The 60,948-nt window shown below is 44.5% G+C and overlaps 2 protein-coding genes and 1 non-coding gene across 5 annotated transcripts; 1 reads left to right on the top strand and 2 right to left on the bottom strand.

Annotated features, from left to right (window-relative positions):
• Positions 1–235: 235 nt before the first annotated feature.
• mak16 (MAK16 homolog (S. cerevisiae)) lies at positions 236–15,759 on the bottom strand. Its single transcript, XM_061730328.1, is given in 12 exon segments — positions 236–889; positions 1,643–1,705; positions 1,810–1,926; positions 3,830–3,904; positions 6,744–6,798; positions 6,929–7,080; positions 11,249–11,290; positions 11,292–11,314; positions 11,452–11,561; positions 12,255–12,304; positions 14,002–14,250; positions 15,690–15,759. Coding segments are annotated over 11 exon segments (909 nt in total). The 5' UTR covers positions 14,017–14,250; positions 15,690–15,759; the 3' UTR covers positions 236–682.
• LOC133451663 (small nucleolar RNA U13) lies at positions 15,644–15,743 on the bottom strand. Its single transcript, XR_009783206.1, has one exon. It is a non-coding gene; the product is annotated as a small nucleolar RNA U13 (small nucleolar RNA).
• A 5,026-nt stretch (positions 15,760–20,785) lies between the features above and the next one.
• Positions 20,786–43,835, top strand: LOC133451352 (spindlin-1-like). 3 transcript variants are annotated; one of them, XM_061730327.1, is made up of 8 exons: positions 20,786–20,897; positions 25,678–25,921; positions 32,906–32,954; positions 34,239–34,333; positions 37,695–37,850; positions 38,124–38,357; positions 42,234–42,346; positions 42,467–43,835. In XM_061730327.1, the coding sequence occupies exons 2-8, from the start codon at positions 25,870–25,872 to the stop codon at positions 42,548–42,550; spliced, it is 783 nt and encodes a 260-aa protein (XP_061586311.1). In that variant the 5' UTR covers positions 20,786–20,897; positions 25,678–25,869; the 3' UTR covers positions 42,551–43,835. The 3 variants fall into 3 exon arrangements, with proteins under 3 accessions (XP_061586311.1, XP_061586309.1, XP_061586308.1); XM_061730325.1 differs by having other exon boundaries at positions 42,189–42,346; positions 42,467–43,706; XM_061730324.1 differs by having other exon boundaries at positions 42,144–42,346; positions 42,467–43,706.
• The last annotated feature ends 17,113 nt before the right edge of the window (positions 43,836–60,948 follow it).

Raw genomic sequence — 60,948 nt, 5'->3', positions numbered from 1 at the left:
CCACTGGAAGATTTTTCTACTTATTTCAAGTGAAAATCTACTTGAAACAGGTGAAAATTGTCAAATAAGTAATTTTTCCAGGGATGACTCTTGTTTTAAGTGGAAGAGATTTTTTGACTGAAAATGAGACATTTTAACTAGAAATAAGACAAATATTCCTGGTAAGTTTTTTCAGTGAACTGAAGGTTTGGTTTAATAAAAACATGTTTCTCACCAGAAAAAACTTCTTTGTTCCAAAATATTTTATTAGTAACATTAAAACACAGAACTTAAGAACTTTTCAACACAGGTCTGATGGGGGGTTCTCCAGAACCGGTCCGGTCCTCGTGGACCTGAAACCGACACCCGTTTGGTTCTGAGGAGTCGGATCTGTAAAGTCTGAATGTTGGACTGAAATCTGGACGATCAATAACTGATCAATAACTGATGGAGGTGAAGCCTCACAGTCCTGGTGGCTGATGGGGGGGCTGTTGCCGTGGCGACAGGTGGGTGGGGCCTCCATCAGGAGGGGGCGGGGCCTCCCCCAGTGGGCGGGGCCTCCATCAGGAGGTGGGCGGGGCCTCTCTCCATCAGGAGGGGCGGGGCCTCCCCCAGTGGGCGGGGCCTCCATCAGGAGGTGGGCGGGGCCTCTCTCCATCAGGAGGGGCGGGGCCTCCCCCAGTGGGCGGAGCTTCGATGCCCCTCAGGCCTCCGTCCTGCTCTTCGCCGCCGGCTCCGTCTCGTACTCGATCTCCACGAAGGCCCGCCTCTTCCTGGCCGCCGCCCCCTTAGCCGGGGCCTTGCCCTTTGACCTCTGCTTGACCTTTGACCTCTGGCCCTTCGTCGTCTCCTCCTCTTCCTCGCTGGACTCCTCGTCCTCCTCGCTGCTCGTCTTCAGCTGGTTCATTTCCTGCAGGAGAGACAGAGACGTTAGTTAGAACGTTAGTCCGGGTTCTGCAGCTCCAACAGTTTCAGCTTCTGGACTCGTTGCCATGGAAACCAGAAACCAGGGCTTAAAGTTTAAAGCGCTCGGCAATTTGGCAAGCAATGTATTTATATATATAAAAATCACTTCCACTATTTATTTATTTTTTATTTGCAAAACACCTAGAATGCAACAGTTGACAAAAAAAAAAAAAAAAAATTCCATACGCCGGAGATCCGGCACGGTACCGGAATACTTTAAGCCCTGAGAAACAGGACGTTACCTGAACCATTAGCATTAGCTCATTACCTGAACCCTTAGCATTAGCTTATTACCTGAACCCTTAGCATTAGCATTATCTCATTACCTGAACCATTAGCTTATTACCTGAACCCTTAGCATTAGCATTATCTCATTACCTGAAACCCTTACCATTAGCTCATTACCTGAAACCCTTAGCATTAGCATTAGCTCATTACCTGAAACCCTTACCATTAGCATTAGCTCATTACCTGAAACCCTTAGCATTAGCATTAGCTCATTACCTGAAACCCTTAGCATTAGCATTATCTCATTACCTGAAACCCTTACCATTAGCATTAGCTCATTACCTGAAACCCTTAGCATTAGCATTAGCTCATTACCTGAAACCATTAGCATTAGCTCATTACCTGAAACCCTTAGCATTATCTCATTACCTGAAACCCTTAGCATTAGCTCATTAGCATTAGCTCTCACCTCAAAGTCACTCAGGTCGCTCTCGTCCACTTCTTCTTCTGCTACAAACTCTCTCTGCTCCTCCTGTAACCGTGACAACCAGACCAGTCATTAGACATTACAGGAGAATCAGAAACACTTCAGGTCTCCTCCTCCTCCCTCCTCGTCCTCCTCCTCCTCCTCCTCACCTCTTCCTCCTCCTCGTCCTCCTCTTCATCCTCCCCCTCCTCTTCGTCACTCTGCTCGTCCTGCTGCTCCAGAGCTCGGTCGAAGGCGTGAACGGGGAAGTTGTAGATGTCTCCGTACTAAAGACACACAGGTTAGTTAGGGATGATCTCTGACCCCTAATGACCCCTGAAGTTGTAGATGTCTCCGTACTGGAAACACACAGGTTAGTTAGGGATTACCTCTAATGACCCCCGACCCCCGACCTCTGACCCCTAATCACCCCTGAAGTTGTAGATGTCTCCGTACTAAAGACACACAGGTTAGTTAGGGATGATCTCTAATGACCCCGACCTCTGACCCCCGACCCTGACCCCTAATCACCCCTGAAGTTGTAGATGTCTCCGTACTAAAGACACACAGGTTAGTGACTTAGTTAGTGATGACCCCCGACCTCTGACCCCTGGTTAGTGAGGTTAGGGTTGACCTCTGACCCCTGATGACCTCTGACGACCCCCGGCCCCTGAGCTCTGACTAGCGCTGGGTAAAAATATCTAAAAATGGATGCATCAATTCTCCCGCCGTGATTCAACATGGATTAATCAAAACCTCTGAATGATTCCCCTCCCGGCCAGTGGGGGCGCTAGTGTGCACAACATTTTATCACGATTGGCGTTTTGAGGACGGTACTGCAACGTGACCAAACAACAACGATGGTAAGTGGAAAATCTTTCAGATCAGACGTTTGGACTCATTTTTTATTCCCATTTAAAGAAGGAAGACGAGAAACTAAAAGTAGGAGGAGTTTAAGCTGCTTTCCCATTCATGCAGCAGAGCGGACCGCTCGGCCACCGCGGCAGCACAAACACATGACAGTTGTGTGTGAACATGATGCAGATTTCTTCTTCAGGCTCTCGGCGAAGGCGGACACTTCTCTGCTCCTCTCCCTCCCCCTATCTGCTACTGCTCTTTGTCCTGTCTTGTCTTTCAGAGCCTCTCTTTCACTCCTCCCAAACTCTACAATCATGGAATTGTGACTGGAGCAGCCTGGCCGGATGCTCCAGTCACAATCTCCCTGGTGGAATGTAAACAAGGTGACTCTGCCCCCACTAGCCCTCCCCTCTCAGGAACATCTGTGGACCTGTTTCAGAACTGTACCGGGTCTGTGGACCTGTTTCAGAACTGTACCGGGTCTGTGGACCTGGATCAGAACTGTACCGGGTCTGTGGACCTGTTTCAGAACTGTACCGGGTCTGTGGACCTGTTTCAGAACTGTACCGGGTCTGTGGACCTGTTTCAGAACTGTACCGGGTCTGTGGACCTGTTTCAGAACTGTACCGGGTCTGTGGACCTGTTTCAGAACTGTACCGGGTCTGTGGACCTGGATCAGAACTGTACCGGGTCTGTGGACCTGTTTCAGAACTGTACCGGGTCTGTGGACCTGTTTCAGAACTGTACCGGGTCTGTGGACCTGGATCAGAACTGTACCGGGTCTGTGGACCTGGATCAGAACTGTACCGGGTCTGTGGACCTGGATCAGAACTGACGAGTCGTCTGATAACATCAAGGACATTGGCTGAGAGCAGCTCTGAGTGAAGTTCACGGACTTACCGCTACACACACTTACTGATAACCACCCCCCTCAACTCAACGCCTTCCCCGGCCCCCCCTCTTATCAGCCCCCCCCCCAACACAGTCAACAGGTTTGAGAGCCGCGCCACTGGCCGCGGTGCTCACTTGGGGTACTGTGCCGGGATCCCCCCCCGCCCCTAGAACCCCCCCCCCCTCACACACAAGCCTTGTGATGTTAAATATGTCATGTTGCTTTCTGTGCAGAGGTGGTTTTTTTTCCACTTCCACACTGTGTATTTACACACAGTGTGAAGACCCCCCCCCCCCCCCCCCCCCCCAAAACCTAAAGAATCGAAATTGAATCAATCGTGAGGCTCTTAATAGCCAGCCTGACCCCCGGTGACCCCGGTCATCTCACCGTCCCCCGACCCCTCTCCCCGACCCCTGACCCCCCGGTGACCTTTGACCTACCGTCCCCTGCTTCAGTCTCTCCAGCAGCTCCTTCTCGATGGCGTTGTCCAGCTGAGCAGCAACCAGAGCTTTTTCCTGGAAACACAAGAACACGTCAGTTCTGGTCATGTGACTAAAGCAGGTCATGTGATTAAAGCAGGTCATGTGATTAAAGCAGGTCATGTGATTAAAGCAGGTCATGTGATTAAAGCAGGTCATGTGACTAAAGCAGGTCATGTGATTAAAGCAGGTCATGTGATTAAAGCAGGTCATGTGATTAAAGCAGGTCATGTGATTAAAGCAGGTCATGTGATTAAAGCAGGTCATGTGACTAAAGCAGGTCATGTGATTAAAGCAGGTCATGTGACTAAAGCAGGTCATGTGACTAAAGCAGGTCATGTGACTAAAGCAGGTCATGTGACTAAAGCAGGTCATGTGACTAAAGCAGGTCATGTGACTAAAGCAGGTCATGTGACTAAAGCAGGTCATGTGACTAAAGCAGGTCATGTGACTAAAGCAGGTCATGTGACTAAAGCAGGTCATGTGACTAAAGCAGGTCATGTGACTAAAGCAGGTCATGTGATTAAAGCAGGTCATGTGACTAAAGCAGGTCATGTGACTAAAGCAGGTCATGTGACTAAAGCAGGTCATGTGACTAAAGCAGGTCATGTGATTAAAGCAGGTCATGTGATTAAAGCAGGTCATGTGACTAAAGCAGGTCATGTGACTAAAGCAGGTCATGTGACTAAAGCAGGTCATGTGACTAAAGCAGGTCATGTGACTAAAGCAGGTCATGTGGTTTTCTCACAAATCAGAGTTATTTGAGACCTTGTCAGAAGCCAAAATCTGGGTTTTTCTCACAGCCAAACCGGAAGGTTCTGAAGTCGATGTTCTTGTTGCCGTGGTAACCAGAGTTCACTACTGACTCATTCAGCCAGAACTGGTCACATGACTCAGTCACTAAAGACTTCATATACTTTAACCTGGAAAATGGAGAAATCTGAACCCTGACCTTAGCCGATCCCCAGTCCTGCTGGGAACCGGTTCATGGTATATACAGGGTGCTTGCTCTTTTTCCAAATTAAAATTCCAGACTTTTCCCAGACTTTTTTAAAACTGATATTTTTTTCCCAAGACCTTAACTTTACGTACTTGTATACTTGTGTGCCTACTGCCTACTTCATTGGTTGAGATTGTACCAATTATGTTTATTAGAAATGTTTGTTAGAATTTTTTATAGGCTAGTATTCAATGAACGAATACATTATTCACAGTAAATTATGTTTTGACTGATGAAAACTATTTTTATAGTTTATAGTTTATATATAAACTATAAGTTGTATAGCCTACCTTTCTATTTCTCATTTCACAATGCCTCTGAGCATACTGTAAAATTCTACCATACATTTTTTCCCCATACTTTATTAAGACTTTCACACAAAATTCAAGACTTTTCTAGGTCTGGAAAACAGTGTTTAAAAATTCCATATTTATTAAGACTTTCAAGACTTGCGCAAGCACCCTGTATATATATATATGTATATATATATATATATATATATATATATATATATATATATATATTAAATACCCTCCCTTACACACGCATGCACAGTAAATAACCATCAGTAAATGCTATAACTTTTGAATGGTTTGACATAGTCGTGGGTGGAGTCATTGGACTCGGTATTGAGTACTTGACCTTCATTGGTGCAAATTAGCCCCGCCCCTTCTTCTGATTGGTTGATATGTGATAGTACAATAACTTTTACATGGTTTGACATAGAGAGTCGTGGGTGGTGTCATCGGACTTAGTTTTGAGTCCTTCACCTTTATTGGTGAAAAATGCAGCAATGTACACAAATGGGCAGCAGCCCCCCGTGGGACTCTAGTTAGTATTATTATTATTATTATTATTATTATTATTATTATTAACAACAGGGTGGGAAACTATGAACATACAAATCCATTGTTTATAAAATCCCATGTTATGAAATGTAATGATTTGGTTTATTATAAAATAATATATAAAGCTAAATTAAAGTTACTCCCTGTCTGTGTACAACGGTTTTTCCCAATACACGAGTCAAAATATAATTTACGTGATTTTGTGAATTTGTTGTACAAAAAGCTAGAAAAGACTAAAAGGAGACGTGTATCTGTTGTGGGAGTTAAGCTAATGACGCTAACCTAGATTTACCAATGTGGGAGTTAAGCTAATGACGCTAACCTAGATTTACCAATGTGGGAGTTAAGCTAATGACGCTAACCTAGATTTACCAATGTGGGAGTTAAGCTAATGACGCTAACCTAGATTTACCAATGTGCCAAGCTAATGACGCTAACCTAGATTTACCAATGTGGGAGTTAAGCTAATGACGCTAACCTAGATTTACCAATGTGGGAGTTAAGCTAATGACGCTAACCTAGATTTTACCAATGTGCCAAGCTAATGACGCTAACCTAGATTTACCAATGTGGGAGTTAAGCTAATGACGCTAACCTAGATTTACCAATGTGGGAGTTAAGCTAATGACGCTAACCTAGATTTTACCAATGTGCCAAGCTAATGACGCTAACCTAGATTTACCAATGTGGGAGTTAAGCTAATGACGCTAACCTAGATTTACCAATCGATAATGTTGGTGTTGATTGTGTTGATGTTGTTTGTGTTGATGTTGTTTGTGTTGATTATGTTTGTGTTGATTATGTTTGTGTTGATTATGTTTGTGTTGATTATGTTTGTGTTGATGATGTTTGTGTTGATGATGTTTGTGTTGATGATGTTTGTAATGTGATGTGACTGAATAAAGAATTTCAAACGAACAAAGAAACCCGATTAAAAACAGGTCATGTGACTTGTTTCCTATGTGACCTGCTGGAGATCAGACTCCAGTGAGTCACATGACTGAAGGTCATGTGACTTGTTTCTCACCTCTTTCCTCTTCTCTCTGCTCTCCACCTTCCTGCTGAGAGGAACCAGCTTCCTCCTGAAACAGGAAACAACAGGAAACACACATCAGGGGTCAGGGGGGTCACCGGGGGGGTCACGGGGGGGTCAGGGGTCACCGGGGGGTCAGGGGGTCACTGGGAGGGGGGTCCTGCTGGACCGGGACTCACCGTCTCTTCAGGACCAGCTTCCTCATCCGGATCAGGTACTGCGTGATCTTGGTGAATCTCTGCTTGCACTTGTGTCTGAGGAACCGGGGCCAGTAGATCAGGTTCCTGTCAATCTGTTCCAGGGCCTTCTCATAGTTCCTACTGAGCTTCACCTGCAGAACCAGAGAGGGGTTAGTGGTCTGGACCAGGACCAGGACCAGGTCTAGACCTGGTCCTGGATTCCTGGAAACATTGGAAACCGTTGTGTTTGGTGATTCTGTCTGTCGAGGACGTTGAAGATGCTTCATAATTGGATTTATGATAGCAGGATTTCTCCTGATAGGAGGAGGGGGATTCCTGGTCTACCGACAAACGCGTAAGTGGTCGACAGCTGTTCTGGCTCTTTCAGAGCTGCCGGACGTGGCTGAAGGATCAAGCAAGGTGATCAACACTCAGACTTTAATTTTGGGGGAGCAAAGCCGTAAGCTGGATGTGATTCTTGAACAGAATCTCAGGCTGGCGGCGTCTTTGAGCTCATTGGCAAGATGGAGAAGACCTTGGAGAAGTTGGAAGCTCGGCTTGGAGGGAATTGATCACTTATTCGTCTGATTGGAGTCGCCATTGATGAACCAGAGACTAAAGGCAGACGGAAAATTACTGAGTCTGTCTGTTTCTTTAATATAATTGTTGATTCTATAATCTGGCCTTGACAGAGCGGTTTGGCCGATCGCTCTGGTCACAATCTCCCTGGTGGAATGTAAACAAGGTGACTCTGCCCCCACTAACCCTCCCCTCTCAGGAACATCTGTGGACCTGGATCAGAACTGACCGAGCCGTCTGATAACATCAAGGACATTGGCTGAGAGCAGCTCTGAGAGAGGTTCACGGCTTACCGCTCACACACACTTGGGCCCTGTCCCAATACTCCCCCTCGCCCTCGTTTTCTTCACTTCCCCTAAATTTTACGCGTTCCTGTGAGGGTAGTGGTGTCCCAATTCCTCTTTCCACCTAGGGGGAGTGGGCATAACGAGGGGTAGTGGCTGAATCTGTCCCTTCAGAGCGAGTGTTTTCGGATGCACACTAGTTTGATCTAGGAACCAAAAGATTTCCCAGAATGCTTTTCGTCGTCATTTGCGGACTGAATCCAAATAAAAAACATGGCGGACATTTCTTATTTTTTAGTGAATAAAATCAATATTTTGAGTTAGTTTCTGCATAAAAATTAGTTTTGATTACATTTCTAGCGAGAAATATATATTTTACTTTCGTAATATTCACAAGTGAATGTACATAACAGGGCTCCAGACTAACTTTTTTCACTAGGAGCACAGTAGCCCCTAACTGAAAATTTTTAGGGGCACAATCAGAAATTTTAGGAGCGCACATCGTTTATCGACACGCTAACCAAATGTTTACATTTCTACTACATTTCAGTGTATTAGTAATACGTATTTCATAATAGATTAATGAATTACCACAATGTGCTGTTTCAAATGCAGTGTTACATTTTATTGTGCACTTTTAAAGATGCTGCAACATAAAGTAAACTGACAGCACCATTGCTGTCATTATATATTAAAAAAACATACATTCACATGATAAAAAAGTGCTTGGTAACAAAGTGCTTAGTAACCTTTCAGCCATGAATTTAACTGTTAAACACAGTACTTAACAAATGTACAAATATTGGGGGTACTGGCCAATAACATTTCCCTACTTGTGTCTTTACTAAAACCCTGAACTTACACCAGTCGAATAAATTCACTGATTCACTCAAATAACTAAGGATCTTACCAAGAAATATTCTTATTTCTAAGCTAAAAATGCCATTACACCTGATAACACACATCACTTAAAAGGTTAGGTGTTTTTCCCACGTGTTAAAATTTAACTTTCATTTGTGTCAAGCAAATTTTAAGCAGTGTTCAAAATAAAATTATGATCCTGCTGTATTGGAGCACATTTTCTTTTAGTTAAAACTGTAGCGGGGACAGAGGTTTAGAGAAACCTATGTTTGTACCGGGTGAAGATGATTTATGGTTCCGCGTTACAACAACGCAGAGCCTACGCCGTAGGCTACGGCGTAGGCTACGGCGTAGGCTACGGCGTAGGCTACGGCGTAGGCTACGGCGGCGGCTCTGCGTCGATTTAAGGCGGAACCATAAATCAGGCTTTAGGGGGACATATCGGAGAACAACCAGAAGAATATAGAGTGGATTAAAAATAAAAGTGAAGCACTGAGCTACATGTGTCTCCCGTCTAGGCCATTACGGACTCATTGCCTGAGCATGATGTTACTAAAACCAAACATATCCGCCATCTCTTTCTTCTACTTTATGTGCGCGGCGCAGCGTGTTGTGTCGCATTAAATGTGGTCCGGGCGTAATACCAGCTGGTGAAATTAAACGAAAAAAATAAATAGATAAATGTCCCCCAACTCATTCCCTTTCACACTCATTGGCCTGCAAATATGCGGGTTCATTGAGGCACTCCTTCCACGTTTAACGTGTAAAAAAAAAAAAAAAACTGGCAAATTTACTGGTCGCACGTGTGCGAGTGGACATGAAATTCAGTCGCACATACTCAGTGGTGGACAGTAACAGAGTAAATGTACTTGAGTACTGTACTTAAGTACATATCCAGAGGATTTGTACTTTACTTGAGTATTAGATTTCTTTGGTACTTATTACTCTTACTTGAATACATTTCCAAGACAAATATTTTTACTTTTACTCGAGTAAATTTCTAGGAAGGCTGAAAAGTACTCGTTACTTTCAGGTCTGCTCTTTTTTCTTCTTCCCTAAAATCCTATTGGACACAAGCTGTTTTTGTCAAAGGAGGAGACCTATCACAGTGCACGCTCTCCACTGGGATGTACGTAAAGCGGAAATACGTCAAGCCTCCTCAAAACGATACCGCCAAAGTAGTATATTGCTATATTGTACTGGTACATGTCCTTCCTGTAAAGTTAAGTGACTTCAACATTGAGTTATTGAAAGCAGAGATGTAGTTTTTTGTAAAGCAGTGTCTTTGAGGGGGATCCAGACTTACTTGGATGGTGCAGGTTCATTTGGTTTCAGTTCATGATTGATAATAAACTCTGCATCATCTGCTGTCCTCTTATGATCCCCTTCATTTGATTTGTTTATGGTGTTTCTGCAGGTTTTATATAACATTGTGGTTCTAAAAGCAGCACATCAGTGCAGCTGGTTTCAAAGAGTTAATTCTCAGAAACAAGAGTTAAAAGATCCTTAAATTAATTTAGAAAAAATATAGTAATTTACTGATGTGGAAAATAAGAAATTTACTCTTACTCTTACTTTTACTTAAAGTAAATTTAAAAGCATTTACTTTTGGATACTTAAGTACCTTTAAAAGCAAGTACTTTTCTACTCTTACTCGAGTAATATTTTGACTGAGCTACTTTTACTTGTAACAGAGTAAATTTTGACCAGTAGTATTTGTACTCTTACTCAAGTACTGGGGTCGAGTACTCTGTCCACCTCTGCACATACTCAAATTTTGGTCGCAAAATGCGAGCATTTGGTCGCAGTCTGGAGCCCTGCATAATCACTAGTTTGCCCGTTGTTCACGAAGATCGCGCCGGAATACAGGCTGTTAGGCTACGTAACCTACGCCGTAGGCTACAAAACATACGCCGTAGGCTACGTAAGCTACGCCGTAGGCTACGTAAGCTACGCCGTAGGCTACGTAAGCTACGGCGTAGCTTACGTAAGCTACGGCGTAGGCTACGTAAGCTACGCCGTAGGCTACGTAAGCTACGCCGTAGGCTACGTAAGCTACGCCGTAGCTTACGTAAGCTACGGCGTAGCTTACGTAAGCTACGGCGTAGGCTACGTAAGCTACGGCGTAGGCTACGTAGGCTACGTAAGCTACGCCGTAGGTTACGTAGGCTACGTAACCTACGCCCTAGCCTACGTAAGCTACGGCGTATGTTACGTAGCCTACGTAGGCTCTGCGTTGATTTGACTCGCCGACCGAGGGCAAACATCATTTGCAGACTCGTCTCAGATTGTGACCGAGGGAGCATTTTTTTGTGGGAAATAGAGAGAAATAATCCTGTGACTCGTCAGATTTGTTTTGGATGTTTCTGATATAATAGTTTTCAGAAACCACAAAGTAATCCAGCTGTTATCTGGGTAATTTACACTTTCAGATAAAGCTGAAGTGAAGATAGCGGAGCTGATTTATGGTTCCTCTTTAAATCGACGCAGAGCCTACGGCGTACGGCGTAGGGTCCCTGGACCTGGTCTGGTGTCTCAGGGACCAGGTCCACCTGAAGGTTGTAACAGTAGAGGTTTCAGGTTTCAGGTTTCTCACCTTCTCCCACATCCTGGCAGGAAACGCTGCTCTCTCAATCACCCTTCATGTACAGGAACACCTGACCTGGAAGAGACGGGGTTAGGGGTTAGAGGTCAGGTTCTGGTTCTGGACCAGGACCAGAACCTGACCTGGAAGAGACGGTTAGAGGTTAGAGGTCAGGTCCTGGTCCTGGTTCTAGGGGGTCCAGGTCCAGGTCTTACCTTTCTCCTCCCGGACCGTGGCGTACTGGCTGTTGGCCAGCGGGCAGGACGAGCGGTTACAGAGACCCGTGATGTTGAACTCATTCCTGCAGAAGTTCTGGCTCTTGGTCCTGGAGAAAAACACCAGAGTCAGAGTCAAGACACAAACACCTGGAAACACCTGGAAACACCTGGAAACACCTGGAAACACCTGGAAACACCTGCAAACACCTGGAAACACCTGGAAACACCTGCAAACACCTGCAAACACCTGCAAACACCTGCAAACACCTGCAAACACCTGCATTTAACTGGAGAGTTTTAAAAGTTCTGGCTCTTGGTCCTGGAGAAAAACACCAGTCAACAGTTAACAGACTGGTTTCTGCTCAGGAAACATCAACACCTTCACCAACGACCTTAAAGGTGTTTCTGTTTACTAGAATCGTAAGAATGAATCATCTTTTATGCCTTAAAATCATTATGTTTCCTTTGTTTCATGTTGTTCTGCATCCAGACCCTCATGGAGGATCTGACCCGTTAAGAGTTTAAATCTAATCAATCATCTCAAGTCTGATTAACTTAGTCCACATATTCACTGGTTTAAATAAATCTACTGGATCATCTCTGATTCTGGTAACAGTCTCAGTTTCAGTCCAGATATTCACTGGATAAATCTACTGGATCATCTCTGATTCTGGTAACAGTCTCAGTTTCAGTCCACATATTCTTTAAATAAATCTACTGGATCATCTCTGATTCTGGTAACTGTCTCAGTTTCAGTCCACATATTCACTGGTTTAAATAAATTACTGAATCAGACTCACTTGGCCTTGAAGGAGCAGAACTGAGTGTTCCCGATGATGTCCCAGATCACCTGAGGACGAGACACACGTTAGTGTGGACATGAGGACAGGTGAGACACACGTTAGTGTGGACAGGTGAGGACAGGTGAGACACACGTTAGTCTGGACAGGTTATTATTAATTAAATTACAGGTAGAGCAGCTCTGGTGAGCAGACATGTTATTATTAATTATATTACAGGTTATTATTCATTAAATTACAGGTTATTATTAATTAAATTACAGGTTATTATTAATTATATTACAGGTTATTATTAATTAAATTACAGGTTATTATTAATTATTAATTAAATTACAGGTTATTATTAATTATATTACAGGTTTTAACCATCAGGGGTTTGAACCCAGTCCGATTCCTCTGGTTCATGGAATTCTGCATCCAGTAATAATAGTAGTAATAATAGTAGTAATAGTACTAGTAGCAGAAGTTCAAGTCAATCTTTATTTCAGACTCAGATAGGTCCATATAAATACAATAAAAGAGACAACAACAGTAGACAAAACAACAAAGGACAGAATAAGAACATACCTAAAACATATACAAACACCCTCTCCAATGCCTCCAAAAAATAGAAAAGAACCTAGTACTGCTCTTTTTGGGCATGGTTAAAGCCATAATTATTTCATTTTTGAGTCATTCAGCCTTGCCATAAAATGATACATGAGATTCCTAAGGACAGCGTCTAAGGTAGAAACACCACTGTGCACAAACAACTGACCGGCACTCGTCCACCTAGGGAGCTTCAAGATCATTCTAAGTGCATCATTGTATGTCACCCGTAGCTTATTAAACTTAGCCTTACTGTAGCTGCACCACAGGTGGGCAGTACAGTGAAGTACAATAGGCTTTAAACATTATCAGTACACATAAAAAATGTACGTGCCAACATATCTGCTTGTGCGTACAGTTTACAGCACTGTCGCTGAATATCCTCATCATCACAAAGGTCATCCCTGATGATGTGACCAAGACATGTGACCTTATCCACAACATTCAGCAGTTTGTCTGCCAGGAAAAAGGTGGGAATGTTCTTTTCCGGTGTTCCTTAGTCTTTACAATCATAACCACACTCTTTTTTGAGTTAAACTTGATAGTATTGGTACTAGTAGTAGTAGAAGTAATAGTAATAGTAAAGGCAGTAGTAGTAGCAGACGTAGTGGTACTAGTAATAGTAATAGTAGTAATACAGTAATAATAATAGCAGTAATAGTACTAGTACTAGTAATAATAGTAGTAGTAGTAATAATAGTAGTATTACAGTAATAATAGCAGTAATAATAATAATAATAGTAATACAGTAATAATACAGTAATAGTACCAGTACTACTAATACTAGAACTTCTTCCCCAGACCAGGTTTAATAGCGGCAGAAACTAATCCTTTAAAACCTGTTAAAGTTTATAAAGTCTGGTTTTAGTAAATAATAATAATAATAATAATAATAATAATGATCAGTTAAAGCTTCACTGTTAATAAAGGTGATAATGATGCGAACTCTTCCATCAGTAACGCACTGAATTAACATCTTAATTAAACCCCAGCTGTTCACCCTATACATAAATGAATAAATAAATGAATAAATACATTAATAAATAAATGAATAAAAAAATGAATAAATAAATGAATGAATAAAAACATTAATAAATACATTTAAATCAACGTTTTGCTGGTTTAGCATTAGCATTAGCTCATAAACTTCTCCACTCACGTCGTCGTGCTGCATCTCCGGTTCCTGTTAAAGCTTCTTTTCTCCGCTGAAAGAGTGGCTAGTTAAACTATCACCAGGTTCCAGGTCGGGTTCGGGTCCCGGTTTAGCAGTTAGGAGTTAGTTTGTCTGATATTTCGGGATGTTTTCGAACCGCAGCCACATGGATGTTCAGGGAGACGCCATCTTTGTTTGGGAGGAAATCTCGCCCCGGCGGAAACAGCGGGACGAAGTATCGTGATACTTGGAAACCTGCAGCGACATAAATGAATACATTCAGTGGCATAAATAAATACATTTAATAACATAAATAAATACATTTAATGACATAAATATATACATTTAATAACAAAAATACATACATTTAAAGACAAATACATTCAATGGCATAAATACATACATTTAATAACATAAATGAATACATTCAGTGGCATAAACAAATACATTTAATAACAAAAATACATACATTTAAAGACATAAATACATTCAATGGCATAAATAAATACATTTAATAACATAAATACATTTAATGACATAAATAAATACATTCAATAACATAAATAAATACATTTAAAGACAAATAAATACATTCAATAACATAAATAAATACATTTAAAGACAAATAAATACATTCAATGGCATAAATAAATAAATTTAATAACATAAATAAATCCAATGACAAATACATTTAATGGCATAAATAAATACATTTAATGACATATATATATATATATATATATATATATATATATATATATATATATATATATATATATATATATATATATATATATATATATATATATATATATATATATATATATATATATATATATATATATATATATGCATACATACTGTAGGGAATGATATTTAGTAATGACATGTGGAATAGGCTTTATGTTTGTGTAGTTATTTTGTTTATACTCTATATACTATATACTATATATTGATGGATTTATTTATGGACTTTCTTTCATTCTCTAAATCCTAAATGCACTAGTTTATAAAAGATAACATTTTTTTGTGAAAAGGGTCGGCGTCATAAACTCAGACTTCACCTTTTGGTCCTTGGTTTTTAGTTAAAAAATAAGATAAGATAAGATAAGATAAGATAAGATAAGATAAGATAAGATAAGATAAGATAAGAAATCCTTTAATATTCCCACAGAGAGGAAATTTCCAGATTACATCAGCAAAGTGGATAGTGCAAAACACAAGAGGCATCAATATCACACAATAATAATAAAAAACACTATAAATAGTATATACAATAATAATAATAAGAAGAAGGAGGATAAAAATAAATAAGAAATACTAGTATATAAAAAAATAACAGATGGATATTTAAAGATGTTATTTGCATAATTGCACATTGCAGAGAATGATATTGCATATTATATATTGCACAAATTATATATATATATATATATATATATAATTTTGAAATTGAAAGAACCAATAAACTAACTAATTAACTAACTAACTAACTAACTAACATCCAAACGACAGAAAAACTAGTTTTATGACCTAAACTGCAGGTAAAACATTTGAGCAGCTAAATTGATCTCAGATTCCAGCAGAGAAAACTGATCAGATCAATAACATCTTTATTTTTCTCAGTATATATCGATTATCGGTTCGGGATCAGAAGGCGTCGGTGCGACAGCGTAACAAGGTTCGGTTCGCACCTTTCACGGAGGCCCGTGACGTCACCAATCATCACTTTCATGAACCGAAAGGATCGATGTTTGAGCGGGAGCGGGTTGGTGTTGTATCCCGGCTCCGTCCCAGGAACTCACGGTTCCGCTCCGGTTCCTCCGGTTCTCTCTGGTTCCGCCGGAAACACATCCAGGTTTATCTGTAAAACACTAAACTTACTGTTTTATGTTCCATTAACTCTGAATTAAAGAGTTTTAGCGCTAGAGGTGAAGTCGTAGGAGAGGTGCATTCTGGGAGCGGAAATGTTTAAAAAGAAAACCTGCAACAGCGACATCTGGTGGTTGAGAGGGGAAGTGCAGCCTCTTCACCCTCAGAAAAAACTATATATATATATATATATATATAATATATATATATATATATATATATATATATATATATATATATATATATATATATATATATATATATATATATATATATATATATATATATATATATAATATATATCCCCCCTCACAAAAATAAGAAATGTTATTTTGTTGTCTGAAAAATGGTTCAAATGTTATTTTATTGTCTGAAAAATGGTTCAAATATGTTATTTTGTTACTTGAAAAATTTAAAATATATTTTGTTGATGAGAAAATATGTTTCTATATTTTTTCTTATTTTTGTGAGGGGGATATTTATTGTTTTTCGGCACTACCTTGTTCTCTATAGCTGATAGAACATGAATTACTCCTATGTGGGATCAATAAAGTTCTTATTTTTGCCATCTGAGAAAATTAAATATATTATATTTGGTGCCTAACTGTTTCCCAAGTATATTAGTGCGTGTGTGAATGAATAAATGAGACGTAAAACGTACATTTCTTTGTAGAAAATAAGTCCATTCACTTGTATTAGTTTCCAGCGCAGTCTTGAACATCCAATATGGCGGCGACGTTGACGTATCAGCAGCTCCGTGGGAGGATACGCTTATATATATGTATATATACAGGGCTGCACATAATTATTTTGGTCTGGTGCTCAGAGGAGCCCCTGGATATGTGACTTGGGCCTCCAAAAACGCGGTGACCCGTCTCGCCGGATCGATAAAAGAGGGATGCAGGAATAAGTTATAGGCAAAACGATATTTATTCACTTATAAAGATGAATGGCTCAATATGGTCCTTTACAAAGTTAATTTATTTCAATAATTCAACTAGAATATGGTGTAAAAGTTAATTTATTTCAATAATTCAACTAGAAAATGGTGTAAAAGTTAATTTATTTCAATAATTCAACTAGAATATGGTGTAAAAGTTAATTTATTTCAATAATTCAACTAGAATATGGTGTAAAAGTTAATTTATTTCAATAATTCAACTAGAATATGGTGTAAAAGTTAATCTATTTCAATAATTCAACTTAAAAGGTGAAACTAATATATTACCTAGTCTTATTACATGCAAAGCAAGATATGTTAAACCTTTATTTGTTATAATTTTGATGATGGAATTGTTTATTGATTTCATAAAATATTCTCTAATTTATTTTTTATTTGGGATTTACATAAACTTTGAGCCATAATCAAGAGAGCAGCAGCTGGCGCAGGTAACTGCTGCACGCAGTGACGGACGCTGGCTGATTTATGGTTCCGCGTTGCACCAACGCAGAGCTTACGGAGTAGGATACGCGGGAGCGCGAACGTACGGTGCGCGTCGCCGCGTAACATCATGCAGCCACTTCTCGGCAAACACACGTTTTCTGTTTCTATCCACGGTAGTGGTTCAGTTTGGCGTCTCTTTGTAGTTGGTGGTGGTGGAACACCAAAATAATTACTTAATGGCGCTTGCTTCTTGGACATTTTGACGAGACGTGTCGGGTTTTGTTCAGTAAGGCTGATCCTTACCTCTCTCCCTGCGCAACCCACCGCAGCAACGGACGCGCTGTGATTGGCCAGCCCAGTACCAACTTTGAGTGGCAGTTCTGGGGAAAAGCTCTCCCAATAGATGTTTTAATATTAGTATTCTGGTCTGGCCACAACCAATAATATGAGCCCCAGCTGTTGGTACGCAAAAGCGCTTCGCAGCACAAGCTTGACAGCGCACTGTGGATTTTGACGGCGCATGCGCTCTGGCGGCCCACTTATGTGCAGCCCTGTATATATATATATATATATATATATATATATATATATATAGCTCTCACTCACTCATCTTCTCCCGCTTTTCCGTTACCGGGTCGCGGGGGCAGCAGTCTCAGCAGGGATGCCCAGACTTCCCTCACCCCAGACACTTCCTCCAGCTCTTCCTCCAGCTCTTCCTCCATCTCTTCCTCCAGCTCTTCCTCCAGCTCTTCCTCCAGCTCTTCCTCCATCTCTTCCTCCAGCTCTTCCTCCAGCTCTTCCTCCAGCCCTTCCTCCATCTCTTCCTCCAGCTCTTCCTCCATCTCTTCCTCCAGCTCTTCCTCCATCTCTTCCTCCAGCCCTTCCTCCATCTCTTCCTCCAGCTCTTCCTCCATCTCTTCCTCCAGCTCTTCCTCCAGCTCTTCCTCCAGCTCTTCCTCCAGCTCTTCCTCCAGCTCTTCCTCCAGCTCTTCCTCCAGCTCTTCCTCCAGCTCTTCCTCCAGCTCTTCCTCCAGCTCTTCCTCCAGCTCTTCCTCCAGCTCTTCCTCCAGCTCTTCCTCCAGCTCTTCCTCCAGCTCTTCCTCCAGCTCTTCCTCCAGCTCTTCCTCCAGCTCTTCCTCCAGCTCTTCCTCCAGCTCTTCCTCCAGCTCTTCCTCCATCTCTTCCTCCATCTCTTCCTCTTCCTCCATCTCTTCCTCCAGCTCTTCCTCCAGCTCCTCCGAGGGGAGTCCGAGACGTTCCCAGGCCAGCCGAGAGACATAGTCTCTCCAGCGTGTCCTGGGTCTTCCCCGGGGTCTCCTCCCGGTGGGACATGCCCGGAACACCTCCCTAGGGAGGAGGGACATGCCTGGAACACCTCCCTAGGGAGGCGTCCAGGAGGATCCGGTACAGATGTCCAAGCCACCTCAGCTGACTCCTCTCAATGTGAAGGAGCAGCGGCTCGACTCCGAGCTCCTCCCGGGTGACCGAACTCCTCACCCTATCTCTAAGGGAGGAAACTCATCTCTAAGGGAGGAGACTCATCTCTAAGGGAGGAAACTCATCTCTAAGGGAGGAAACTCATCTCTAAGGGAGCGTCCAGCCACCCTGCGGAGGAAACTCATCTCTAAGGGAGGAAACTCATCTCTAAGGGAGGAAACTCATCTCTAAGGGAGGAAACTCATCTCTAAGGGAGGAAACTCATCTCTAAGGGAGGAAACTCATCTCTAAGGGAGGAAACTCATCTCTAAGGGAGGAAACTCATCTCTAAGGGAGCGTCCAGCCACCCTGCGGAGGAAACTCATCTCGGCCGCTTGTATCCGCGATCTTGTCCTTTCGGTCACTACCCAAAGTTCATGACCATAGGTGAGGGTAGGGATTGACCGGTAAATCGAGAGCTTCGCCTTTCGACTCAGCTCCCTCTTTACCACGACGGTCCAGTACATCGACCGCATAACTGCGGACGCTGCACCGATCCGTCCGTCAATCTCACGCTCCATTGTTCCCTCACTCGTGAACAAGATCCCGAGATACTTGAACTCCTCCACCTGAGGCAGGACTTCTCCACCCACCCGGAGAAGGCACGCCACCCTTTTCCGGTCGAGAACCATGGCCTCGGTCTTGGAGGTGCTGATTCTCATCCCTGCCGCGTCGCACTCGGCCGCAAACCGCCCCAGCACATGCTGGAGGTCCCGGTCTGATGAAGCCAACAGGACAACATCATCTGCAAAAAGCAGAGATGAAATCCTGAGGTTCCCAAACCGGATCCCCTCCGGCCCCTGGCTGCGCCTAGAAATCCTGTCCATAAAAATTATGAACAGGACCGGTGACAAAGGGCAGCCCTGCCGGAGTCCAACATGCACCGGGAACAAGTCTGACTTACTGCCGGCAATGCGAACCAGACTCCTGCTTCGATCATACAGAGACCGGACAGCCCTTAGTAGAGGGCCCCGGACTCCATACTCACTCAGCACCCCCCACAGAATGGCACGAGGGACATGGTCAAATGCCTTCTCCAGATCCACAAAACACATGTAGACTGGTTGGGCAAATTCCCATGAACCCTCGAGCACCCTGCGGAGGGTATAGAGCTGGTCCAGTGTTCCACGACCGGGACGAAAACCGCATTGTTCCTCCTGAATCCGAGGTTCGACTATCGGCCGTAATCTCCTCTCCAGTACCCTGGCGTAGACTTTATATATATATATATATATATATATATATATATATATATCTATTCATTCATTCACACTCCCACGCATGTCTATGGTTTGGTTAAACAACTTCCTGTCATGTTTCCAGCCAGGGGGGCGTGGTGGCCCGGAGACCCGGAAGTGACTTCCTCGCCTCTGAGCGGAGGCTTTTATTTTGAAGGGCCGCCGTGTTTCCCGACCAGGCTCTTATTGTGAAGGGTTTCCCGCCCAGCTCTTATTGTGGAGGGTTTCCCGGCCAGCTCTTATTGTGAAGGGTTTCCCGGCCAGCTCTTATTGTGGAGGGTTTCCGGCTCTTATTTTGAAAGGACCGTGTTTCCTGTCCAGACTCTTACTCTGAAAGGACCGTGTTTCCTGTCCAGACTCTTACTCTGAAAGGACCGTGTTTCCTGTCCAGACTCTTACTCTGAAAGGCCGGGTTTCCCGCCCTCCTCCATCTTGGCGCAGCAGCTTGACGCAGCGGAGCCAGAGCGGCAGCTCTTATTTTGAAAGGACCGTGTTTCCGGCCCCGGCTCTTACTCTGAAAGGCCGGGTTTCCTGTCCAGACTCTTACTCTGAAAGGACCGTGTTTCCGGCCCCGGCTCTTATTGTGAAAGGACCGTGTTTCCTGTCCAGGCTCTTACTCTGAAAGGACCGGGTTTCCTGTCCAGACTCTTACTCTGAAAGGCCGGGTTTCCCGCCCTCCTCCATCTTGGCGCAGCAGCTTGACGCAGCGGAGCCAGAGCGGCAGCTCTTATTGTGAAAGGACCGTGTTTCCTGTCCAGACTCTTACTCTGAAAGGACCGTGTTTCCTGTCCAGACTCTTACTCTGAAAGGCCGGGTTTCCCGCCCTCCTCCATCTTGGCGCAGCAGCTTGACGCAGCGGAGCCAGAGCGGCGGATCGATTGTGGGTTTTCGGGGCTGATCGGGATTATGCGGCGCTGGTGTCCGCGGAGCGGGTGAGTAGCGGGTGCTGGGGGGGTACCGGCCCCCCAGGACCGAGCCCCGGGTCCGGGCTGGCTCTGCAGAGCCCCCCCCTCCAGGGACGCTCCTTTGTTCAGCTGCAGCTGCTGGAACAGACACAACATGGCGGCGCTGCGGAGGAGCGGGGAGTAAAGGGGGAGTAAAGGGGGAGCAGGGGGGATGGATGGGGGGGCAGGGGGAGGATATGGGGGTTTACCTGGGGGGGGGGGTACCTGGTTTACCTGGGGGGGTCTGGGGACGAGGGGGGGCGGGGGGGTTAGTGTTAGGGTCTGGCATCTTCATCATCATCATCCTCCAGAGGGGGGGAGGCTGGGGGGATGTGTGTCTGGGGGGGTTTCCTGGTTTACCTGGGGGGGGGGGGGGGTGGGGGGGGTAGGGTGACAGGGGGACTGTGGGGGCCCCAGGGGGGGGCGTGACCCGGGATCTTCATCATCATCATCTCCAGCATCATCATCTCCAGCATCATCTCCATCCTCCTGGGTCTGGATGCTGATGCCCTGCCCCCTTTACTGCCCCCCCAGCCTGTTGGGTTTTAGTAGGTTTTAGTTGGTTTTAGTTGGTTTTAGTAGGTTTTAGTAGGTTTGTGGTGGATGCTGATGTAACATTAAATTTAGTATGAGGTTGCTTTAATTATGTGGCAAATGATAATAAACACAAGAAAGATGGAACTAAAACCAAGGACAGGCACAGTGATCAGTCAGTATAGATATAAATCCATACATAAATAAACCTCTGTACATTATTTTTCATTTTTTAAGGACAGGCAATTGTGTGATATAAAAAATAAATTATAAAATGAAATAAAACCTGAGCTCAGTGCAGGAACTCCCAGGGTTGGTAGAGAGTGGCAATGCCCAGGACTGTCACTTAGGTAGGAGACCTGGGGGATAGGATGGGGAAGAATCGGGGATAAAAAATATATATAAAAAAAAATATATATATATAAATATAAAAAAAAATTTTGAATATCGATATTGAATCAGCTGGAAAATTACTGCGATATATTGCCCTATCGATATATATTAAAATCTCGATATATCGCATGTAACGGTATATGTATTGGTATTGAACCGTTCGGTATAGCGTGTTCGGTTCAGAACGGAGGCGTACCGAACGAGTTTCCACACGGACATATTAAGTAGAGGACGCACGTTGTGGAGCAGAGCGCTGCTGCTGCTGCACATGCAGTAGCGCTCACACCGATAAAGTATTAAGATTAAAGAAAAAAGCACTAACTAATGAAGAACTAAAGAGCTAAGCACATAATAGGGATGTTAATAATTAATCGATTTTCGATTAATTGCCGTTATGAAATTACCCGATTAAAATTAACGATTACAATTAATCTATTTATTTATTTTTTTCGTTTAATTTCACCAGCTGGTATTACGCCCGGACCACATTTAATGCGACACAACGCGGTGCGCCGCGCACATAAAGACGGCGGATATGTTTGGTTTTAGTAACATCTTGCTCAGGCAGTCTGCAATGGCCCAGACGGAGACACATGTAGCTCAGTGCTTAACTTTTATTTTTAATCCACTCTATATTCTTCTGGTTGTTCTCCGGTATGTTCCCCTAAAGCCTGAATTATGGTTCCGCCTTAAATCGACGCAGAGCCTACGCCGTAGCCTACGCCGTAGGCTCTGCGTTGTTGTAACGCCGAACCATAAATCATCTTCACCCGGTACATACATAGGTTTCTCTAAACATCTGTCCCCGCTACAGTTTTAACTTAAAGAAAATGAGCTCCAATACAGCAGGTCTCATCATTTTATTTTGAACACTGCAGAAACTCTAACTTAAAACGTAACTAGAACTTAAAATTTGCTTGACACAAATGACACTATTATGGCTGCTGCTACTACTAATAGAGTGCACTTTATATTATATTCCTTGTGGTACAAAAATGTCTTTTTGTTACTTTTGTATCAAATAAATATTTGAATAAGGAATACATTAAAATGTCCTTTGTATTTTATATAAGCAAAAAAAATTATGTTTGTATCTCAGATGGGGGAAAAACGCCGCTTATCAACTAATCGATGATCGATCGATAAGGTTATCAACTATCAATTAATGAAATAATTGATAATTTGCATCCCTAGCACATAATTGTGACAAGTCCAGTGTTTCCCCTACCATCGAGACCCCCTGCCAGGCCTAAAACAAAACAAACAATGATCATTTACGTTTATGAGCGCCTCTGCAGCGCTGTTCTACAACATGAGTCAACCTGCTTCGTTGCCTAGTCAAGCCTGAATTATGGTTCGGCGTTACATCGACGTAGAGCCTACGCCGTAGGCTACGCAGTGTCGTGCACCGTACGGCCGCTGGCCGCGTACCCTACGGCGTAGGATCTGCGTTGGTGTAACGCGGCACCATACATCAGCCTTAACGATGCGAGTACCGCTGCTGAGAGCGCGGGCATATTATTATACATTATGGGATGTATAGAGTTTGTAGCTAGCCAACTATGGCGCCGGCCAAAAAAGAGAAAAAATATTGCGGGCGACAGACAACATGATATAAAGCAGTGATTCTTAACCATAGGGCCGCCATCTAGTGGGCCGCAAAAAGAATTCAGTTTTGTACGTGTGGGCCGCGAGGGCCGCGGGACTGCATAGCAACTCCCGACCAAATGAGGAGAAGAAGACCCTCTCGCTAGCTGTACGTGTAAAAGTAAGAGAAATGGTGTGTATTTACAGAGAAAATCCTTCATTTTGCACAGAGTAGGTTTAGATCCGCCAGGATCAGGGATCGATTACTTGGGTCTGCGCTCAGAGCAAGCGAGCGCGGCGTGATCATTTATCCTGACGCGTCCCCGCGGCTGGGGAGGTCGGTGCCGCTCGGGCGGCGCCGGCGGGCTCCGTCGTTACTGCTGAAGGATTGTACATGTAGATCTAGGGCTGATGTGTCTGCTGGACTGGACTGTTCGGGCTCGCGAAAGCGTTTGGAAAGTGACTCTGCTGCAGCGGCCAGAGAGCTGCGGGTTCTGCCCGGCCGTCTCAGCTGATCAGGCTCGGATGAAATCCGACACGCGCAGTCCTGACAACTTATTAATGTGAATAACTTAAAGTAAAATCAAAATAAGTTTTGTTGTTGTTTTGTTTATTTTTAAATATCAAAACTGAGGGTGCGTCTTTCCACACAGCGCTGCATGATCGTCAAAATACAGTAATTTGCTTGACTCTTACAGAGATGAGAAGCCTAACAGATGGAAAGGGAAGTTCAACCCAGAATGGACAGATTCATCCTGTTCAGTCTTCCCACTGGGACAAAACCAGTGTCTCATACGTTCAGAGACCGTGGCGTTCAAAGTGCAAAAGTTTTTCATCAAACATATTCACTCAAGTCTGAACTGAAGTCACAGAAAATAAGCTGACCATCTTAAACATGTTTGGGTCCAGATACAGCTGTGAAGCAGCTTTCTCCACAATGAACATAATTAAAACTAAATATCATTCCAGGTTCATCAATGAGCACCTCCACATGCATATGAGAACCTGACACCATCCAGCCCAGATTTAAGTTCTGGCAGGACAAATTAGAGCTCAGTTCTCTCACTGAACGACAGAAAGTGGGGGCATAAGATGAAGAAGTTGAATATATATATATATATATATATATATATATATATATATATATATATGTGTATGTGTAATGATGTTCTGGACCTTCACTTGAGTTCATTTTCTCTAAATGGACCTCTTAAAGTTTTAGTTGAATACTCCTGCTATACAGTGTTTATATTTAACGGGCCCCGGGCCACTCTGTACTGAAAAAATTGGGCCCCAAGGTCAGAAAGGTTAAGAACCCCTGATATAAAGAAATGTTTCTGCAGGTACGTGTGTTTGTGTTTGTATGTGACGCTGCAGGGAATCATGAAGGAAAACACAGCCCGACCACACACCATGCGTCCGCGGGGTCCTAGTGCCGGCATACGTACAGCCAATGTTATTTTGTGTGTGTGTAATAAACAACTAGCACGTTTATATTTTGCATTTTGTTTTCTTACTGTACCGAAAATGAACCGAACCGTGACCTCCAAACCGAGGTACGTACCGAACCCAGATTTTTGTGTACCGTTACACCCCTAATATATATATATATATATATATATATACATATATATATATATATATATATTTTTTTTTTAATCAATATAAACGATATTGTCTCTTACCATATCGCGTTTGAAAATATATCGATATATATTAAAATCTTGATATATCGCCCAGCCCTACTCCCGCGTAGCTGCTACCCTACGGCGTAGGCTATGTAGCGTAGCCGCTACCCTACGGCGTAGGCTATGTAGCGTAGCCGCTACCCTACGGCGTAGGCTATGTAGCGTAGCCGCTACCCTACGGCGTAGGCTATGTAGCGTAGCCGCTACCCTACGGCGTAGGCTATGTAGCGTAGCCGCTACCCTACGGCGTAGGCTATGTAGCGTAGCCGCTACCCTACGGCGTAGGCTATGTAGCGTAGCCGCTACCCTACGGCGTAGGCTATGTAGCGTAGCCGCTACCCTACGGCGTAGGCTATGTAGCGTAGCCGCTACCCTACGGCGTAGGCTCTAGAACCATAATTCAGCCTTGAAAGTGTTGAAAAGCAGAATTAAAGACAGATTTAAGTTCAAACAATAAATCAAATGAGATAAAGAAGTAAAGCGGACGTTGTTGTTCCTGAAAGCGGTAAATGAAGCGGTTTTCAAGCCCAGAGCTGAAGCTAACGGCCCTCTCTGGTTTCTCCCAGAATCCCCGGTTCCTCCAGTCCAGCAGACTCCTCCTCCTCGTCCCTCCGGTCTCCTGGCCCCCCGATGTCCGGCCTGTAGAGTCCAGGTCCAGGTCCAGGTCCTGCTGCTGGTCCTGCTGGTCCTGCTGGTCCTGCTGGTCCTTCACCCCCAAACCCCCGGACTCGGACCCTCAACCTCCTACAGGTGGATGAATGAAGACCCCGTTCAAAAGCCCAGCGGCCCCTCGACCCCGAGCCGACGGGGGTAAGTAACGTCTCAGGGAGTTCCTCAGGGCTCAGACTGGGACCCCTGGAGTTCCTCAGGGCCCAGGCTGGGACCCCTGGAGTTCCTCAGGGCTCAGGCTGGGACCCCTGGTGTTTTTAGAGGTGTGGAGTTCCTCAGGGCTCAGGCTGGGACCCCTGGAGTTCCTCAGGGCTCAGGCTGGGACCCCTGGAGTTCCTCAGGGCTCAGGCTGGGACCCCTGGAGTTCCTCAGGGCTCAGGCTGGGACCCCTGGAGTTCCTCAGGGCTCAGACTGGGACCCCTGGAGTTTTTAGAGGTGTGGAGTTCCTCAGGGCTCAGACTGGGACCCCTGGAGTTCCTCAGGGCTCAGGCTGGGACCCCTGGTGTTTTTAGAGGTGTGGAGTTCCTCAGGGCTCAGGCTGGGACCCCTGGAGTTCCTCAGGGCTCAGGCTGGGACCCCTGGAGTTCCTCAGGGCTCAGGCTGGGACCCCTGGAGTTCCTCAGGGCTCAGGCTGGGACCCCTGGAGTTCCTCAGGGCTCAGGCTGGGACCCCTGGAGTTCCTCAGGGCTCAGACTGGGACCCCTGGAGTTTTTAGAGGTGTGGAGTTCCTCAGGGCTCAGACTGGGACCCCTGGTGTTTTTAGAGCTTTTTTTTTTTTTTTTTTTTTTTTTTCCGGCTCTCGGCGAAGGCGGATGCTTTTCTGCTCCTCTCCCTTATCTACAGCTGTATGAAAAAGTTTGGGCACCCCTGATCATTTTCCAGATTTTCCTTTATAAATCATTGGTTGTTCGGATCAGCAATTTCAGTTAAATATATGGCAGACAAACACAGTGCTATTTGAGAAGTGAAATGAAGTTTATAGGATTTACAGAAAGTGTGCAATAATTACTTAAACAAAAGTAGGCAGGTGCATACATTTGGGCACCCCAACAGAAAAATTACATCAATATTTAGTAGTGATGCACCGAAATGAAAATTTGTGGCTGAAAACCGAAACCGAAAATAATAATAAACACTTGGCCGAATACCGAACAATACCGAACATGGTTCTAAATTTGATTTAGGCATGCTTTTAAAAGAAAAAAATATTTTACAAAATTACAAGGTAGAAAACATTTGTTGAACATAAAAAACTGAACATTTTTTAATTTCCCAGCATTTCTTAAATATTCCAGCAGACATTATACCAGCAAAGAACAATAACTTAAAATAAATAAATTAGCAAAATACATTTTTTGGCCATCTTTGAGCTTACGTTAGGCTTAACTGACTGAACATTGTAACATAGGCCTTAAAACAATAAAAATGCATTAAAGCGCTCAGGGTTTTTTATCATTTCAAATGATAAATCAAACTTGTAGCTGAAAGACTTTGCAGATGTTTCCTCTAGATATTTGAGCAGAACATTCATGTCAAACAGCCATTCTTGTTTTATTCTAACACTCTAAAATACTTCCACACTGCTGACATGTTTGCACCACTTCACTCCACGCTCTAACGTTTGATTTCCTCATCTAAACCTGGAATAGATTGATTTATGTTGTTTTGGTTCCACCTGCTGGTGAATGTTGGTAAAATTCTTATGTGGTTACTTTTTTGGTTGGCCAACGATTTATGTGGTGCGCAGTTACGGAGCGGCCAGTCTATTTATATTACAACGCCGTTATTAATGCCGCGTTCCATTTACCTTGGAACTGGGAACTGGGAATGGCAGCCATCTTGGAATGGTAACTCGGGGGTGGTGAAGCTTCTCCCACTTTCCCAGTAGGAAATCCCACTTCGAGGGGCGTTCCAGTTGAAAATTCCGACTGGGAACTGGGAAATTCCGACTTCCGAGGACAAATGGAACGCGGCATAATTGTTCGGTTTTTTCCCCACTTATTCCAACGAACACGAAAGTGTTTTTTTGCCATTTTCGGCCGAACAATTTCAGTTGCCGAACAATCGGTGCATCACTAATATTTAGTAGATCCTCCTTTTGCAGAAATAATAGCCTCTAAACGCTTCCTATAGCTTCCAATGAGGGTCTGGATTCTGGTTGAAGGTAATTTTGACCATTCTTCTTTACAAAACATCTCCAGTTCAGTCAGGTTTGATGGTTTCCGAGCATGGACAGCCCGCTTTAAATCACACCACAGATTTTCAATAATATTCAGGTCTGGGGACTGAGATGGGCATTCCAGAACGTTGTACCTGTTCCTCTGCATGAATGCCTTAGTAGACTTTGAGCAGTGTTTAGGGTCGTTGTCTTGTTGAAGTATCCAGCCCCGGCGCAACTTCAACTTTGTCACAGATTCTTGAACATTGTTGGCAAGAATCTGCTGATACTGACTGGAATCCATGCGACCTTCAACTTTAACGATTGCCAGTACCTGCACTGGCCACACAGCCCCACAGCAGGATGGAACCACCACCACATTTGACTGTGGGTAGCAAGTGTTTGTCTTGGAATTCTGTGTTCTTCTTCCGCCATGCATACCGCCGCTTGTTATGTCCAAATAACTTAATTTTAGTTTCATCAGTCCACAGCACCTTATTCCAAAATGAAGCTGGCTTGTCAAGATGTGCTGTAGCATAATATAATAATAATAATAATAATAATAATAATAATAATAATATAATAATAATAATAATAATAATAATATTAATACCTCAAGCGACTCTGTTTGTGGCGTGTGCGCAGAAAAGGCTTCCGCCGTATTACTCTCCCATACAGCATTTCCTTGTGCAAAGTGCGCTGAATAGTTGAACGATGCACAGTGACACCGTCTGCAGCAAGATCATGTTGTAGGGCTTTGGAGCTGGTCTGTGGGTTGGTGTTTGGAGCTGGTCTGTGGGTTGGTGTTTGGAGCTGGTCTGTGGGTTGGTGTTTGGAGCTGGTCTGTGGGTTGGTGTTTGGAGCTGGTCTGTGGGTTGGTGTTTGGAGCTGGTCTGTGGGTTGGTGTTTGGAGCTGGTCTGTGGGTTGGTGTTTGGAGCTGGTGTTTGGAGCTGGTCTGTGGGTTGGTGTTTGGAGCTGGTCTGTGGGTTGGTGTTTGGAGCTGGTCTGTGGGTTGGTGTTTGGAGCTGGTCTGTGAGTTGGTGTTTGGAGCTGGTCTGTATGAGTTGGTGTTTGGAGCTGGTCTGTATGGGTTGGTGTTTGGAGCTGGTCTGTATGGGTTGGTGTTTGGAGCTGGTCTGTGGGTTGGTGTTTGGAGCTGGTCTGTGGGTTGGTGTTTGGAGCTGGTCTGTATGGGTTGGTGTTTGGAGCTGGTCTGTGGGTTGGTGTTTGGAGCTGGTCTGTATGGGTTGGTGTTTGGAGCTGGTCTGTGGGTTGGTCTGTGGGTTGGTGTTTGGAGCTGGTCTGTGGGTTGGTCTGTGGGTTGGTCTTTGGAGCTGGTCTGTGGGTTGGTCTGTGGGTTGGTCTTTGGAGCTGGTCTGTGGGTTGGTCTGTGGGTTGGTGTTTGGAGCTGGTCTGTATGGGTTGGTGTTTGGAGCTGGTCTGTGGGTTGGTGTTTGGAGCTGGTCTGTATGGGTTGGTGTTTGGAGCTGGTCTGTATGGGTTGGTGTTTGGAGCTGGTCTGTATGGGTTGGTGTGTGGAGCTGGTCTGTGGGTTGGTCTGTGGGTTGGTGTTTGGAGCTGGTCTGTGGGTTGGTCTGTGGGTTGGTCTGTGGGTTGGTCTTTGGAGCTGGTCTGTGGGTTGGTGTTTGGAGCTGGTCTGTATGGGTTGGTGTTTGGAGCTGGTCTGTATGGGTTGGTGTTTGGAGCTGGTCTGTGGGTTGGTGTTGGTGTTTGGAGCTGGTCTGTATGGGTTGGTGTTTGGAGCTGGTCTGTGGGTTGGTGTTGGTGTTTGGAGCTGGTCTGTATGGGTTGGTGTTTGGAGCTGGTCTGTATGGGTTGGTGTTTGGAGCTGGTCTGTGGGTTGGTGTTTGGAGCTGGTCTGTGGGTTGGTGTTTGGAGCTGGTCTGTGGGTTGGTGTTTGGAGCTGGTCTGTGGGTTGGTGTTTGGAGCTGGTCTGTGGGTTGGTGTTTGGAGCTGGTCTGTGGGTTGGTGTTTGGAGCTGGTCTGTATGGGTTGGTGTTTGGAGCTGGTCTGTATGGGTTGGTGTTTGGAGCTGGTCTGTGGGTTGGTGTTTGGAGCTGGTCTGTGGGTTGGTGTTTGGAGCTGGTCTGTGGGTTGGTGTTGGTGTTTGGAGCTGGTCTGTGGGTTGGTCTGTGGGTTGGTGTTGGTGTTTGGAGCTGGTCTGTATGGGTTGGTCTTTGGAGCTGGTCTGTGGGTTGGTGTTTGGAGCTGGTCTGTGGGTTGGTGTTTGGAGCTGGTCTGTATGGGTTGGTCTTTGGAGTTGGTCTGTGGGTTGGTGTTTGGAGCTGGTCTGTGGGTTGGTGTGTGGAGCTGGTCTGTGGGTTGGTGTTTGGAGCTGGTCTGTGGGTTGGTGTTTGGAGCTGGTCTGTGGGTTGGTGTTTGGAGCTGGTCTGTGGGTTGGTGTTTGGAGCTGGTCTGTGGGTTGGTGTTTGGAGCTGGTCTGTATGGGTTGGTGTTTGGAGCTGGTCTGTGGGTTGGTGTTTGGAGCTGGTCTGTATGGGTTGGTGTTTGGAGCTGGTCTGTGGGTTGGTGTTTGGAGCTGGTCTGTATGGGTTGGTGTTTGGAGCTGGTCTGTGGGTTGGTGTTTGGAGCTGGTCTGTGGGTTGGTGTTTGGAGCTGGTCTGTGGGTTGGTGTGTGGAGCTGGTCTGTGGGTTGGTGTGTGGAGCTGGTCTGTGGGTTGGTGTTTGGAGCTGGTCTGTGGGTTGGTGTTTGGAGTTGGTGTTTGGAGCTGGTCTGTGGGTTGGTGTTTGGAGTTGGTGTTTGGAGCTGGTCTGTATGGGTTGGTGTTTGGAGCTGGTCTGTGGGTTGGTGTGTGGAGCTGGTCTGTGGGTTGGTGTTTGGAGCTGGTCTGTGGGTTGGTGTTTGGAGCTGGTCTGTATGGGTTGGTGTTTGGAGCTGGTCTGTGGGTTGGTGTTTGGAGCTGGTCTGTGGGTTGGTGTTTGGAGCTGGTCTGTGGGTTGGTGTTTGGAGCTGGTCTGTGGGTTGGTGTGTGGAGCTGGTCTGTGGGTTGGTGTTTGGAGCTGGTCTGTATGGGTTGGTGTTTGGAGCTGGTCTGTATGGGTTGGTGTTTGGAGCTGGTCTGTATGGGTTGGTGTTTGGAGCTGGTCTGTGGGTTGGTGTTTGGAGCTGGTCTGTGGGTTGGTGTTTGGAGCTGGTCTGTGGGTTGGTGTGTGGAGCTGGTCTGTGGGTTGGTGTTTGGAGCTGGTCTGTATGGGTTGGTGTTTGGAGCTGGTCTGTGGAGCTGGTCTGTGGGTTGGTGTTTGGAGTTGGTGTTTGGAGCTGGTCTGTGGGTTGGTGTTTGGAGCTGGTCTGTGGGTTGACTTGGACTGTTCTCACCATCCTTCGCCTCTGCCTATCTGAGATTTTTCTTGGCCTGCCACTCCGGGCTTTAACTAGAACTGTGCCTGTGGTCTTCCATTTCCTCACTATGTTCCTTACAGCGGAAACTGACAGCTGAAATCTCTGAACTAGCTTTTTGTATCCTTCCCCTAAACCATGATGTTGAACGATCTTTGTTTTCAGGTCATTTGACAGTTGTTTTTGGGGCTCCCATGTTGCCACTCTTCAAAGAAGATGCAAAGAGGTGAACAACTTACAACAGGCCACCTTAAATACCCTTGGTCATGATTGTCTTCACCTGTGTATGTATGTGAAGGGTCAATGAACTGAACAAACAACTGTTGTGTTCCAATAATGAATGCTAAATGTATTCAAATCAATAAAACAACAAGGGTGCCCAAATTTATGCACCTGCCTACTTTTGTTTAAGTAATTATTGCACACTTTCTGTAAATCCTATAAACTTCATTTGTCTGCCATATGATATATTTAACTGAAATTGCTGATCCCAACAACCAATGATTTATAAAGGAAAATCTTGAAAATAATCAGGGGTGCCCAAACCTTTTCATACAACTGTATCTGCACTGCTACTGCTTGTTTGTCTCGTCTTCAGAGTCTCTTCTTTTCACTCCTCCAAAACTCTACAATCATGGAATTGATTAACTGGTCTCTCAGCACAACCAGAAGTCAGGGGGTAAGGGAGCCCTCCTGCCCCGATGGGATGTTTTTTGCTGGATACACAATGGATTCCTGGAAACATTGGAAACCGTTGTGTTTGGTGATTCTGTCTGTCGAGGACGTTGAAGATGCTTCATAATTGGATTTATGATAGCAGGATTTCTCCTAATAGGAGGAGGGGGATTCCTGGTCTACCGACAAACGCGTAAGTCGTTGACAGCTGTTCTGGCTCTTTCAGAGCTGCTGGACGTGGCTGAAGGAACAAGCAAGGTGATCAACACTCAGACTTTAACGCTGGGGGAGCAAAGCCGCAAGCTGGATGTGATTCTTGAACAGAATCGCAGGCTGGCGGCGTCTTTGAGCTCATTGGCAAGATGGAGAAGACCTTGGAGAAGTTGGAAGCTCGGCTTGGTGGGAATTGATCACAAATTAATCTGATTGGAGTCGCCATTGATGAACCAGAGACTGAAGGCAGACGGAAAATTACTGAGTCTGTTTTCAATATAATTGTTGATTCTATAATCTGGCCTTGACAAGGCGTTTTGGCCGATCGCTCTGGTCACAATCTCCCTGGTGGAATGTAAACAAGGTGACTCTGCCCCCACTAACCCTCCCCTCTCAGGAACATCTGTGGACCTGTTTCAGAACTGACCGAGCCGTCTGATAACATCAAGGACATTGGCTGAGAGCAGCTCTGAGCGAAGTTCACAGACTTACCGCTCACACACACTTACTGATAAACACCTCCCTCAACTCAACGCCTTCCTCGGCCCCCCCTCTTATCAGCCCCCCCCAACGCACTCTCCGAGTTTCGAGCGCCCTGAAGCCGCGGCGATGTGCTGTGCCGGCTGTTTTTACAGCTTTAGTTGTGGAGTTGTTTTGCTGGAAAAACTGGAAAATCTGACCGTAGTTTTTGTTTTTTAGGGAATTCCGGCGTCTCTGCAAACATGATGAAGAAGAAGAATCCCCACAAGTAAGTCCTGGCACCGACATCGGTTCAGACGCTGGTCTTCTCTACTGACACGTTTGGGACTGAATCGAATACTTCGATTAATTAATACTTCATTAGGTAGTTAATAAATAGTGCATGTAAAGGCAGATTAAACATGATTAACTGAAATACAATTTAAAAAATCAGATCCTAGGGCTTGGTCGTCTTGACGTCATCGCCTGGCGGAGCCGCCATGTTGGAAGCTACGGACATTAATGTTGGTTAACGGCAGTTGGTTAACAACATTAACCTTCACCCTTCACTAATGTGACTTATAAATTACATTTATGTATATAACAGTAAAGTATTACTTCTGAATATTAGTTTATATAGCTTAACTACACTTGTGTAACACCTAGTTAAAAACACGTGTGCATGCTGCTACAAACAAAGCGCTAACAGTTGCTAGAATGGAGCGCAGCTTAGCTTTGACCGGATAACCGTGTTCCCACCGTTTACCGGCTTTATGATCTGAAGCTCCTGCAGCCGTCCATCAATGAATGAATGAATAAAACTCCAACGACGTATAACTAACTAACCGCTAACGAGCTAGCCAAAGACGTGGGTTGTGCAGAACTGCAGCAGTAAATCCTCGTTGGAGCTCCACTCTTCATTAGGGATTTCATATGGATCCAAACCGTTAATAATCATTATTTTCTCCATATTCCGGTCCCTGGCTTCCTTGTTTAAGGTTCCTGGTAAATTCCACTTCCTTTCCGGCATTTTAACATCTTTTTTTTTTTTTGCGTTCCGTCTGTTCACTTGGTGCTACTGCACTGCTGTTTGTTTACACTCACGAGGCTGCCAACATGGCCGCCGCGTCCCAGAATGCACCTTGGTGAACAAGCCCTATTTCCTCCCGATCAACAACCTTAAATACAACCAGTACAGCCCCAAACCAAAGCAGCAAGAGGGAGGAATGGGCAGTAGGGCATGCCCATTTCAAAATGTACTGACATTTTCTAGTTATTACTATTATTTTATTGATGTATTTATTTTATCTTTATTTCCCTGTTTATATATTCTGTTTTATTGCTATTATCTTCTTTGTATGTGGGAACTGGGGAGGGGGGGTATACGTGGGCTTGTTTGTCTTAACAACTATTGAAAAATCTTAGAAATGAAGTTATAAAAAGAATTTCAACAAAAAAAAATTTTAACAAAAAAATAAATCAAAAATTAAAAAAAAAAAAAAACTGGTACCGGTCCGGCTGCGGCACCAGACCCTGACAGGACCTGACCGTGTCCCCCCCCCCTCCCCCCCAGGAAGCAGAGGACCAGCGTGGGCCCCAGCAAGACCCTGGTCCCCCCCCGGAGGAACATCGTGGGCTGCAGGATCCAGCACATCTGGAAGGAGGGCAGTAAGTTTCACACATCTGGAAGGAGGGCAGTAAGTTTCACACATCTGGAAGGAGGGCAGTAAGTTTCACACATCTGGAAGGAGGGCAGTAAGTTTCACACATCTGGAAGGAGGGCAGTAAGTTCCACACATCTGGAAGGAGGGCAGTACGTTTCACACATCTGGAAGGAGGGCAGTAAGTTTCTGGAAGGAGGGCAGTAAGTTTCACACATCTGGAAGGAGGGCAGTAAGTTCCAGCACATCTGGAAGGAGGGCAGTAAGTTTCAGGAAGGAGGGCAGTAAGTTTCACACATCTGGAAGGAGGGCAGTAAGTTCCACACATCTGGAAGGAGGGCAGTAAGTTTCACACATCTGGAAGGAGGGCAGTAAGTTTCTGGAAGGAGGGCAGTAAGTTCCACACATCTGGAAGGAGGGGCAGTAAGTTTCAGGAAGGAGGGCAGTAAGTTTCTGGAAGGAGGGCAGTAAGTTTCACACATCTGGAAGGAGGGCAGTAAGTTTCAGCACATCTGGAAGGAGGGCAGTATGTTTCACACATCTGGAAGGAGGGCAGTAAGTTCCAGCACATCTGGAAGGAGGGCAGTAAGTTCCAGCACATCTGGAAGGAGGGCAGTAAGTTCCACACATCTGGAAGGAGGGCAGTAAGTTCCACACATCTGGAAGGAGGGCAGTAAGTTCCACACATCTGGAAGGAGGGCAGTAAGTTTCAAACATCTGGAAGGAGGGCAGTAAGTTTCAAACATCTGGAAGGAGGGCAGTAAGTTTCAGCACATGTGGAAGGAGGGCAGTAAGTTTCACACATCTGGAAGGAGGGCAGTAAGTTTCACACATCTGGAAGGAGGGCAGTAAGTTTCTGGAAGGAGGGCAGTAAGTTTCACACATCTGGAAGGAGGGCAGTAAGTTCCACACATCTGGAAGGAGGGCAGTAAGTTTCACACATCTGGAAGGAGGGCAGTAAGTTCCACACATCTGGAAGGAGGGCAGTAAGTTTCACACATCTGGAAGGAGGGCAGTAAGTTTCTGGAAGGAGGGCAGTAAGTTTCACACATCTGGAAGGAGGGCAGTAAGTTCCACACATCTGGAAGGAGGGCAGTAAGTTTCACACATCTGGAAGGAGGGCAGTAAGTTCCACACATCTGGAAGGAGGGCAGTAAGTTTCTGGAAGGAGGGCAGTAAGTTTCACACATCTGGAAGGAGGGCAGTAAGTTTCAGCACATGTGGAAGGAGGGCAGTAAGTTTCACACATCTGGAAAGAGGGCAGTAAGTTTCACACATCTGGAAGGAGGGCAGTAAGTTTCACACATCTGGAAGGAGGGCAGTAAGTTTCACACATCTGGAAGGAGGGCAGTAAGTTTCACACATCTGGAAGGAGGGCAGTAAGTTTCACACATCCGGAAGGAGGGCAGTAAGTTCCACACATCTGGAAGGAGGGCAGTAAGTTTCAGCACATCTGGAAGGAGGGCAGTAAGTTTCACACATCTGGAAGGAGGGCAGTAAGTTTCACACATCCGGAAGGAGGGCAATAAGTTTCAGCACATCTGGAAGGAGGGCAGTAAGTTTCACACATCTGGAAGGAGGGCAGTAAGTTTCAGCACATCTGGAAGGAGGGCAGTAAGTTTCACACATCTGGAAGGAGGGCAGTAAGTTTCACACATCTGGAATGAGGGCAGTAAGTTTCACACATCTGGAAGGAGGGCAGTAATTTTCACACATCCGGAAGGAGGGCAGTAAGTTCCACACATCTGGAAGGAGGGCAGTAAGTTTCTGGAAGGAGGGCAGTAAGTTTCACACATCTGGAAGGAGGGCAGTAAGTTTCACACATCTGGAAGGAGGGCAGTAAGTTTCAGCACATCTGGAAGGAGGGCAGTAAGTTTCACACATCAGGAAGGAGGGCAGTAAGTTTCTGGAAGGAGGGCAGTAAGTTTCTGGAAGGAGGGCAGTAAGTTTCACACATCTGGAAGGAGGGCAGTAAGTTTCAGCACATCTGGAAGGAGGGCAGTAAGTTTCAGCACATCTGGAAGGAGGGCAGTAAGTTTCACACATCTGGAAGGAGGGCAGTAAGTTTCAGCACATCTGGAAGGAGGGCAATAAGTTTCACACATCTGGAAGGAGGGCAGTAAGTTTCACACATTTGGAAGGAGGGCAGTAAGTTTCACACATCTCGAAGGAGGGCAGTAAGTTTCACACATCTGGAAGGAGGGCAGTAAGTTTCAGCACATCTCGAAGGAGGGCAATAAGTTCCACACATCTGGAAGGAGGGCAGTAAGTTTCACACATCTGGAAGGAGGGCAGTATGTTTCTGGAAGGAGGGCAGTAAGTTTCACACATCTGGAAGGAGGGCAGTAAGTTCCACACATCTGGAAGGAGGGCAGTAAGTTCCACACATCTGGAAGGAGGGCAGTAAGTTTCACACATCTGGAAGGAGGGCAGTAAGTTTCAGCACATCTGGAAGGAGGGCAGTAAGTTCCACCACATCTGGAAGGAGGGCAGTAAGTTCCACACATCTGGAAGGAGGGCAGTAAGTTCCACACATCTGGAAGGAGGGCAATAAGTTTCACATCTGGAAGGAGGGCAATAAGTTTCACACATCTGGAAGGAGGGCAGTAAGTTTCACACATCTGGAAGGAGGGCAGTAAGTTCCACACATCTGGAAGGAGGGCAATAAGTTTCACATCTGGAAGGAGGGCAGTAAGTTTCACACATCTGGAAGGAGGGCAGTAAGTTTCACACATCTGGAAGGAGGGCAGTAAGTTCCACACATCTGGAAGGAGGGCAATAAGTTTCACACATCTGGAAGGAGGGCAGTAAGTTTCACACATCTGGAAGGAGGGCAGTAAGTTCCACACATCTGGAAGGAGGGCAATAAGTTTCACATCTGGAAGGAGGGCAGTAAGTTTCACACATCTGGAAGGAGGGCAATAAGTTTCACACATCTGGAAGGAGGGCAGTAAGTTTCACACATCTGGAAGGAGGGCAGTAAGTTTCACACATCTGGAAGGAGGGCAGTAAGTTCCACACATCTGGAAGGAGGGCAATAAGTTTCACATCTGGAAGGAGGGCAATAAGTTTCACACATCTGGAAGGAGGGCAATAAGTTTCACACATCTGGAAGGAGGGCAGTAAGTTTCACACATCTGGAAGGAGGGCAGTAAGTTCCACACATCTGGAAGGAGGGCAATAAGTTTCACATCTGGAAGGAGGGCAGTAAGTTTCACACATCTGGAAGGAGGGCAATAAGTTTCACACATCTGGAAGGAGGGCAGTAAGTTCCACACATCTGGAAGGAGGGCAGTAAGTCTCCCCCCCCCCCCAGGTCTAACCCGGGTCCCCCCCCAGGTCTAACCCCCCGTTCTCTCCCCCCCCAGGTAAGAACTCCCAGTGGAAGGGGACGGTCCTGGACCAGGTCCCGGTAAACCCGTCTCTCTACCTGATCAAGTACGACGGCTTCGACTGCATCTACGGCCTGGAGCTGTACGGAGACGAGAGGGTGGTGGGCCTGGAGGTGCTGCCGGACCGGGTCGGTGAGTTACCATGGTAACCGGGGGGGGGGGGTCAGTCCTGGGGGGGTCCAGGTCTCCCTACAGGTCCTGGAGCTGTACGGAGACGAGCGACACCATGCTGGTGGAGACGACGATCTAAACCACCTTTCCTTGTCTCTGATTGGTCCTCTCTCCTCTCCTCCTATTGGTCCCCTCTTCTTCTCCTCTGATTGGTTCTCTCTCCTCCTCTCCTCTGATTGGTCCTTGTCTCTGATTGGTCCTCTCTCCTCCTCTCCTCCTCTCTGATTGGTCCAGCCCCGGCCCGCGTCAGCGACTCCATGCTAGCAGAGACGATGATCGGGAAGGCGGTGGAGCACATGTTTGAGACGGAGGACGGACCCAAGGAGGAGTGGAGGGGGATGGTGCTGGCCCGGGCCCCCATCATGACGTCCTGGTTCTACATCACCTACGAGAAGGACCCGGTCCTGTACATGTACCAGCTGCTGGACGACTACAAGGAGGGGGACCTGAGGATCATGCCCGACTCCAGTAAGTCCTGGGGGGTCAGGGGGGTCCTGGGGGGTCCTGGTCCCTGTAGGGGGGTCCTGGTTCCTGTAGGGGGTCCTAGAGACCTCCTACAGGGACCCGGTCCTGTACATGTACCAGCTGCTGGACGACTTCAAGGAGGGGGACCTGAGGATCATGCCTGGCTCCAGTAAGTCCTGGGGGCAGGTGAGTTCTTCAGCGGACAAGGGTTTTGATACCGTCCGACTTCCGGCCTACTCAGGGTCTGGAAAGTTTTCTACTAGCTTTCACTGCGACTGGTGAACCCACGTAGATCGTTCAGCAGCCTTTACTGCTGTCGGTGTCCTGATCTGGACAACAAAAGGGCCGTCCCAACGGGGTGATGACCTTTCACCACTCGAATCAGGATCTGGTCACCCAGTTTCAGCAGTTCCTGCTTAGGAGAGAGAGAGGAAAAAGCAGCAGCTCACAAGAACTTTGAACATTTTTCCAGCAAACAATTTACTCATCCACATTGAGCGTGGATTTGCCTCTTCGGTTTTCTCTTGCCATGGTTATCCGTCCCATAGAGGGGAGTTGGAACGGGCGACCATGCACCACCCAGAGGGTTTGACGATTCTCATGTACATTTCGACTAATGGCCGGCATTCAGGTCATGGTTTTCCATTTTCTTCCATGGTTTTCCTGAGCCTTAGCTTAACAGTGCCATTAGTTCATTCCAAGTATTGCTCATTTCTGGACAGCTCAATGAAATCCAAAGGGATAACTTCAAATGGATAGGTCCCTTGGGGACACTGACCTCTTTTAGGTCTCATATTTCTTTGCATGTTGTATCTGCAACATGCTAGACAGCTCCTACATTTTTTTTAAGTAGGTATTTAGTTGAGTCCTGGTGATGTACCATACCCTGCCTCCCTCCTGTTGAGACATGGAACTCCCATGGCTCAACTTAGCCACCAGGGGGAACAAATCCCTTGAGAGCACTGTTTGCTTCGCACCACACAGACGCCTTCTGAAGTTACAGTAGCACATTCATTTAGCCAAATGTCTTTCTCTCTTTGCGGAGCATTGTTTTGCACGTCAATTCAAATTTGAGTTGGATGTCAACAGGGGTAGGGATCTCGTTGTCATCATCCTCTTCTTCTTGTTTCTCGCCAGCGTCCTGACTTCTCCTCAGATGGGGAACTAAGTGGTTCTCCCATTTCTGAGAATTGCATCCTGGCAGGTCGGAGGTTTGACTTAATGATTCTCTAGGGTCGGTTATCTCTATGTCCCTCAGATCCCCCCGCCGTCACCTTAGATTACTTGGTGTGGCAAAACCTCTTAAATTCTGTCTCCTACCTAATTTTCTTATTTCAACCCAAGTGGGTTATGGTTTTATTAAAGTAACAACACACGAGTTAATAACATAACGGTCCAGTGACAAAACGGTTAATCACATAACGGTCCTGGCCGTTCATGCTCGGTTGTCTCACACACAAAACTGTCCGTGCAGCAACTCTCCTGCAATGTAAAACAATAGTTCCTAGTGAACCTATATATCTAAACAATAATTTATTGTTACAAACCGTCGGACTGAAGGGAGCATTCCATCAAATAATGCCTTATCAACTGCTGTTAAGCTCTATTGTCCGCAAGTTCAAAAGGAATGCCAGAATGATGCCGGAAAACTGTCTCCAGATGAATCGTGTAGTCTTCAGGAGATTCTGAATCTTCTGTTTGGATGCTGCAATGCAAGTGCATGCTCCTCTACAGAGACAAAATAATGTGATTATTTAATTTTAACTCCAAATCTACCAAGCCAATTGCGAACTGGTCGGTATCCCGAAGTGGATCTGCAAGACCATCAGCAGCTTTTACCATTTCATCTATTTATTTATTTTTTTAGCCTTCTTTTTCCTCTTCCTGTTTACTCCTCTTTCTCATTCCAATTAATCGGAATGTATTTACAAAAGTCTTAAAACAATTGAAATGTTGCTTCACAATTTTGGAAACCTTAACATTGAACATAGACACTTCCCGTCATAAACATTAGACAAGAACCATTAAAAAACATTCCAATAGAAACCTCCCCTCGTTATTCTGTACTTTAAAGTCCCCGACCTTAAAGCCGGTCCCAGACCCAGTGGGTGTTGGCCTTACGCACTAACCCCAGGCTAGTATTTTTAAAAGTCCCTGACTTCAAAAAGTGCGTCCCAGACCCGCCGCCAACACCTGTTTCGCTAACCCCAGGTTAGTATACACAGAATTTAACTCGTATTTTACACAAAAATACTTCAATACCCCAGGTATTTAAGAGGAGGTCTCTTACCAGTCTCTCAGTGCCTTTCCTGGCTCGGGGACCCGTCACTGGACTCCGGACCAGCGCAGGATCAATCTCCTATTGGCCCCGTCCCTAAAATCGGAACGGCTGTCGACAGTTTTAGGTGGCCTGTTGATCCTACGCCGTTCCAACGTCACAGATCTTGAGGTCCCGGGTTTCGGCACCAAAATGTTGGGTCCCAAATCAACATTTACATAAATTCATAACGAGGAAAGACACAGACTGTTGGAAATTACTTTTAAATGCGCTCCTGCAGGAGGGGAAGCAAAGTCAGAGCTTCAGAGCAACGGGGGCTCTTGTGAATGCTGCTGATCAGTGCTTCAGTGGTTCCTCTTTGCATCGGCTTTTTATTGAGAATTTTGACAGGAAATGACCATTTAAAGACAGTCAACAGTGAATAGACAGACAATGGACAATTGGAAGAAAACAGGAACGGACGAGGAAACAGACATGTCTTTAGTTAAAGAGGAACTAATCTGGTATGCAGAAGCCTAGTTTTAAAAGGTTAATGGGTTAATGGGGCCCCTTCCGGACAAACCGGGAAGTCTTTAACAGATGTGTCCAGCTAACCTTTAGTTAACCTTACAATTCCCTCCTGTTGTTCTTTTGAAACTTCAACTAATATCCGTTAGGCCTAAGATATGAGCATAAACAAAATGAAACAGTTTACATTCCAGTGTCATCATAAACATCCTTGTCATCAGTTAGAGTTCGTAGGAGTTGTTGGTAAATAGACCTCAGAATACTGGACTAGGGAAGTCTGCAATGGACCTTTGGACCATTGCACGTAGACAGTAATAATCGGAATCATAATTTGAGTCATTATGTCAGTCCAGGGGTTGGAACACGACTTTGGCCAACTGACGTAATTCCGCTATAGCTTTGGTAACATTGCTTTCAGCACCGGTTTCATCAGGGATGAACGTACAGCAGTGTTCATAAATTACAACAGCAATGTAAGTAATGAGGAAATTGAGGAACAATCTCTCTGACTCCTCCCCAGCTCGTTGTAGCCAGTCAGTTTGGGCTAGTCATCTTCTTCAGGCCCGTGGCTGGTGAGTAGGCGTCAGGTGAGTTCTTCAGCGGACAAGGGTTTTGATACCGTCCGACTTCCGGCCTACTCAGGGTCTGGAAAGTTTCCTACTAGCTTTCACTGCAACTGGTGAACGCAGTAGATGGTTCAGCAGCCTTTACTGCTGCCGGTGTCCTGATTTGGACAACAAAAGGGCCGTCCTAACGGGGTGATGACCTTTCACCACTCGAATCAGGATCTGGTCCCCCAGTTTCAGCAGTTCCTGCGTAGGAGAGAGAGAGAAGAAACCAGCAGCTCACAAAAGGTTAATGGGTTAATGGGGCCCCTTCCGGACAAACCGGGAAGTCTTTAACAGATGTGTCCAGCTAACCTTTAGGTAACCTTACAGGACCGTCGTGGTGAAGGGGGAATTAGTTCCTAGTCTAGCGGGAATCTAACCCCCGGTGTGTTTCAGACGACAGCATGGCGGAGCGGGAATCTAACCACCGGTGTGTTTCAGACGACAGCATGGCGGAGCGGGAATCTAACCACCGGTGTGTTTCAGACGACAGCATGGCGGAGCGGGAGCCCGGCGAGGTGGTGGACAGTCTGGTGGGGAAGCAGGTGGAATACGCCAAGGAGGACGGAGGGAAACGCTCGGGGATGGTGATCCACCAGGTCAGTTCAATTCAATTCTATTTATTTATTCATTTTATGAACATGTACAGTTCCTGTAATAATATTAATAAACACATGTAATAATATTAATAAAGTGTAAATAACTGATGTCTCCACCAGGTGGAAGCCAAGCCCTCCGTCTACTTCATCAAGTTCGACGACGACTTCCACATCTACGTCTACGACCTGGTCAAGACCTCCTAGACCGGGACCAGAACCAGAACCACAGAGACTCTAGACCCGGAACCAGAACCACAGAGACTAGACCGGGAACCAGAACCACAGAGACTCTAGACCCGGAACCAGAACCACAGAGACTCTACACCTGGTCAAGACCTCCTGGACCGGGACCAGAACCACAGAGACTCTACACCTGGTCAAGACCTCCTGGACCAGGACCAGAACCACAGAGACTTAGCGAGACCCGCGGACCCCCAACTGAACCCCAAACCGCCAACCGGGTCGAAGAAAAGTGAGACGGGAGACTTTGTTTTTGTTTCAAGAGGCGCCTTAAAGCCAGAAAAGATCCAGAACCAGGATTTACTTCACTCTGCCAGACCCCCAAGCCCAGGTCCAGACCGGGTCCAGACCGGGTCCAGACCGGGTCCAGACCAGGTCCAGACCAGGAACTGTTTTAAGAACGCTTCAGACCAGAGTTCTTTAAAGAAGTCCTGCACCTGGAACTGCACCTACAGGTGCGACTGAGGGTCCAGGTGCAGGGGGGGGGGTGTCCGTTGTGGTCTCTCTGCAAAGACTCGGACCTGAGACCCCTGCAGACCGGCTAGGACCCCCCCAGGGTCGGTGATGGCGGCCGGACCGGACCCTGAGACCTCCGTCTCCCTGGTTACGGTCCACATGTGGGTCTCCCTGGATCCCAACAGGGTTCTGGTCGGGACTCTGGTCCGGACCCCTGGTCCTGGTTCTGGTCCAGACCTGGTCCGGACCTGGTCCTGGTTCTGGTCCAGACCTGGTCCGGGCCCCTGGTCCTGGTTCTGGTCCAGACCTGGTCCGGGCCCCTGGTCCTGGTTCTGGTCCAGACCTGGTCCGGGCCCCTGGTTCCCTAAAGCCGTCGTCTTTAACATGTTTATATTTGTGCCAAACAAACGGTTGACTTTGTTCCTGAACGTCTTCGTGTTTCGTTACGTTACGCCGGAGGAACCTGCTGCTTCAGCGTCACGTTACGCCGGAGGAACCTGCTGCTTCAGCGTCACGTTACGCCGGAGGAACCTGCTGCTTCAGCGTCACGTTACGCCGGAGGAACCTGCTGCTTCAGCGTCGTGCACCGGGTCCTCCGGTCGGACCTGCAGGTCCGGGGGGGTTGTGGACTCTGGTACTGTTGGACCCCCCAGGTGATTCCTGGAGTATTTCTGTCCTGAAGTTTGTCCATGTTGGTTTTCTATGACCTGCGACCCTACGACCCCTGACCCTAATGACCCCCCCACCAGAACCGCCCCCCCCCGACCCTAACGACCCCCCCAGACCCCGACCCGCCCTGCCCCCCCACCGGTGTCGTAGTTTAGTCCGTTTCCGTCTGAATGTCCAGCTGGTACCAACCCCCCCCCCGTTCTCCTGTGGTACCGGTTCTGGTCCACTTGGATCTTAGCTGAGCTGGTTCCGGTAACCCCCCCCCCCCCCAACAGAACCCCCCAATCTGGTTTTCTGGTCCTGAATTTCATCTTAGAGCCGACAATCTTTCATCTGTTGCTCCTGTAGCCGTTTCTACTAAAGTGTTAGCGCTGACGCCGCGCCGCCACTATAGCGCCGCCTCGTTAGCCGCCGCCGCTATAGCGCCGCCTTGTTAGCCGCCGCTATAGCGCCGTCTTGTTAGCCGCCGCTATAGCGTCGCCTTGTTAGCCGTGCGCTATAGCGCTGCCTCGTTAGCCGCCGCTATAGCACCGCCTTGTTAGCCGCCGCCGCTATAGCGCGTCATTTGCCGCCGCCACTATAGCGCCGCCTCATTAGCCGCCGCTATAGTGCGTCATTAGCCGCCGCCGCTATAGCGTCGCCTCATTAGCCGCCGCTATAGCGCGTCATTAGCCGCCGCCGCTATAGCGCCGCCTCGTTAGCCGCCGCTGCTATAGCGCGTCATTAACCGCCGCCTCGTTAGCCGCCGCCGCTATAGCGCCTCGTTAGCCGCCGCCTCGTTAGCCGCTGCGCCGCTCCACATCTCAGTGCCTGAAGGGACTCAACAACAACAACAATAACAAACAAAGGAAGATGAAAACGCTAAACTTTGATTTTGGACCCAAAGAGTTTTTAAAACCCAGAAGGTTCTGGTTCAATTCTGTCAGAACCAGAGGTTCCAGCACCCACCGGGTCGGGTGACATCATCACCCACCGTCTAGATTTTAGCAGGATCCCCCCGGCCAATCACAGGCCGGGGGGGATCCTGCTCTCTGATTGGCCGGGGCGGCGTGGCCTGCTCTCCTGCTCTCCTCTGATTGGCCGGGGGCGTGGCCTGTGATTGGCCGGGGCCTCCTCTCCTCTGATTGGCCGGGGGCGTGGCCTGTGATTGGCCGGGGCCTCCTCTCCTCTGATTGGCCGGGGGCGTGGCCTGTGATTGGCCGGGGCCTCCTCTCCTCTGATTCCCCGGGGGCGGGGCCTGATTCCCCGGGGGCGTGGCCTGCTCCTGCTCTCTGATTGGCCTCTGCATGCCTGTACAGTACGGTGTTGCATGTTTGTGACGTTAGTTTGCTGTTTCTGTCCGTCGTGGCTTCAGATCTTCAGTTTTTGGTCAGTTTTTGGTCCCAGGCCGGAGTTTTCACCCCGTTAGCCGCTAACCGTGGGGGGGTTTGTTCGTTTGTGCTGCAGATGTTGTACAGCTGTGAAAAACTCACTATTTACTAAAATAAATCATCTCTTTTTCACCCCAGTCTCTTGGTTTTTTATTCTGACTTCAGAAACTGTCGTGATCGAATTGATCACCCCGGGTTTTTTGATTGAGCTGGAAAAGGTAAATAAAGACACAAAACTGGAATACAATTAAAAATATTACCTTTGCAAAGGGAGATCAGCAGAGCAGGCTCTGCTGCTTCTTCTCAATCGTCCTGCTCAGATCTGTGTGATTAGTTCAGAAAAAGGGGAGGGGGATAGCCCAACTTTATGTCTGGGGGCCCTCCTTATCTGTGTCTGGTACGGGATGGTACTCTCAGTGAAAGAGTCAGAGGAATGCACATTATTTTTACATACAGAAAGATTTAGTTAACAGCACATGGAGTTTACATATTCAGTTTGATTTTAAATTATTCTTTATCTAACAAAACCCGTGATGAACATCTAAACTATCTAAATATAAAGGTTTTGAAGTGTCAAAGTCTGGACCTGAATCTGAGAAGCTGAAAAATCTACTTGTTTTACTCTCAGATTTTAACTTTACTCTTCTGATTCAACTGTTTTCATTCATTTAAAATCATTTCCATCTTTTAACTTTGTCACGTAAAAGTCAGCCAGTGCTTTATTTTGAAGGGTTCCGGCAGGAAGGGTGGTGACGTCAGCTGCCTTCACTTTTTCATGTGTTCATTTCAAATCCGCCGGCCCGAAGCCCCGCCCCCTCAGTCCAGAAGCCCCGCCCCCTCGGCCTGCTGCCAAATAGTGCTCCGAGGAAAGTGAACGGCGCGTCTTCCTGCCAAATAGTGCTCCCAGGAAAGTGAGCGGCGCGTCTTCCTGCCAAATAATGACCCGGATCAGCTAGTGACGTCAGAGCCGAGATGTTTCATTAAATTACCTTTTATTAAAATTGAGGCTGCGCAAGATGGCGGCCCGTACAGACGTGAAGGTACGTGGCTGAGTCGAGTTTTCAGTTTTCACCCCTTTTTATCTTATTTTTGAACAACTTTCAAGTCATGACTTTTTTGTAAGACCTTTTTATATCTCCCTGCTCCATTTGACTGAGGAAGTGCTTCACCAACGCTGCTTTTACACCGAAGTCCGTCGAGTTCATCAAAAAGCTAACGGCGGCGGCTAACATCAAATAAGCCGACGGACTAGACCGACGTCCTTCAATTCTGGGCTGCTGTCACCATGTTCCGGACGGAGCACGGGGTTAAACGCAAAGAAAAAGAGAAAATACTCCCCTCCAAGAATACGACGAAAGTTTCACCCAAAGGTATGATGGCAACTGCTAAGACCACTAGTGCTCCGGCTTGTTCTGCGACCGCTGCCGCCCACGCTCTAACCGAGCATGATTATACTGGCTCCAACACCTGCAGTCGCAGCCAGAGCCCGGAGCTGTCATCTTTTCCTGAGTCCGACCCTGATACTCCTTCCAAACCAGATGGGAAGAAGATGAAAGGCGACTTAACCCTTTCTGAGTTACAGAGAAATATTGCTGGCCTTATCAATGAGCGCTCCGATAATCTGGAGAGCATGATCAACAATAATACTGTCAGCATCGACGCTCTGAAAAAATCCATTGACTTTGTGTTCACGGAGGTCGAAACCCTGAAAACTGACATGAAAGCGGTGAAGTCCACATGTAAAAGTAACACCCAGAGGCTGTCGGAGGTTGAATTGAAAGTCAACGAGGCAGAAAGATACCAGCGAAGATGGAACCTAAGGCTCCACGGTATCCCCGAAGACAGACAAGAAAATATCAAAGCCAAAGTTGCCGACATTTGCTGTGCTGTTGTCGGGGAGACCCGGGCTAAGATTAAAGAAGATATTGACATCACACATCGTCTGGGTCGATATGACGACAAGCAAAGGAGACCGAGGACGACCATCATCCGCTTTGCCAACAGATCATCGCGTGACCTGGTGTGGAAAACGGCCAAAAACTGCAGCTTTCTCACAGAGAACAAGCTGAGATTCACGGAGGATCTTACTGCTACTGACAAAGCACTGCGAGAAAAACTTTGGCCCTTGATCGATGCTGCCAGAAAAGAAGGAAAGAAGGCACACTTTGCTGGGAATCGTGTGATAATAGAGGGGAAGGAGATACGCCCACCGGTGTCTCCACAAGAAATACATTCTGATTCTGCTCAGATGGACACGTCAAGACCTCCTTGATAGTCATCTTGCTGCTGTCTCCGTTTGAAGCTCATCCTGCTGCACCTACACCTGCACCTGCACTCTGCACCTGCTCGGATGGAGATCAGATCACATCAAGATTTTCCTGATGGATGTTTGTGCTCTTTCTATGCACACACACACTGTTCATGGTACAGTCTCGTTTACAGCACTAGTGCCTGGGAATATAAGGTTATATTTTTATATTTTTGTTATATTGTTCCTGGTTAGTCAGACCTATTGTTTATTAAGGGGTGGAAATTGTTCACTTTGATTACAACACTTCTTTCACTGTCTTTATCAGTCTTTTCTCTCAATGCCAGGGGATTAAGAGAGAATGTTAAGCGTAAAGCTTTATTTTTATTTGCAAAACAGCAGAAATCTGATTTTTGTTTTTTTCAGGAATCACATACGGTGGTTAATGATGCTTCTTTTTGGAAAACTCAGTGGGGAAATAACATATGGTTCTCGCATGGCTCAGAAAGATCAGCAGGGGTCGCTATCTTAAAGAATAACTTTGATGGTGCTATCTTGCACTCAGAAAGCGACCCTGATGGTCGATATGTAATACTAATACTGAACATTGACAGCAACATTCTCCTTCTTGCCAATTTATATGGGTATAACTCAAAACCTGAAAATGACTATTTGTTTGATGCCCTAGATTCTCGTTTTTTACACTGGTTATCAAAATACCCAAATGCTATTTTTCTTGTGGGTGGTGACTTCAACGTTGCTCTGAATGGTTCTATAGATAGGTGGCCTCCAAGTACAAACAATTCCTCAGCTTCTCGTCTGTTACTATTCATGCAAAAATTCCATTTGGTAGATATATGGAGGAAAAAAAATCCTAACGTTAAACTTTATACATGGAATAATAAGGCTTGCGCTTCAATGTCACGCATAGATTATTGGTTAGTTTCTGATTGTTTAGATGAGAATAACCTTTCTGTTAATATAATAACAACTCCTCTAACTGACCATAGAGCTGTGTCGTTATGTATCTCTGTTAAATCTAGCACAATTCACACATTTAGAGGCGCTTATTGGAAACTTAATAATTCTGTTTTGAAACACGATTCAGTAATTAAGAAGGTCCAAACATTGATAAACTTTTTCTGGAACAATGCTTTAAATGATAAATGCTTTTGCAGAAACTGGGAACTTTTTAAATTTGAGGTAGCTAAGTATTTAAGAGACTATGGGTCCTTATTATCCAAATCTAGAAAAATTGAGGAGACAAATGTAATTTCTAGAATAACTGCTCTCGCGCAAATTTTACCTGAAAATTTATCAGAAAATGACATACAGGATTTAATCTTACAGCAAAATAAATTAAATGAAATATACAGGATGAAAGCGGAGGGAGCTTTTGTGAGGTCAAGGAGGAAATGGTTGGAGGAAGGGGAACAAAATTCTGCATATTTCTTTCAATTAGAAAGATCTCGTGGTAAAAGCAATTCTATTCGAAAACTCACTATCAATGGAATTACTACTGACGACCCCAAAACAATTGCTAATTACTGTTCCACATTTTATAGAAATTTATATGAGTCACAGTATAGTGAAGCCGATGCTAACAACTTCTTTGGATATCTCACTGAAACAAAATTAATCAAGAATGACCAAAAAAAGCTCTGTGATAGCCCTATAACTCCAGACGAAGTCCTGTTTGCCATTAAACACCTAAAGCTTAATAAATCTCCCGGAGTCGACGGCTTAACTTCTGAGTTTTATATTTCTTTTGCAGAAAAATTAGCCCCCTTCCTCCATGGTGTGTTTATAGAAAGCATTAAAAATCAAACTCTCCCTCCCACTTTATCTCAAGGCCTTTTAACCCTAATTCCAAAACCTGGAAAAGACCCGCTTTGTATTGATAACTGGCGACCAATCTGCCTTCTTAACGGTGACTACAAAATCCTGGCTCAGATTTTTGCCAACAGAATAAAAACTGTGTTGGATTACATTATCGATGAAACCCAAATTGGGTTTATGAGACATAGACATATATCTAATAACATCAGGCTTGTTCTCGACCTTATTGACTACGCCGATCTTTGCAATGATGATAGTTTAATTTTGTTTCTAGATTTCCGCAAGGCGTTTGATACAATCGAACACAACTTTATATTTCAGGCCTTGGAAAATTTTGGTTTTGGCCCTTACTTTTGTGCCGCCATTAAGACCATGTATAATAACGCAAATTGTTCAATTAAACTGTATGCAGGCACCTCTCCCAGATTTGATTTAAAGCGCGGAGTCAGACAAGGTTGTCCGGTCTCGCCGTACTTGTTTCTGATTTGTGCTCAATTACTCTCTGATTACATTAAGATCAGCCCCTTGAAAGGTATCACAATAGCTGAAAACGATATTATTATTAGTCAGCTGGCTGACGATACCACCTTATTTTTAAAAGATGCTTCACAGGTTTCAGTAGCCATTAATTTAATTCAGATGTTTTCCAATGCCTCTGGGCTCTGTTTAAACGTTAATAAGTGTGAGCTGCTGGCCCTCAAAAATTGTGATGTTTCCTCTATCTCTAACATTCCTGTGAAAGATTCTGTCACTTACCTCGGTATTGTTATTAACAAAAATCAAGACACTAGATGCTCTTTGAACTTCAGCCCTACCATAAGAAAGATACAGAAAAAACTCAACTCTTGGCTACAAAGAGACTTATCCATTAGAGGAAGAATTCTACTAACCAAGGCAGAGGGCATATCCCGATTGACTTATGCAGCTTTATCTCTCGATGTGAATAAACAGACCTCTATCATTGATAACATACTTTATCATTTTGTGTGGAGAAACAGAATACACTACATTAGAAAATCAGTCTTAATGAACTCCTATGAACATGGTGGCCTGAACTTTCTTGATTTTTTCACCCTTAACAATACTTTCAAAATAAATTGGATTAAACAGTTCCTTAGAAACCCAACTTCCATCTGGAATTTTATTCCCAACTACTTATTCTCAAAACTTGGAGGCCTTAATTTTGTTTTACTTTGCAATTATAAACCTGAAAAAATCCCCTTAAAATTATCTAATTTCCATAAACAAATGCTCCTTTCCTGGTCTTTAATCTATAAACACAACTTCTCCCCCCACAGATACTACATTTGGAACAATAGAGACATATTATATAAACACAAATCATTGTTCTTGGAAAACTGGTTCGTCCATGGAATTTATCTGGTTAAGCAGCTCCTCAATCCAAACGGCACTTTAATGTCATACTCAGAACTCCTAGACAAGTATAGCATTCCTATACCACCAAAGGAATACGCTATAGTTTTTGATGCTATACCTTCTGGTGTCTTAATGCTTCTTAAGAATTCATCTGAACTGTCTTTACCTCCATTGGATCCTGCTGTTACTAGTGTTGGTCAGATATGTTTCTCCTCTAAAAAGAGCAATAACAACCCTGATATACGTGCCTTATTTCAAAGAGAAGTAGTCTCTGTTCCAAATGCAGTCTCTTACTGGAATAACTTAACTTCAGATCTGAACTGGAAGAAAATATGGTGTTTGCCCTCTAAATATCTGATCATCAACAAGGTTAAAGAGGTGACTCTGAAAATGATTCATCGTTTTTATCCTTGCAAAGTTTTTTTACAGAGATACAAAAAGGACATTGATGTGGTCTGCTCATTCTGTAAACTGTCTGCAGAAGATTTATGTCATTTATTTTGGTCTTGTCCCGTCTCGTGTATTTTTTGGCAAGATATCTGCTCATTAATTTCACATCATATTGACTCTGATTTCTCCCTCTCATATGACAATGTATTGTTTGGATTTATTTCTTACACCTCTAGCAAAGCAAATAAATACTACATCATCAATTTAATTCTGTTACTTGCAAAATTTCATATTCACAAATCAAAATTCTCTAATCACATACCATCTTTCCCGGCCTTTAAAAATGAATTCAAACAATACATTTCAACAATCCAATATTCTAAAAATAGTAAAGCCATCCGAACCTCTGAGTTATGCACTAGGTATAAAATATTTTTGAACTGATCTATAATTTCTGTCTGTGACTTCCCCTGGCATCAAGTATTTCTATGTATGTTTTGTTTGTTTTATAATGTTCTGTTGACAATTTGAAATAAAGAAGTAAAAAAAAAAAAAAAAAAAAAAAAAAAAAAAAAAAAATACCTTTTATTAAAATTCCTTTTACTATTAATGTCTGAATTCATTTGTAAGGTGGGTTTGGGTTTAGAAAAGGTGCCAACAAATAAAATGTATTATCATTATTTTTGTTATTATTATTATTATCATTAGTATTAGTATCATTATTATTAGTATCATAATTATTATTGTTAGTATTATTAGTAGTATTATTATTATTATTATTACCATTATTATCATTGTTAGTATTATTATTATTAGTAGTATCATTATCAACATTATTACTATTATGGTTATAATCATCATTATTATTAGTATCATTATTATTATGGTTATTACTATTATTACCATTATTGTCATTATTACTATTATTATTATCATTATTAGTATTATTATTAATACTATTATTATGGTTCTTATAATCTTTATTATTATGGTTGTTATTATTACTATTATCATGGTTATAATCATTATTATTAGTATTATGCTTATTAGTAGTAGTATTATCATTATTATTACCATTATCATTGTTATTATTAGTATAATTATTATCATTAGTATTATTATTAATACTATTATTATGGTTCTTATAATCATTATTATTATTATTAGTAGTATTATCAACATCATTAGTATTATTACTATTATTATGGTTATAATCAGTATCATTATTATGGTTATTATTAGTATTATTAATACTATTATTATGGTTCTTATAATCATTATTATTAGTATTATTATGGTTATAATCATTATTAGTATCATCATTATTATGGTTATTATTATTAGTATTATTATTATCATTGTTATTAGTATAATTATTATTATCATTAGTATTATTATTAATACTATTATTATGGTTCTTATAATCATTATTAGTATCATTATTATGGTTATTATTAGTAGTAGTATTATCATTATTACCATTATTATCATTGTTATTATTAGTATAATTATTGTTATTAGAATAATTATTATTATCATTAGTATTATTATTAATACTATTATTATGGTTCTTATAATCATTATTATTCTGGTTATTATTATTATTATTATTATTATCATCATTATCATTATTATTAATAAAGCTGTTACTAATAATTAAATTCAATTCAATTTCATTTATATAGCGTCTAATACAACAGAGTTGTCTCTAGACGCTTTCCAGAGACCCATACCCAGAACATGACCCCCGAGCAGTCACCACCTCATGACTCACTGCTAACACACAGACACATAGGAGCACATCTCACTCACCCCCACCCACCACATACACCAACACCACACACACCTGTACAGCACCACCACCACCCACCACATACACCAACACCACACACACCTGTACAGCACCACCACCACCCACCACATACACCAACACCACACACACCTGTACAGCACCACCCCCACCCACCACATACACCAACACCACACACACCTGTACAGCACCACCCCCACCCACCACATACACCAACACCACACACACCTGTACAGCACCACCACCACCACCCACCACATACTGCACCAACACCACACACACCTGTACAGCACCACCACCACCCACCACATACACCAACACCACACACACCTGTACAGCACCACCACCACCACCCACCACATACTGCACCAACACCACACACACCTGTACAGCACCACCACCACCCACCACATACACCAACACCACACACACCTGTACAGCACCACCACCACCCACCACATACACCAACACCACACACACCTGTACAGCACCACCACCACCCACCACATACACCAACACCACACACACCTGTACAGCACCACCCCCACCCACCACATACACCAACACCACACACACCTGTACAGCACCACCACCACCCACCACATACTGCACCAACACCACACACACCTGTACAGCACCACCACCACCCCTGTCACCAGAATCTCTGGACACCCACACTATAAAAACCATAATTTCACACAGAAAAACAAAGCACAGCAATGTTTTTAGATCCAGCTATGTTTTTAATGTTCCACTAAATCGTCATGATGAGCGTGCGTTCGGCACAGACATCAAGATGGCTGTGCTGAACGTGCGCTCTCTTTTAAACAAATCTTTTATTATAAATGACTTGATTTTAGACAGGAAACTGGACTGTATTCTCCTTACAGAGACATGGCTTGGCACAGATGCACCTGTTGTTCTCACTGAGGCCTCCCCACCAGATTTTAACTTTCTATTTTCCACCAGGGGGGACAGGAGAGGGGGCGGAACTGCATCAATAACAAAAATCACTATGTCATCCAATGCAGTTCCTTTTAACAGCTACACATCATTTGAATATCATGCTTTTGTTTTTAGCAACCCCCCAATTCTTTGCATAACAGTCTACAGACCCCCCCAGTACTCCACCTGTTTTATCAGCCAATTCTCTGAACTTTTATCAATTATTCACACCTCCTACAACAGGATCTTAATAACTGGTGATTTTAATCTGCACTTAGACAACATCTCAGACCCAGTATCCAGAGAATTTTTAAACCTTTTAAACTGTCTAGATTTTAAGCAACATGTCACACAGCCGACCCACAGCAGAGGGCGCACCCTGGACCTGGTCATAACCTACGGCCTGTCCCTGGGTGCGTGCTCTGTTGTGGACCTGGCTGTGTCTGACCATTTTTGCGTGTTTTTTAACATCACCAGTTTTAACCAGCGGGAGGCCCCGGTGAGAACGGTGAGGAAACGTAACCTAACTCCTGAAGTGGCTGCAAATTTTATCCAGATTTTACAGAACACTCCTGCAGAGATTTTACCAGCACCCTGTGATTTTATCGTTGACAATTTTAACAAAATACTCAAAACAACGCTGGACTCAGTGGCTCCGATTTTAACTAAAAGAATTAGCATAAAACCTACACCCCCATGGAGAACTGAGGAAATAAAGAAACTAAAAAGAAACTGCAGGAGTGCTGAAAGGAGATGGAGGAAATCAAAATTAACCATACACTATGAAATTTTATGCCAACTCCTTAAAAACTACAATAGTACTATTAAAAAAGCAAGAACTTCACATTTCAAAAACTTAATTTTAAATAACAAAAACAATTCCAAATTCCTATTCTCCACAATAGATTTTTTAACAAATGGAAACCCTGACAGATCCCATAAAACAGCAACAGACCATTACTTTGAGGATTTTGCAGACCACTTCAGGGGTAAAATTGATGACATTAGATCCAGTCTTTTATCTCAACAGATTTTAACTCTTAACACACCTGGATCAATGCTTTTACCTGAGGAAACACTGGAGAGTTTTGCCTTGGTTGATGCGGGGACACTTTGTAGAGTTTTCTCCAAGGTAAAGCCCACAACCTGCCTTTTAGACCCCATTCCCACACCGTTTTTTAAAACACTATGGGATCTTTGAGGAACAGCTCCTGTATTTGGTCAACTGTTCTCTTCAGACGGGTGTCTTCCCCACCGCCTTTAAAACGGCGGTGGTGAAGCCCCTTCTGAAGAAGAGTGGGTTGGACCCCAATGTTTTAATAACTACCGGCCTGTATCCAACTTACCGTTTTTAAGTAAAATTTTAGAAAAAACTTGTTTTTAACCAAGTGAATGAATTTTTAAACTCAACACACATTTTAGAGGCTCATCAGTCCGGTTTTAGGATGAACCACAGTACAGAGACAGCACTTTTAAAGATTTTAAATGACATCAGGTGTAATTTAGATAACCAAAAACTCACAGTCTTGGTTCTGCTGGATCTAACCGCCGCCTTCGATACAGTAGACCATCACATTTTATTAAACAGACTGAAGCACCTGGTCGGCCTCTCTGGTACTGTTCTTAAATGGTTCACGTCCTACCTCACTGATCGAAGTTTCTTCGTAAGTATGGATACATGTTCCTCAGGAATCTATAAGATAATGTGTGGGGTTCCCCAAGGGTCAATTTTAGGTCCAACTCTTTTTAATCTGTACATGCTGCCCCTTGGGGACGTCATCAGGAGACACGGCATCAGCTTCCATAGTTACGCTGACGATACGCAACTGTACATCGCCGTGTCTCCTGACGACACACAGCTGTACATCGCCGTGTCTCCTGATGACACTGGGCCAATTGATGCCCTTTTTAACTGGATTTTAGACATCAAGTCATGGATGGCAGCAAACTTCCTACAGCTCAACCAGGGCAAAACGGAGGTTTTACTCATCGGTCCTGAAGGCCAGAGAGAGAAACTTTTACCAAAGTTACAGGATTTTAAACCCTCAAAATCAGTTAAAAATCTGGGCGTGATTTTTGACTCTGAGCTCACTTTTATTCCACATATTAAAAACATAACAAAGATCGGTTTTTACCATCTTAAGAACATAGCCAGAGTCCGCCCGTTTCTCTCTCAGGCCAGCACGGAGGTGCTGATGCTTTTATCTCATGTCGTTTAGATTATTGTAACGCCCTGCTCTCTGGTCTTCCTAAAAAGAACATGTACAATCTACAATTACTACAGAACTCAGCCGCACGCGTGCTGACGAGGACCAGAGGGCGGGAGCACATTACACCTGTTTTAAAATCGCTGCATTGGCTCCCCGTCCGCTTCAGGGTTGATTTTAAGGTTCTTTTACTGGTTTTTAAGTGTCTTAATGGTCTTGGGCCTTCTTATTTGTCTGCACTACTTTTACCCTATCGACCCTCGCGGACCCTGAGGTCCTCCGGTGCCTTTTAACCATACCAAAAGTTAGAACCAGGACACACGGGGAGGCGGCATTCAGTTTTTATGGTCCCCGATTGTGGAACAGCCTCCCGGAGAACCTCAGGGGAACCTCAGGAGAACATCAGGAACCTCAGGAGAACCTCAGGAACCTCAGGAACCTCAGGGCCGCAGAGACTGTTGATGTTTTTAAAAAGAGGCTCAAGACCCATCTCTTTAATAAGGCTTTTAACTGACTCATTTAACTCTTTTACATTTCTTATGCTCACCCTTATTTTTATTGGATCTTACTGCTCTGTTTTATATTTAGTTTATCCGGGGGCATTAATACATTTTATGTTTATGTTTTATGAAAAGCACTTTGTGTTGCATTTTTTGTATGAAAGGTGCTTTATAAATAAAGTTTGATTTGATTTGATTACATAAACAATGGCAGGTAAAAACTCCCCTAGTGGGAGAAAAACCTTAAGCCAAACAGTGGCAAGGAAAAACTCCCCTTTAGGAGGGAAGAAACCTTGAGCAGGACCAGGCTCATCAGGGGGGACCCTCCTGCCGAGGGCCAGACTGGTGGGTCAGGGACGGCAACAGCACAGCAGGCAGGTGGAAGCAGCAACGGGATGACCGGGGGTGGGGACCGCAGGCCAGCACACAGCTCCCGAAGCTCCGGCCCAATCAGCAAGTCCCAGGTTGGGGTGCAGGGTCAGGGAAAGACTTGTGCTCCGTAATGCAAGCTACAAGCCACCCACGGCCACCTGCAGGACAAAAGAGAGAAAAGGGAGGAGAAGGGGGGGCCAGCAACGGGATTACCAGGGGTGGGGACCGCAGGCCAGCACGCAGCTCCCGAAGCTCCGGCCCAATCATCAAGTCCCAGGTTGGGGTGCAGGGTCAGGGAAAGACTTGTGCTCCGTAATGCAAGCTACAAGCCACCCACGACCACCTGCAGGTTCCGGTGTCCGGCAAAGGATGCTGCAACATGGACAAAAGAGAGAAAAGGGAGGAGAAGGGGGGGCCAGCACAAGAAACTACAGGAGCGACTCTGACAATAATGGCCACCAGGGGGCGCTGCTGCTCCAGACAGTCGGCTGACAGGTATGGCGTCACATTTGTAGGTTTAAACTTCCCATAAAATAAAAACGTATAAACCGCGGTCGTTTTTAAACTTATAGTTTTAATTGATCACCAATAAATTATCGCTGTGGGATTAAAGGTGCGTTTGTTCTGTTGACTGGATGAGTTTGTGAGCCAGTGGAACAATCACCGCTTGAGGACGATGGCATCCCCTTAGACGGCTCGGATGCGGCCTAAGGGTGGCGACCAGCCTCACCAACGAGATCGATGTGACACATGTTGTCGGACACCTGAATGAATTGTTGCATTTGCAGAGGAGGTCCTGGTTTTCCATTTCAGGGTGGGAAACTGCACTGTTCAACCTCTCTGCCCCTGAACTGACTATTCTTTTGGGTTTGTGTGTTTTTCTGTGTTTTATTGTGCCATGGGTGAAGAAACTAGTAACTTCTGCCATTCCCACCGCACCTCGACGGTTTGCCCAGGAGATGGACCACAATGATGAGTGGGTTCCTCCTTCCATGGAGGATCCAGAGCTACTTTAATTTATATTCTGCATTAATCCTTCCTCAGGTTGATGATGTTTTTTTTTCATTTATGCTGTTTTGAACTGATTATGAGCTGTTATGTCCTGTTGACAGGTTGTGAGGGAATCAAGCATTAGCCCCGTGGTACGGTGGGTTAAAACATGGAGGGTTTTGCCAGGACATGTGGAGAATTTTTTCTTTTTTATTATTATTATTTTACATTTTATCACATTTGATCCTTAACTGCTTACTCACACAGTGCCTTTGATTTTTTCTCTTCTCCTTTTCCCTTCATGGACTATTGTGCTGAATGTGATTTGTTTTGGTATTGTTTGAAGTAGATTAGTTTATATTCCATGTTGGGTTTTTCCTGTTAGATTTGCAGCTTCTCCATCCATAGCAGGCACGGCGCCGCCGGCCTCGTCAGCCATAAGAACCACAGGAAGGAACGTTGTTTTATTTAAACCTCTTCATAGCACCGTAAAACACTTCAGTAGCCATGGCATGTCGTGAAAAAGTGAAAAGATAAAAGATCCCGCCGCTCCTCTACATCATTCCCGTAAAACAAAGTGAATTAACGTAAAGTGTCGCAACATATAAAAAGAGTCACGACAGTAATAACATCCCCAGGAGGCTGGCCGTATTAATTACAATATAATCTGATACAAAAACAAACAGGTCGTAAACCATGTAATAAGGGAGCAAATCAGAAATGCATGAGATCATAAACTTAATAATAATAATAATAATAATAATAATAATAACTATAAATAATATGATTGCTGAGAGCACAACTTAACACCCTCCCTTGCTCTCATCATCTCAAACCAAATACCGGGACCACACTTTTAAATTCCAAAGAACCACCTGTTGAACTGAACAGTGTTAATCTTTGCTACAGGTTTTGTGAATATGTCTGCGATCATGTTCTCTGATGGACAGTAGACAAAGTCTATCTTTCCCTCAGTGAGTGCTTCACGGATGAAGTGATATTTCACATCAATGTGTTTGGATCTCTGTCTGTTCACTGGGTTTTTACTCAGTGCGATGGGCCCCTGATTGTCTCCATAGATTCTTGTACAACTGTATTCTCTATTATCCATGCCATTTAACAGTTGTGTTAAATACATGCTTTCCTGGGTAGTGGTTGCTAGAGCAATATACTCAGCTTCACAAGTGGAAAGAGCCACTGTAGTTGTTTCTTTGACTTCCAGGAAATGGCTGGGCCTTGTTTCAGCTGTTCCGTTTAAAGAACAGGGTTCTCAAACTTTTCCACTTCCGGACCCTAAACTTTAATATTAGTTTTGGTCTCAGATTTATAGTTAAGTAAAATAAAAAAAAGTTAAAACCAAACCTATGCCCTTGTTTTGTAGAATGTATTTCTTGTATTTTAATTACAAAATACGTAATTATAATTAATTACATTTTTCAGACCAGTATTCTTTATTTATAATTAATAACATTTTTTGAGCAAGTATTCGTATTTTGTAGTTAACTAGATTATGATGTATTTATGCCCATTTCTGCTTCAAAAACGCTGGCCTGAAATAAAACTCAACAGAATCGGTCAGAGTTTAGAAAGAAATAAAAATAAATCTTAAAAAAAGGGCTAGATAGACAGGAATTGATAAGGACCATAAGAAATCCAGGGTCATTTTGTTCAAAGTTTGCTGGATTCACAAGAAGCCGTTGCAATCAAGCTGTGATTATGGATGTGCAATGTTTTATATGTTTTATATGAACTCTGTTAGCGTTAGCGTTAGCGTTAGGGCCGTTGCAGAGTTTGGTCAACAGATGGCGCTGGTACTTTATTTCTTCACAGGGGGTTTAGATTGAAGACGTTTGTCCTTATAGTAGTTTATTAGTTATTATTATATAGTTTACCTTATAGTCCGTGTTCCAGACCAGAAATCAGCTCAAGGTGACCAAACTTACTGATGATTGTTGAAAAGATCCAGGTCTGTAGATGATATTCTGGTCTGATAACCTTCCTGAGTGGCAGCTGGTCCAGGACCAGGACCACGTCTATAGATGATATTCTGGTATTAAAACCTTCCTGGATCAGAGTGATCAGAGTGATCAGAGTGATCAGAGTGATCAGAGTGATCAGAGTGATCAGAGTGATCAGATTGATCAGATTGATCAGAGTGATCAGATTGATCAGAGTGATCAGAGTGATCAGATTGATCATAGTGATCAGATTGATCAGATTGATCAGAGTGATCAGATTGATCAGATTGATCAGAGTGATCAGAGTGATCAGATTGATCAGAGTGATCAGAGTGATCAGATTGATCAGAGTGATCAGAGTGATCAGATTGATCAGATTGATCAGATTGATCAGATTGATCAGAGTGATCAGAGTGATCAGATTGATCAGATTGATCAGAGTGATCAGAGTGATCAGATTGATCAGATTGATCAGAGTGATCAGATTGATCAGATTGATCAGATTGATCAGATTGATCAGAGTGATCAGAGTGATCAGATTGATCAGATTGATCAGAGTGATCATCAGATTGATCAGAATTATCAGCTCATGAAGTTCCAGCCCCTTCAGGTTCATTGATGATTCTAAATTGGGTGTTTTATACATTTATAAAGTTTTATACATTTCCTGAATCCTTATGGTCCTGTGAGTATTCACGTTTTTGTATTTTGTTTGTATTTTTTGTATTTTGTGTCTCTAATGTTGTTTCTAAAACTAAGCTGGTTCTTTATCTCATTGTGGTGTTTTTAATGTCGTGTATTTGCAGATAAAGACCAGTTTGTGACATTAGTGGCTGTTATAGTTTAATAGGAGCTCTTATAGTTTAACAATGACCTGTAACAAAGTAACCTACATAATGTAAAAGGTTTTATAATCCCAGAATCAGTCAGGAGACTTCTGTGTGTTTTCATTCAACCGCTTTACTTCTGGCTTCCTTTGGTCAACCTTCCTCCAACATGGAACACCAGCGCCGCCTAGCGGCCACATTTACTACCTGAACATCAGTACAGACAATATACAACATGCACCAGAGAGCAATAAGAATAATAACTCGAAAATTTCTGGAAATTTTGATATGGGCATGCCCTACCGCCCATTCGTCCCCTCTTGCTGCTTTTGTTTGGGGCTGTAGTGGTTGTGTTCGGGGGGGTTCTATGTCAGTTTGAGGTGTTTACGCTTGTATTGCATTCA

This window comes from Cololabis saira, chromosome 9 (genome assembly GCF_033807715.1).
Source record: "Cololabis saira isolate AMF1-May2022 chromosome 9, fColSai1.1, whole genome shotgun sequence".
In the NCBI taxonomy this organism is placed as follows: Eukaryota; Metazoa; Chordata; class Actinopteri; order Beloniformes; family Belonidae; genus Cololabis; species Cololabis saira.
The sequence above is the reverse complement of the archived record's forward strand: the minus strand, read 5'-3'. Positions and strand labels throughout refer to the sequence as shown.

Excerpts from the sequence above, each read along its gene's own strand:
- LOC133451352 (XM_061730324.1), top strand. The coding sequence starts at position 25,870 with ATGAAGACCCCGTTCAAAAGCCCAGCGGCCCCTCGACCCCGAGCCGAC. Across the intron at positions 32,955-34,238 it reads AAGAAGAAGAATCCCCACAA|GAAGCAGAGGACCAGCGTGG; the intron begins GTAAGTCCTGGC and ends CCTCCCCCCCAG. Across the intron at positions 37,851-38,123 it reads GGTGCTGCCGGACCGGGTCG|CCCCGGCCCGCGTCAGCGAC; the intron begins GTGAGTTACCAT and ends TGATTGGTCCAG.